Source organism: Manis javanica, chromosome 5, assembly GCF_040802235.1.
Source record: "Manis javanica isolate MJ-LG chromosome 5, MJ_LKY, whole genome shotgun sequence".
In the NCBI taxonomy this organism is placed as follows: Eukaryota; Metazoa; Chordata; class Mammalia; order Pholidota; family Manidae; genus Manis; species Manis javanica.
In genome coordinates this window covers 49,306,915-49,376,070 of record NC_133160.1, presented here as the reverse complement: position 1 = coordinate 49,376,070, position 69,156 = coordinate 49,306,915, and positions in this window count along the sequence as shown.

Genomic DNA, 69,156 nt, shown 5'->3' with positions numbered 1-69,156 from the left:
GTGAAACGTGGTTCGTGTGTGTTGTGAGCGATTCTGTGCTTTGAGGTGTCTGGTGTGTGTCTTGTGACTTGTGTTGTTACAGTTTGGGTCCTGCGTGTGTGCGTTTAGCGTAGTGCAGCCCGTGTGTGGATATGAGTGCGGGGTGTCTGTGCATGATAGTGAGTGTGGTTTGCAGTGTGTGAAATGTGTGCTGTGTGGGCGTCTGATGGCGGTGTGTTTTCCATGTGATTTTGTATGTGTATTGTGATTTGTGTTTGGCTGTGTTCGAGGGGTTGTGTGTGTGGCTGAGTTAGGTGTGTGATGCGAGATGCGTTGTCTCTGTGCGGTCGCCTCATTGTGTGTGTTGTGTGTGCTCATTGAACTGTGGTTTGTGTGAAATGTGTGCTTTGATGTCCTGTGATGTTTGCGGTGTGTGTTGTTGTCTATGTTGTGCTGTGTGCTTGTGAAGAGGCTCTGTGTGTTCTCTATGTATGCGATTGTGGGTGTTTTGTTGTGTGTGTTCCGGTGGTTCCTCCCGTGTGCGTTGTGGTTGGCTATACGTGTGGCATGAAGTGTTTGCGTTGTTCTGTGTGTGTTGCATTGTTTAATGCAGGGTGTTGTGTGGGTTCTGAGTTGGATTGTTAAGTTCTGTGTGTGATGCCTGTGTGTATTGTGCGATGTGCTGCTCCGTGATCTGTGTTTGCGTTGAGTGTATTTTTCTTTGTGCTGCATATTGTGTGTGTGTTGTGTGGTCTGTGTTTTGCAAGTTGCGTGAGATATTAATTGTGAGTTATGACTGATATGCTTTGTGCATATGTTGTGTGTTTGGCATTGCGCATTCTGTGAGGCTCTGCGGGCTGTATGTTTCATGTGTGTTTGGAGTGACGTGTGTAGTGTGTGAAATGTGCGTTACATCAATTCGGTGTTCTTTTATTCTGGTTTGTGTGTGTTTTGCATGTGGCTTTGTATGTGTTGTATGTGTGGTGTGCGTCTGGCATGTGTGGTTGTGATTTGTGTGTGGCTGTGTTTGACAGGTTGTGCGTTGTCGGCTGTTTGAGTAATGAGTGTAGTTTGTGATGTGCGTACTGTGTGTGGTCATGCTTGGTCAGTGAGCCTCACTGTGTGTGCTGTGTTCACTCTGAGAACCGTGCTTCAAATGTATTGTGTGCAGATAATGTTCTCAGTGTGTGTGTGGTTTGATGTTTAATGTGCTGTGCTGTTCGGGAGCTGAGAGACTTACGCATTCAAGCACACTGGAGACAGCCTCTCATGATTGTCCGTTTTCTCCACAGGTTCGTAAACCTCTGGGGGCTGGGGGGGTGGGGGGACCTGTTTCCCGAGAGCGATAAAAGAAGATGCAAAGAGCCACCTCATCCCTTTAACAGCAATGCCCTGAAGATGCCTTTGTAGTAAAGTGTCAGAAACTCCTGCAGGAGAGCCTTATGCCAGACTCTGCTGGGGAAACAATCCACCGTGCACTGAGGAGGCCTTCCCTGAGAGAATACTGTGCTGATTTCCCCTTGCATGCAACTTGCTCCTATGTGATATAGAAAACTTAGTAAGCATTGCGGTAGAAGGCTAAACACTTGATCTCTGCATTTGTTGCGCGTGTGGTGTGCTGTATGTGATTTTCGTACATGTTAGTGAGTGATTTGTGGTGTCTTTTTGTGATTCTGTGTGTATTGTCTGTTGTGGTACGCTGGGTGTGCTGTGTTCTTGTGTGTTTTGCATTGGGTTATCTATGGTCTGTGGGCCTTGCTTCTTTTCGGTGTGTTGTTGTGTGTTGCCCGTGCTGTGTGTATTTTATATGTAATATGCGAAGTATAGGTTCCTTACTGCTTGTTGAGTACACAGTTGTGTGTATTTTTCACCGTGTGGTGTGTTATGCGTGGTGCTGGTATTTGTGAGTTGTGTTGTGTGTGTTGAGTGGTTCTTTGTGCATTGGATATTTTGCCTTTTCTGATGAGTTATCTGTTGGCGGTTGTGCACGCTGTGTGTTTGGTGTGTGGCTTCCAGTCTACTGTTTAGTGTGAAATGTGTCTGGTCTTTCTTTGGTCTGCTGTGTTATGTACGGTGTTCTGGGTTGAGTGAGTGCTGTCTATATGCCTTCTGTGTGTTAAATGCTGGGGAGATGTAGGCTGGTCTGTGTAATTTGAGCGGTGTGTGTGATGTTCAGTTAGCCCTGTGTCAGATGCGTTGTGTGCATGTGTTTGTTGTATGTGCGCTTGTGGGTTTTGGTTCGTGCTGTCTGCGTGTGGGTCTGTGTGTGCTCTGTGCTGTATGCTTGTGGTTGTGTGTTGCGTGTAGCGCGTTCTATGTGTGTTGCATGGGTTTTTGTCAGTTGTGTGTGGACTTGTTCGTGCAGTGTGTTTTGTGTGTGTGATTGTAACTGCTGTGTTGTGGTAGAGGTTGTGTGTGTGTCTGGCTGTTTGCGTTGTGCACATCATGTGAGATGTGTTGACTGTGTGGTTGTGCTTGTTTAGTATGTCTCTTGGTGTGTGCAGTATGTAGTCTGTGCAATGTTTTCTTTCGTGTGTATTGTGGGCAGTTATGTGCTTTGAAGGGTGTGGTGTGTGTACTGTGACTGTCGCGCTGCATGTTTCTGTGTTGTGTGTGTGTTCTGCATGGTGCTCCTGTGTGAGGATGTATGTGTGGTGTTGTCTAATGCGTGTTTGTGTGTGTACTGTGTTGAGTGTGAAATGTGTGCTGTTTGTCTTCTTTGTCGGTTATGTGTGTTTTGCCTGCGGATTTGTGAGTATTGTGTGTGTTTCGCTTGTGTGATTGTGATTTGTGCGTGGTTGTGTTTGAGTGGTTGAGTGTGTGGTTGTTATGCTGTGATGTGAGATATGCGGTCCATGGGTGGTTGTGGTTTTCAGTGTGCCTCATTTGTGTGTGCTGCATGTACCCTCGGAAATGTGATTTGTGTGATTTGTGTGATTTGTGAGAAACGTGCTCTGCGGTGTCTGGTGAGTGCCCTGTGACTGTTGTGTTGTCACTTTTTGAGTTTTGTGTGCGTGCGCATTCACGTTGCGGAGCCCTTGTGTATATAGGAGTGTGCGGGGGTGGGTCTGTGTGTGTTAGTGTGTGGGGCGTGTAGGGTGTGAAATGTGTGCTGTGTGTTTATTGTTGGTTGTTTGTTTTGCGTGTGGTTTTGTATGTGTTGTGGGTGTTTAGCGTGTGTGATTGTGATACTTGTTTGGCTGTGTTTGAGAGTTTGTGTGTGTAATGGGTTATGTGTGTGAGGTGAGTTGTATCTGTATGTGGTTTTGCTTGTGTAGTGTGCCTCATTGAATGTGGGTGTGTACATTTTTAAATGTGGTTTGTGAGAATTGGGTGCCTTTATATCGTGTGATGTTTGTGGTGTATGCTGTTTCATATGTTATGCTGTTTGCGTGTTGAGTTTGTGTGTGTTCTCCATATCTTTGTGTTTGTGGTTGTTTACTTATGTTTGTTGTGGTTATTCCTTGAGTGTGTGTTGTGTGTGGCTTTATGTGTGGTATGTAGTGGTCGCGTCGGTCTGCGTGTTATGTTGTTAATAGAGGGTGTCATGTGTGCTATGAGTTGTGATGTTTAATTTGTGTGTGATGCTTCTCTGTGTTGAGTGATGTACTGTGCTCTGATTTGTGTATGATTTTGCACGTTGTAATGGATTGATGTGATACTTTCAATGTGTGTGTTGTGTGTGCGACGTTCGTGTTGTGCGTCTTTTTGTGATGTGTTTGGGTGTGCTTGGTTTTGTGTTATGTGTGAAGTGCGTTGTTTGTCTTTTGTGTCCTGGCTAGGGTGTGTTTTGTGGTGCTTGTGTGATTCTGTGCGTATTCTGTGTTGTGCTATGTTTTGCGTGCTATGCTATTGTGTGTTTTTTGCTGTGAAGTCTGTGATCCGCTGGTGTAATGTGCGTGGCAGTGTTTATGTGGTTGTGTGTGTGTTTCCTGTGTGTTGTGACTTTTGTGCATGTGACTTGTGCACTGTGGGTACTTTGTTGTTTGTAGTGTGTGTGTGTCCTGTGCGCATTTCTCTGTGGAGTGCTGGGTGACTGGTGTGGTTGTGGGTGGTTCTGTGTTGGGTGTTGTGTGCTTGGAGTGTGTCTTTGTGTGTTTTAGGTGTGGCGTCTTCTGTACAGCGTGTTCGTGCTTGGGAATGTTGTGTCGTCAGTGAATTGTTTTGTTTCCTGTTTAATGTGTGATGTGACCACACGTGTGTTGCGTGGTGTGCAACGTATTGTGTTCTCAGTTGCATGTGTGTTTGGTGCACTCTTACATGTTTGGCGCATCTTGTGTGTTGTGTCAGCCGTGGATTTTACGTGTTGCATGGGATATTGTGTGTTGTGTCTGATATGCTTTGTATATATGTTGGGGTATTTGCGTTGTGTGTTCTGTAAGTCTCTCTTTGCTGTAGGTTTTATGTGTGTTTTGTGTGACGTGTGTAGTGTGTGCACTGTGTGTTTCATAAATTCGGTGTCGTTTCTGTGGTTGTGTAGTTTTCACATGTCATTTTGCATGTGTTGCGTGTGGTGCGTGATTTGCGTGCGTGCATGTGATTTGAGCATGGTTGTGTTTGAGAGGGAGTGTGGGTGTTTGCTTGTTACGTGTGTGATGTGAAATGTGTTCTCTGTGTGTAGTTGTGCTTGTTTAGTGTGCCTCATTGTGTGTGCTGCGTGGACTCTGTGAAACGTGGTTCGTGTGTGTTGTGAGCGATTCTGTGCTTTGAGGTGTCTGGTGTGTGTCTTGTGACTTGTGTTGTTACAGTTTGGGTCCTGCGTGTGTGCGTTTAGCGTAGTGCAGCCCGTGTGTGGATATGAGTGCGGGGTGTCTGTGCATGATAGTGTGTGTGGTTTGCAGTGTGTGAAATGTGTGCTGTGTGGGCGTCTGATGGCGGTGTGTTTTCCATGTGATTTTGTATGTGTATTGTGATTTGTGTTTGGCTGTGTTCGAGGGGTTGTGTGTGTGGTTGAGTTAGGTGTGTGATGCGAGATGCGTTGTCTCTGTGCGGTTGCCTCATTGTGTGTGTTGTGTGTGCTCATTGAACTGTGGTTTGTGTGAAATGTGTGCTTTGATGTCCTGTGATGTTTGCGTTGTGTGTTGTTGTCTATGCTGTGCTGTGTGCTTGTGAAGAGGCTCTGTGTGTTCTCTATGTATGCGATTGTGGGTGTTTTGTTGTGTGTGTTCCGGTGGTTCCTCCCGTGTGCGTTGTGGTTGGCTATACGTGCGGCATGAAGTGTTTGCGTTGTTCTGTGTATGTTGCATTGTTTAATGCAGGTTGTTGTGAGGGTTCTGAGTTGGATTGTTAACTTCTGTGTGTGATGCCTGTGTGTATTGTGCGATGTGCTGCTCCGTGATCTGTGTTTGCGTTGAGTGTATTTTTCTTTGTGCTGCATATGGTGTGTGTGTTGTGTGGTCTGTGTTTTGCAAGTTGCATGAGATATTAATTGTGTGTTATGACTGATATGCTTTGTACATATGTTGTGTGTTTGGCATTTCGCGAGGCTCTGCGGGCTGTATGTTTCATGTGTGTTTGGAGTGACGTGTGTAGTATGTGAAATGTGCGTTACATCAATTCGGTGTTCTTTTTTTCTGGTTTGTGTGTGTTTTGCATGTGGCTTTGTATGTGTTGTATGTGTGGTGTGCGTCTGGCATGTGTGGTTGTGATTTGTGTGTGGCTGTGTTTGACAGGTTGTGCGTTGTCGGCTGAGTAATGAGTGTAGTTTGGGACGTGCGTACTGTGTGTGGTCATGCTTGGTCAGTGAGCCTCACTGTGTGTGCTGTGTTCACTCTGAGAACCGTGCTTCAAATGTATTGTGTGCAGATAATGTTCTCAGTGTGTGTGTGGTTTGATGTTTAATGTGCTGTGCTGTTCGGGAGCTGAGAGACTTACGCATTCAAGCACACTGGAGACAGCCTCTCATGATTGTCCGTTTTCTCCACAGGTTCGTAAACCTCTGGGGGCTGTGGGAGTGAGGGGACCTGTTTCCCGAGAGCGATAAAAGAAAATGCAAAGAGGCACCTCATCCCTTTAACAGCAATGCCCTGAAGATGCCTTTGTAGTAAAGTGTCAGAAACTCCTGCAGCAGAGCCTTATTCCAGACTTTGCTGGGGAAACAATCCACCGTGCACAGAGGCCTTCCCTGAGAGAATACTGTGCTGATTTCCCCTTGCATGCAACTTGCTCCTATGTGATATAGAAAACTTAGTAAGCATTGCGGTAGAAGGCTAAACACTTGATCTCTGCATTTGTTGCGCGTGTGGTGTGATGTATGTGATTTCGTACATGTTAGTGAGTGATTTGTGGTGTCTTTTTGTGATTCTGTGTGTATTGCCTGTTGTGCTACGCTGGGTGTGCTGTGTTCTTGTGTGTTTTGCATTGGGTTATCTATGGTCTGTGGACCTTGCTTCTTTTCGGTGTGTTGTTGTGTGTTGCCCGTGCTGTGTGTATTTTATATGTAATATGCGAAGTATAGGTTCCTTACTGCTTGTTGAGTACACAGTTGTGTGTATTTTTCACCGTGTGGTGTGTTATGCGTGGTGCTGGTATTTGTGAGTTGTGTTGTGTGTGTTGAGTGGTTCTTTGTGCATTGGATATTTTGCCTTTTCTGATGAGTTATCTGTTGGCGGTTGTGCACGCTGTGTGTTTGGTGTGTGGCTTCCAGTCTACTGTTTAGTGTGAAATGTGTCTGGTCTTTCTTTGGTCTGCTGTGTTATGTACGGTGTTCTGAGTTGAGTGAGTGCTGTCTATATGCCTTCTGTGTGTTACATGCTGGGGAGATGTAGGCTGGTCTGTGTAATTTGAGCGGTGTGTGTGATGTTGAGCTAGCCCTGTGTCGGATGCGTTGTGTGCATGTGTTTGTTGTATGTGCGCTTGTGGGTTTTGGTTCGTGCTGTCTGCGTGTGGGTCTGTGTGTGCTCTGTGCTGTATGCTTGTGGTTGTGTGTTGCGTGTAGCGCGTTCTATGTGTGTTGCATGGGTTTTTATCAGTTGTGTGTGGACTTGTTCGTGCAGTGTGTTTTGTGTGTGTGATTGTAACTGCTGTGTTGTGGTAGAGGTTGTGTGTGTGTCTGGCTGTTTGCGTTGTGCACATCATGTGAGATGTGTTGACTGTGTGGTTGTGCTTGTTTAGTATGTCTCTTGGTGTGTGCAGTATGTAGTCTGTGCAATGTTTTCTTTCGTGTGTATTGTGGGCAGTTATGTGCTTTGAAGGGTGTGGTGTGTGTACTGTGACTGTCGCGCTGCATGTTTCTGTGTTGTGTGTGTGTTCTGCATGGTGCTCCTGTGTGAGGATCTATGTGTGGTGTTGTCTAATGCGTGCTTGTGTGTGTACTGTGTTGTGTTTGAAATGTGTGCCGTTTGTCTTCTTTGTCGGTTATGTGTGTTTTGCCTGCGGATTTGTGAGTATTGTGTGTGTTTCGCGTGTGTGATTGTGATTTGTGCGTGGTTGTGTTTGAGTGGTTGAGTGTGTGTGGTTGTTATGTCTGTGATGTGAGATGCGGTCCATGGGTGGTTGTGGTTTTCAGTGTGCCTCATTTGTGTGTGCTGCATGTACCCTCGTAAATGTGATTTGTGTGATTTGTGTGATTTGTGAGAAACATGTGCTCTGTGGTGTCTGGTGCGTGCCCTGTGACTGTTGTGTTTTCACTTTTTGAGTTTTGTGTGCGTGCGCATTTACGTTGCGGAGCCCTTGTGTATATAGGAGTGTGCGGGGGTGGTTCTGTGTGTGTTAGTGTTTGGGGTGTGTAGGGTGTGAAGTGTGTGCTGTGTGTTTATTGTTGGTTGTTTGTTTTGCGTGTGGTTTTGTATGTGTTGTGGGTGTTTTGCGTGTGTGATTGTGATACTTGTTTGGCTGTGTTTGAGAGGTTGTGTGTGTAATGGGTTATGTGTGTGAGGTGAGTTGTGTTATCTGTATGTGGTTTTGCTTGTGTAGTGTGCCTCATTGAATGTGGATGTGTACATTTTTAAATGTGGTTTGTGAGAATTGGGTGCCTTTATATCGTGTGATGTTTGTGGTGTATGCTGTTTCATATCTTATGCTGTTTGCGTGTTGAGTTTGTGTGTGTTCTCCATATCTTTGAATTTGTGGTTGTTTACTTATGTTTGTTGTGGTTATTCCTTGAGTGTGTGTTGTGTGTGGCTTTATGTGTGGTATGTAGTGGTCGCGTCGGTCTGCGTGTTACGTTGTTAATGGAGGGTGTCATGTGTGCTATGAGTTGTGATGTTTAATTTGTGTGTGATGCTTCTCTGTGTTGAGTGATGTACTGTGCTCTGATTTGTGTATGATTTTGCATGTTGTAATGGATTGATATGATACTTTCAATGTGTGTGTTGTGTGTGCGACGTTCGTGTTGTGCGTCTTTTTGTGATGTGTTTGGGTGTGCTTGGTTTTGTGTTATGTGTGAAGTGCGTTGTTTGTCTTTTGTGTCCTGGCTAGGGTGTGTTTTGTGGTGCTTGTTGTGTGATTCTGTGCGTATTCTGAGTTGTGCTACGTTTTGCGTGCTATGCTATTGTGTGCTTTTTGCTGTGAAGTCTGTGATCCGCTGGTGTAATGTGCGTGTCAGTGTTTATGTGGTTGTGTGTGTGTTTCCTGTGTGTTGTGACTTTTGTGCATGTGACTTGTGCACTGTGGGTACTTTGTTGTTTGTAGTGTGTGTGTGTCCTGTGCGCATTTCTCTGTGGAGTGCTGGGTGACTGGTGTGGTTGTGGGTGGTTCTGTGTTGGGTGTTGTGTGCTTGGAGTGTGTCTTTGTGTGTTTTAGGTCTGGCGTCTTCTGTACAGCGTGTTCGTGCTTGGGAATGTTGTGTCGTCTGTGAATGGTTTTGTTTCCTGTTTAATGTGTGATGTGACCACACGTGTGTTGCGTGGTGTGGAACGTATTGTGTTCTCAGTTGCATGTGTGTTTGGTGCACGCTTACATGTTTGGCGCATCTTGTGTGTTGTGTCACCCGTGGATTTTACGTGTTGCATGGGATATTGTGTGTTGTGTCTGATATGCTTTGTATATATGTTGGGGTCTTTGCGTTGTGTGTACTGGAAGTCTCTCTTTGCTGTAGGTTTTATGTGTGTTTTGTGTGACGTGTGTAGTGTGTGCACTGTGTGTTCCATAAATTCGGTGTCGTTTCTGTGGTTGTGTAGTTTTCACATGTCATTTTGCATCTGCTGCGTGTGGTGCGTGTTTTGCGTGCGTGCATGGGATTTGAGCATGGTTGTGTTTGAGAGGGAGTGTGGTTGTTTGTTTTGCGTGTGGTTTTGTATGTGTTGTGGGTGTTTTGCGTGTGTGATTGTGATACTTGTTTGGCTGTGTTTGAGAGGTTGTGTGTGTAATGGGTTATGTGTGTGAGGTGAGTTGTGTTATCTGTATGTGGTTTTGCTTGTGTAGTGTGCCTAATTGAATGTGGGTGTGTACATTTTTAAATGTGGTTTGTGAGAATCGGGTGCCTTTATATCGTGTGATGTTTGTGGTGTATGCTGTTTCATATGTTATGCTGTTTGCGTGTTGAGTTTGTGTGTGTTCTCCATATCTTTGTGTTTGTGGTTGTTTACTTATGTTTGTTGTGGTTATTCCTTGAGTGTGTGTTGTGTGTGGCTTTATGTGTGGTATGTAGTGGTCGCGTCGGTCTGCGTGTTACGTTGTTAATGGAGGGTGTCATGTGTGCTACGAGTTGTGATGTTTAATTTGTGTGTGATGCTTCTCTGTGTTGAGTGATGCACTGTGCTCTGATTTGTGTATGATTTTGCATATGGTAATGGATTGATGTGATACTTTCACTGTGTGTGTTGTGTGTGCGACGTTCGTGTTGTGCGTCTTTTTGTGATGTGTTTGGGTGTGCTTGGTTTTGTGTTATGTGTGAAGTGCGTTGTTTGTCTTTTGTGTCCTGGCTAGGGTGTGTTTTGTGGTGCTTGTTGTGTGATTCTGTGCGTATTCTGTGTTGTGCTACGTTTTGCGTGCTATGCTATTGTGTGCTTTTTGCTGTGAAGTCTGTGATCCGCTGGTGTAATGTGCGTGGCAGTGTTTATGTGGTTGTGTGTGTGTTTCCTGTGTGTTGTGACTTTTGTGCATGTGACTTGTGCACTGTGGGTACTTTGTTGTTTGTAGTGTGTATGTGTCCTGTGCGCATTTCTCTGTGGGTGCAGGGTGACTGGTGTGGTTGTGGGTGGTTCTGTGTTGGGTGTTGTGTGCTTGGAGTGTGTCTTTGTGTGTTTTAGGTCTGGCGTCTTCTGTACAGCGTTTTGTTCGTGCTTGGGAATGTTGTGTCGTCTGTGAATGGTTTTGTTTCCTGTTTAATGTGTGATGTGACCACACGTGTGTTGCATGGTGTGCAACATATTGTGTTCTCAGTTGCATGTGTATGTGTGTTTGGTGCACTCTTACCTGTTTGGCGCATCTTGTGTGTTGTGTCAGCCGTGGATTTTACGTGTTGCATGGAATATTGTGTGTTGTATATATGTTGGGGTCTTTGCGTTGTGTGTTCTGTAAGTCTCTCTTTGCTGTAGGTTTTGTGTGTGTTTTGTGTGACGTGTGTAGTGTGTGCACTGTGTGTTTCATAAATTCGGTGTCGTTTCTGTGGTTGTGTAGGTTTCACATGTCATTTTGCATGTGTTGCGTGTGGTGCGTGTTTTGCGTGCGTGCATGTGATTTGAGCATGGTTGTGTTTGAGAGGGAGTGTGGGTGTTTGCTTGTTATGTGTGTGATGTGAAATGTGTTCTCTGTGTGTAGTTGTGCTTGTTTAGTGTGCCTCATTGTGTGTGCTGCGTGGACTCTGTGAAACGTGGTTCGTGTGTGTTGTGAGCGATTCTGTGCTTTGAGGTGTCTGGTGTGTGTCTTGTGACTTGTGTTGTTACAGTTTGGGTCCTGCGTGTGTGCGTTTAGCGTAGTGCAGCCCGTGTGTGGATATGAGTGCGGGGTGTCTGTGCATGATAGTGTGTGTGGTTTGCAGTGTGTGAAATGTGTGCTGTGTGGGCGTCTGATGGCGGTGTGTTTTCCATGTGATTTTGTATGTGTATTGTGATTTGTGTTTGGCTGTGTTCGAGGGGTTGTGTGTGCGGTTGAGTTAGGTGTGTGATGCGAGATGCGTTGTCTCTGTGCGGTTGCCTCATTGTGTGTGTTGTGTGTGCTCATTGAACTGTGGTTTGTGTGAAATGTGTGCTTTGATGTCCTGTGATGTTTGCGGTGTGTGTTGTTGTCTATGTTGTGCTGTGTGCTTGTGAAGAGGCTCTGTGTGTTCTCTATGTATGCGATTGTGGGTGTTTTGTTGTGTGTGTTCCGGTGGTTCCTCCCGTGTGCGTTGTGGTTGGCTATACGTGTGGCATGAAGTGTTTGCGTTGTTCTGTGTGTGTTGCATTGTTTAATGCAGGGTGTTGTGTGGGTTCTGAGTTGGATTGTTAAGTTCTGTGTGTGATGCCTGTGTGTATTGTGCGATGTGCTGCTCCGTGATCTGTGTTTGCGTTGAGTGTATTTTTCTTTGTGCTGCATATTGTGTGTGTGTTGTGTGGTCTGTGTTTTGCAAGTTGCGTGAGATATTAATTGTGAGTTATGACTGATATGCTTTGTGCATATGTTGTGTGTTTGGCATTGCGCATTCTGTGAGGCTCTGCGGGCTGTATGTTTCATGTGTGTTTGGAGTGACGTGTGTAGTGTGTGAAATGTGCGTTACATCAATTCGGTGTTCTTTTTTTCTGGTTTGTGTGTGTTTTGCATGTGGCTTTGTATGTGTTGTATGTGTGGTGTGCGTCTGGCATGTGTGGTTGTGATTTGTGTGTGGCTGTGTTTGACAGGTTGCGCGTTGTCGGCTGTTTGAGTAATGAGTGTAGTTTGTGATGTGCGTACTGTGTGTGGTCATGCTTGGTCAGTGAGCCTCACTGTGTGTGCTGTGTTCACTCTGAGAACCGTGCTTCAAATGTATTGTGTGCAGATAATGTTCTCAGTGTGTGTGTGGTTTGATGTTTAATGTGCTGTGCTGTTCGGGAGCTGAGAGACTTATGCATTCAAGCACACTGGAGACAGCCTCTCATGATTGTCCGTTTTCTCCACAGGTTCGTAAACCTCTGGGGGCTGGGGGGGTGGGGGGACCTGTTTCCCGAGAGCGATAAAAGAAGATGCAAAGAGCCACCTCATCCCTTTAACAGCAATGCCCTGAAGATGCCTTTGTAGTAAAGTGTCAGAAACTCCTGCAGGAGAGCCTTATGCCAGACTCTGCTGGGGAAACAATCCACCGTGCACTGAGGAGGCCTTCCCTGAGAGAATACTGTGCTGATTTCCCTTGCATGCAACTTGCTCCTATGTGATATAGAAAACTTAGTAAGCATTGCGGTAGAAGGCTAAACACTTGATCTCTGCATTTGTTGCGCGTGTGGTGTGCTGTATGTGATTTTCGTACATGTTAGTGAGTGATTTGTGGTGTCTTTTTGTGATTCTGTGTGTATTGTCTGTTGTGGTACGCTGGGTGTGCTGTGTTCTTGTGTGTTTTGCATTGGGTTATCTATGGTCTGTGGGCCTTGCTTCTTTTCGGTGTGTTGTTGTGTGTTGCCCGTGCTGTGTGTATTTTATATGTAATATGCGAAGTATAGGTTCCTTACTGCTTGTTGAGTACACAGTTGTGTGTATTTTTCACCGTGTGGTGTGTTATGCGTGGTACTGGTATTTGTGAGTTGTGTTGTGTGTGTTGACTGGTTCTTTGTGCATTGGATATTTTGCCTTTTCTGATGAGTTATCTGTTGGCGGTTGTGCACGCTGTGTGTTTGGTGTGTGGCTTCCAGTCTACTGTTTAGTGTGAAATGTGTCTGGTCTTTCTTTGGTCTGCTGTGTTATGTACAGTGTTCTGGGTTGAGTGAGTGCTGTCTATATGCCTTCTGTGTGTTACATGCTGGGGAGATGTAGGCTGGTCTGTGTAATTTGAGCGGTGTGTGTGATGTTGAGCTAGCCCTGTGTCGGATGCGTTGTGTGCATGTGTTTGTTGTATGTGCGCTTGTGGGTTATGGTTCGTGCTGTCTGCGTGTGGGTCTGAGTGTGCTCTGTGCTGTATGCTTGTGGTTGTGTGTTGCGTGTAGCGTGTTCTATGTGTGTTGCATGGGTTTTTGTCAGTTGTGTGTGGACTTGTTCGTGCAGTGTGTTTTGTGTGTGTGATTGTAACTGCTGTGTTGTGGTAGAGGTTGTGTGTGTGTCTGGCTGTTTGCGTTGTGCACATCATGTGAGATGTGTTGACTGTGTGGTTGTGCTTGTTTAGTATGTCTCTTGGTGTGTGCAGTATGTAGTCTGTGCAATGTTTTCTTTCGTGTGTATTGTGGGCAGTTATGTGCTTTGAAGGGTGTGGTGTGTGTACTGTGACTGTTGCGCTGCATGTTTCTGTGTTGTGTGTGTGTTCTGCATGGTGCTCCTGTGTGAGGATGTATGTGTGGTGTTGTCTAATGCGTGTTTGTGTGTGTACTGTGTTGTGTGTGAAATGTGTGCTGTTTGTCTTCTTTGTCGGTTATGTGTGTTTTGCCTGCGGATTTGTGAGTATTGTGTGTGTTTCGCGTGTGTGATTGTGATTTGTGCGTGGTTGTGTTTGAGTGGTTGAGTGTGTGTGGTTGTTATGTCTGTGATGTGAGATATGCGGTCCATGGGTGGTTGTGGTTTTCAGTGTGCCTCATTTGTGTGTGCTGCATGTAACCTCGGAAATGTGATTTGTGTGATTTGTGAGAAACATGTGCTCTGCGGTGTCTGGTGCGTGCCCTGTGACTGTTGTGTTGTCACTTTTTGAGTTTTGTGTGCGTGCGCATTCACGTTGCGGAGCCCTTGTGTATATAGGAGTGTGCGGGGGTGGGTCTGTGTGTGTTAGTGTGTGGGGTGTGTAGGGTGTGAAATGTGTGCTGTGTGTTTATTGTTGGTTGTTTGTTTTGCGTGTGGTTTTGTATGTGTTGTGGGTGTTTTGCGTGTGTGATTGTGATACTTGTTTGGCTGTGTTTGAGAGGTTGTGTGTGTAATGGGTTATGTGTGTGAGGTGAGTTGTGTTATCTGTATGTGGTTTTGCTTGTGTAGTGTGCCTAATTGAATGTGGGTGTGTACATTTTTAAATGTGGTTTGTGAGAATCGGGTGCCTTTATATCGTGTGATGTTTGTGGTGTATGCTGTTTCATATGTTATGCTGTTTGCGTGTTGAGTTTGTGTGTGTTCTCCATTTCTTTGTGTTTGTGGTTGTTTACTTATGTTTGTTGTGGTTATTCCTTGAGTGTGTGTTGTGTGTGGCTTTATGTGTGGTATGTAGTGGTCGCGTCGGTCTGCGTGTTACGTTGTTAATGGAGGGTGTCATGTGTGCTACGAGTTGTGATGTTTAATTTGTGTGTGATGCTTCTCTGTGTTGAGTGATGCACTGTGCTCTGATTTGTGTATGATTTTGCATGTTGTAATGGATTGATGTGATACTTTCAATGTGTGTGTTGTGTGTGCGACGTTCGTGTTGTGCGTCTTTTTGTGATGTGTTTGGGTGTGCTTGGTTTTGTGTTATGTGTGAAGTGCGTTGTTTGTCTTTTGTGTCCTGGCTAGGGTGTGTTTTGTGGTGCTTGTTGTGTGATTCTGTGAGTATTCTGTGTTGTGCTACGTTTTGCGTGCTATGCTATTGTGTGCTTTTTGCTGTGAAGTCTGTGATCCGCTGGTGTAATGTGCGTGGCAGTGTTTATGTGGTTGTGTGTGTGTTTCCTGTGTGTTGTGACTTTTGTGCATGTGACTTGTGCACTGTGGGTACTTTGTTGTTTGTAGTGTGTGTGTGTCCTGTGCGCATTTCTCTGTGGAGTGCTGGGTGACTGGTGTGGTTGTGGGTGGTTCTGTGTTGGGTGTTGTGTGCTTGGAGTGTGTCTTTGTGTGTTTTAGGTCTGGCGTCTTCTGTACAGCGTGTTTTGTTCGTGCTTGGGAATTTTGTGTCGTCTGTGAATGGTTTTGTTTCCTGTTTAATGTGTGATGTGACCACACGTGTGTTGCGTGGTGTGCAACGTATTGTGTTCTCAGTTGCATGTGTATGTGTGTTTGGTGCACTCTTACCTGTTTGGCGCATCTTGTGTGTTGTGTCAGCCGTGGATTTTACGTGTTGCATGGGATAATGTGTGTTGTATATATGTTGGGGTCTTTGCGTTGTGTGTTCTGTAAGTCTCTCTTTGCTGTAGGTTTTGTGTGTGTTTTGTGTGACGTGTGTATTGTGTGCACTGTGTGTTTCATAAATTCGGTGTCGATTCTGTGGTTGTGTAGTTTTCACATGTCATTTTGCATGTGTTGCGTGTGGTGCGTGTTTTGCGTGCGTGCATGTGATTTGAGCATGGTTGTGTTTGAGAGGGAGTGTGGGTGTTTGCTTGTTATGTGTGTGATGTGAAATGTGTTCTCTGTGTGTAGTTGTGCTTGTTTAGTGTGCCTCATTGTGTGTGCTGCGTGGACTCTGTGAAACGTGGTTCGTGTGTGTTGTGAGCGATTCTGTGCTTTGAGGTGTCTGGTGTGTGTCTTGTGACTTGTGTTGTTACAGTTTGGGTCCTGCGTGTGTGCGTTTAGCGTAGTGCAGCCCGTGTGTGGATATGAGTGCGGGGTGTCTGTGCATGATAGTGTGTGTGGTTTGCAGTGTGTGAAATGTGTGCTGTGTGGGCGTCTGATGGCGGTGTGTTTTCCATGTGATTTTGTATGTGTATTGTGATTTGTGTTTGGCTGTGTTCGAGGGGTTGTGTGTGTGGTTGAGTTAGGTGTGTGATGCGAGATGCGTTGTCTCTGTGCGGTTGCCTCATTGTGTGTGTTGTGTGTGCTCATTGAACTGTGGTTTGTGTGAAATGTGTGCTTTGATGTCCTGTGATGTTTGCGGTGTGTGTTGTTGTCTATGTTGTGCTGTGTGCTTGTGAAGAGGCTCTGTGTGTTCTCTATGTATGCGATTGTGGGTGTTTTGTTGTGTGTGTTCCGGTGGTTCCTCCCGTGTGCGTTGTGGTTGGCTATACGTGTGGCATGAAGTGTTTGCGTTGTTCTGTGTGTGTTGCATTGTTTAATGCAGGGTGTTGTGTGGGTTCTGAGTTGGATTGTTAACTTCTGTGTGTGATGCCTGTGTGTATTGTGCGATGTGCTGCTCCGTGATCTGTGTTTGCGTTGAGTGTATTTTTCTTTGTGTTGCATATTGTGTGTGTGTTGTGTGGTCTGTGTTTTGCAAGTTGCGTGAGATATTAATTGTGAGTTATGACTGATATGCTTTGTGCATATGTTGTGTGTTTGGCATTGCGCATTCTGTGAGGCTCTGCGGGCTGTATGTTTCATGTGTGTTTGGAGTGACGTGTGTAGTGTGTGAAATGTGCGTTACATCAATTCGGTGTTCTTTTTTTCTGGTTTGTGTGTGTTTTGCATGTGGCTTTGTATGTGTTGTATGTGTGGTGTGCGTCTGGCATGTGTGGTTGTGATTTGTGTGTGGCTGTGTTTGACAGGTTGTGCGTTGTCGGCTGTTTGAGTAATGAGTGTAGTTTGTGATGTGCGTACTGTGTGTGGTCATGCTTGGTCAGTGAGCCTCACTGTGTGTGCTGTGTTCACTCTGAGAACCGTGCTTCAAATGTATTGTGTGCAGATAATGTTCTCAGTGTGTGTGTGGTTTGATGTTTAATGTGCTGTGCTGTTCGGGAGCTGAGAGACTTATGCATTCAAGCACACTGGAGACAGCCTCTCATGATTGTCCGTTTTCTCCACAGGTTCGTAAACCTCTGGGGGCTGGGGGGGTGGGGGGACCTGTTTCCCGAGAGCGATAAAAGAAGATGCAAAGAGCCACCTCATCCCTTTAACAGCAATGCCCTGAAGATGCCTTTGTAGTAAAGTGTCAGAAACTCCTGCAGGAGAGCCTTATGCCAGACTCTGCTGGGGAAACAATCCACCGTGCACTGAGGAGGCCTTCCCTGAGAGAATACTGTGCTGATTTCCCCTTGCATGCAACTTGCTCCTATGTGATATAGAAAACTTAGTAAGCATTGCGGTAGAAGGCTAAACACTTGATCTCTGCATTTGTTGCGCGTGTGGTGTGCTGTATGTGATTTTCGTACATGTTAGTGAGTGATTTGTGGTGTCTTTTTGTGATTCTGTGTGTATTGTCTGTTGTGGTACGCTGGGTGTGCTGTGTTCTTGTGTGTTTTGCATTGGGTTATCTATGGTCTGTGGGCCTTGCTTCTTTTCGGTGTGTTGTTGTGTGTTGCCCGTGCTGTGTGTATTTTATATGTAATATGCGAAGTATAGGTTCCTTACTGCTTGTTGAGTACACAGTTGTGTGTATTTTTCACCGTGTGGTGTGTTATGCGTGGTGCTGGTATTTGTGAGTTGTGTTGTGTGTGTTGAGTGGTTCTTTGTGCATTGGATATTTTGCCTTTTCTGATGAGTTATCTGTTGGCGGTTGTGCACGCTGTGTGTTTGGTGTGTGGCTTCCAGTCTACTGTTTAGTGTGAAATGTGTCTGGTCTTTCTTTGGTCTGCTGTGTTATGTACGGTGTTCTGGGTTGAGTGAGTGCTGTCTATATGCCTTCTGTGTGTTACATGCTGGGGAGATGTAGGCTGGTCTGTGTAATTTGAGCGGTGTGTGTGATGTTGAGCTAGCCCTGTGTCGGATGCGTTGTGTGCATGTGTTTGTTGTATGTGCGCTTGTGGGTTATGGTTCGTGCTGTCTGCGTGTGGGTCTGAGTGTGCTCTGTGCTGTATGCTTGTGGTTGTGTGTTGCGTGTAGCGCGTTCTATGTGTGTTGCATGGGTTTTTGTCAGTTGTGTGTGGACTTGTTCGTGCAGTGTGTTTTGTGTGTGTGATTGTAACTGCTGTGTTGTGGTAGAGGTTGTGTGTGTGTCTGGCTGTTTGCGTTGTGCACATCATGTGAGATGTGTTGACTGTGTGGTTGTGCTTGTTTAGTATGTCTCTTGGTGTGTGCAGTATGTAGTCTGTGCAATGTTTTCTTTCGTGCGTATTGTGGGCAGTTATGTGCTTTGAAGGGTGTGGTGTGTGTACTGTGACTGTTGCGCTGCATGTTTCTGTGTTGTGTGTGTGTTCTGCATGGTGCTCCTGTGTGAGGATGTATGTGTGGTGTTGTCTAATGCGTGTTTGTGTGTGTACTGTGTTGTGTGTGAAATGTGTGCTGTTTGTCTTCTTTGTCGGTTATGTGTGTTTTGCCTGCGGATTTGTGAGTATTGTGTGTGTTTCGCGTGTGTGATTGTGATTTGTGCGTGGTTGTGTTTGAGTGGTTGAGTGTGTGTGGTTGTTATGTCTGTGATGTGAGATATGCGGTCCATGGGTGGTTGTGGTTTTCAGTGTGCCTCATTTGTGTGTGCTGCATGTAACCTCGGAAATGTGATTTGTGTGATTTGTGTGATTTGTGAGAAACATGTGCTCTGTGGTGTCTGGTGCGTGCCCTGTGACTGTTGTGTTGTCACTTTTTGAGTTTTGTGTGCGTGCGCATTCACGTTGCGGAGCCCTTGTGTATATAGGAGTGTGCGGGGGTGGGTCTGTGTGTGTTAGTGTGTGGGGTGTGTAGGGTGTGAAATGTGTGCTGTGTGTTTATTGTTGGTTGTTTGTTTTGCATGTGGTTTTGTATGTGTTGTGGGTGTTTTGCGTGTGTGATTGTGATACTTGTTTGGCTGTGTTTGAGAGGTTGTGTGTGTAATGGGTTATGTGTGTGAGGTGAGTTGTGTTATCTGTATGTGGTTTTGCTTGTGTAGTGTGCCTCATTGAATGTGGGTGTGTACATTTTTAAATGTGGTTTGTGAGAATCGGGTGCCTTTATATCGTGTGATGTTTGTGGTGTATGCTGTTTCATATGTTGTGCTGTTTGCGTGTTGAGTTTGTGTGTGTTCTCCATATCTTTGTGTTTGTGGTTGTTTACTTATGTTTGTTGTGGTTATTCCTTGAGTGTGTGTTGTGTGTGGCTTTATGTGTGGTATGTAGTGGTCGCGTCGGTCTGCGTGTTACGTTGTTAATGGAGGGTGTCATGTGTGCTACGAGTTGTGATGTTTAATTTGTGTGTGATGCTTCTCTGTGTTGAGTGATGCACTGTGCTCTGATTTGTGTATGATTTTGCATGTTGTAATGGATTGATGTGATACTTTCAATGTGTGTGTTGTGTGTGCGACGTTCGTGTTGTGCGTCTTTTTGTGATGTGTTTGGGTGTGCTTGGTTTTGTGTTATGTGTGAAGTGCGTTGTTTGTCTTTTGTGTCCTGGCTAGGGTGTGTTTTGTGGTGCTTGTTGTGTGATTCTGTGCGTATTCTGTGTTGTGCTACGTTTTGCGTGCTATGCTATTGTGTGCTTTTTGCTGTGAAGTCTGTGATCCGCTGGTGTAATGTGCGTGGCAGTGTTTATGTGGTTGTGTGTGTGTTTCCTGTGTGTTGTGACTTTTGTGCATGTGACTTGTGCACTGTGGGTACTTTGTTGTTTGTAGTGTGTGTGTGTCCTGTGCGCATTTCTCTGTGGAGTGCTGGGTGACTGGTGTGGTTGTGGGTGGTTCTGTGTTGGGTGTTGTGTGCTTGGAGTGTGTCTTTGTGTGTTTTAGGTCTGGCGTCTTCTGTACAGCGTGTTTTGTTCGTGCTTGGGAATGTTGTGTCGTCTGTGAATGGTTTTGTTTCCTGTTTAATGTGTGATGTGAACACACGTGTGTTGCGTGGTGTGCAACGTATTGTGTTCTCAGTTGCATGTGTATGTGTGTTTGGTGCACTCTTACCTGTTTGGCGCATCTTGTGTGTTGTGTCAGCCGTGGATTTTACGTGTTGCATGGGATACTGTGTGTTGTATATATGTTGGGGTCTTTGCGTTGTGTGTTCTGTAAGTCTCTCTTTGCTGTAGGTTTTGTGTGTGTTTTGTGTGACGTGTGTAGTGTGTGCACTGTGTGTTTCATAAATTCGGTGTCGTTTCTGTGGTTGTGTAGTTTTCACATGTCATTTTGCATGTGTTGCGTGTGGTGCGTGTTTTGCGTGCGTGCATGTGATTTGAGCATGGTTGTGTTTGAGAGGGAGTGTGGGTGTTTGCTTGTTATGTGTGTGATGTGAAATGTGTTCTCTGTGTGTAGTTGTGCTTGTTTAGTGTGCCTCATTGTGTGTGCTGCGTGGACTCTGTGAAACGTGGTTCGTGTGTGTTGTGAGCGATTCTGTGCTTTGAGGTGTCTGGTGTGTGTCTTGTGACTTGTGTTGTTACAGTTTGGGTCCTGCGTGTGTGCGTTTAGCGTAGTGCAGCCCGTGTGTGGATATGAGTGCGGGGTGTCTGTGCATGATAGTGTGTGTGGTTTGCAGTGTGTGAAATGTGTGCTGTGTGGGCGTCTGATGGCGGTGTGTTTTCCATGTGATTTTGTATGTGTATTGTGATTTGTGTTTGGCTGTGTTCGAGGGGTTGTGTGTGTGGTTGAGTTAGGTGTGTGATGCGAGATGCGTTGTCTCTGTGCGGTTGCCTCATTGTGTGTGTTGTGTGTGCTCATTGAACTGTGGTTTGTGTGAAATGTGTGCTTTGATGTCCTGTGATGTTTGCGGTGTGTGTTGTTGTCTATGTTGTGCTGTGTGCTTGTGAAGAGGCTCTGTGTGTTCTCTATGTATGCGATTGTGGGTGTTTTGTTGTGTGTGTTCCGGTGGTTCCTCCCGTGTGCGTTGTGGTTGGCTATACGTGTGGCATGAAGTGTTTGCGTTGTTCTGTGTGTGTTGCATTGTTTAATGCAGGGTGTTGTGTGGGTTCTGAGTTGGATTGTTAACTTCTGTGTGTGATGCCTGTGTGTATTGTGCGATGTGCTGCTCCGTGATCTGTGTTTGCGTTGAGTGTATTTTTCTTTGTGCTGCATATTGTGTGTGTGTTGTGTGGTCTGTGTTTTGCAAGTTGCGTGAGATATTAATTGTGAGTTATGACTGATATGCTTTGTGCATATGTTGTGTGTTTGGCATTGCGCATTCTGTGAGGCTCTGCGGGCTGTATGTTTCATGTGTGTTTGGAGTGACGTGTGTAGTGTGTGAAATGTGCGTTACATCAATTCGGTGTTCTTTTTTTCTGGTTTGTGTGTGTTTTGCATGTGGCTTTGTATGTGTTGTATGTGTGGTGTGCGTCTGGCATGTGTGGTTGTGATTTGTGTGTGGCTGTGTTTGACAGGTTGTGCGTTGTCGGCTGTTTGAGTAATGAGTGTAGTTTGTGATGTGCGTACTGTGTGTGGTCATGCTTGGTCAGTGAGCCTCACTGTGTGTGCTGTGTTCACTCTGAGAACCGTGCTTCAAATGTATTGTGTGCAGATAATGTTCTCAGTGTGTGTGTGGTTTGATGTTTAATGTGCTGTGCTGTTCGGGAGCTGAGAGACTTATGCATTCAAGCACACTGGAGACAGCCTCTCATGATTGTCCGTTTTCTCCACAGGTTCGTAAACCTCTGGGGGCTGGGGGGGTGGGGGGACCTGTTTCCCGAGAGCGATAAAAGAAGATGCAAAGAGCCACCTCATCCCTTTAACAGCAATGCCCTGAAGATGCCTTTGTAGTAAAGTGTCAGAAACTCCTGCAGGAGAGCCTTATGCCAGACTCTGCTGGGGAAACAATCCACCGTGCACTGAGGAGGCCTTCCCTGAGAGAATACTGTGCTGATTTCCCCTTGCATGCAACTTGCTCCTATGTGATATAGAAAACTTAGTAAGCATTGCGGTAGAAGGCTAAACACTTGATCTCTGCATTTGTTGCGCGTGTGGTGTGCTGTATGTGATTTTCGTACATGTTAGTGAGTGATTTGTGGTGTCTTTTTGTGATTCTGTGTGTATTGTCTGTTGTGGTACGCTGGGTGTGCTGTGTTCTTGTGTGTTTTGCATTGGGTTATCTATGGTCTGTGGGCCTTGCTTCTTTTCGGTGTGTTGTTGTGTGTTGCCCGTGCTGTGTGTATTTTATATGTAATATGCGAAGTATAGGTTCCTTACTGCTTGTTGAGTACACAGTTGTGTGTATTTTTCACCGTGTGGTGTGTTATGCGTGGTGCTGGTATTTGTGAGTTGTGTTGTGTGTGTTGAGTGGTTCTTTGTGCATTGGATATTTTGCCTTTTCTGATGAGTTATCTGTTGGCGGTTGTGCACGCTGTGTGTTTGGTGTGTGGCTTCCAGTCTACTGTTTAGTGTGAAATGTGTCTGGTCTTTCTTTGGTCTGCTGTGTTATGTACGGTGTTCTGGGTTGAGTGAGTGCTGTCTATATGCCTTCTGTGTGTTACATGCTGGGGAGATGTAGGCTGGTCTGTGTAATTTGAGCGGTGTGTGTGATGTTGAGCTAGCCCTGTGTCGGATGCGTTGTGTGCATGTGTTTGTTGTATGTGCGCTTGTGGGTTATGGTTCGTGCTGTCTGCGTGTGGGTCTGAGTGTGCTCTGTGCTGTATGCTTGTGGTTGTGTGTTGCGTGTAGCGCGTTCTATGTGTGTTGCATGGGTTTTTGTCAGTTGTGTGTGGACTTGTTCGTGCAGTGTGTTTTGTGTGTGTGATTGTAACTGCTGTGTTGTGGTAGAGGTTGTGTGTGTGTCTGGCTGTTTGCGTTGTGCACATCATGTGAGATGTGTTGACTGTGTGGTTGTGCTTGTTTAGTATGTCTCTTGGTGTGTGCAGTATGTAGTCTGTGCAATGTTTTCTTTCGTGTGTATTGTGGGCAGTTATGTGCTTTGAAGGGTGTGGTGTGTGTACTGTGACTGTTGCGCTGCATGTTTCTGTGTTGTGTGTGTGTTCTGCATGGTGCTCCTGTGTGAGGATGTATGTGTGGTGTTGTCTAATGCGTGTTTGTGTGTGTACTGTGTTGTGTGTGAAATGTGTGCTGTTTGTCTTCTTTGTCGGTTATGTGTGTTTTGCCTGCGGATTTGTGAGTATTGTGTGTGTTTCGCGTGTGTGATTGTGATTTGTGCGTGGTTGTGTTTGAGTGGTTGAGTGTGTGTGGTTGTTATGTCTGTGATGTGAGATATGCGGTCCATGGGTGGTTGTGGTTTTCAGTGTGCCTCATTTGTGTGTGCTGCATGTAACCTCGGAAATGTGATTTGTGTGATTTGTGAGAAACATGTGCTCTGTGGTGTCTGGTGCGTGCCCTGTGACTGTTGTGTTGTCACTTTTTGAGTTTTGTGTGCGTGCGCATTCACGTTGCGGAGCCCTTGTGTATATAGGACTGTGCGGGGGTGGGTCTGTGTGTGTTAGTGTGTGGGGTGTGTAGGGTGTGAAATGTGTGCTGTGTGTTTATTGTTGGTTGTTTGTTTTGCGTGTGGTTTTGTATGTGTTGTGGGTGTTTTGCGTGTGTGATTGTGATACTTGTTTGGCTGTGTTTGAGAGGTTGTGTGTGTAATGGGTTATGTGTGTGAGGTGAGTTGTGTTATCTGTATGTGGTTTTGCTTGTGTAGTGTGCCTCATTGAATGTGGGTGTGTACATTTTTAAATGTGGTTTGTGAGAATCGGGTGCCTTTATATCGTGTGATGTTTGTGGTGTATGCTGTTTCATATGTTATGCTGTTTGCGTGTTGAGTTTGTGTGTGTTCTCCATATCTTTGTGTTTGTGGTTGTTTACTTATGTTTGTTGTGGTTATTCCTTGAGTGTGTGTTGTGTGTGGCTTTATGTGTGGTATGTAGTGGTCGCGTCGGTCTGCGTGTTACGTTGTTAATGGAGGGTGTCATGTGTGCTACGAGTTGTGATGTTTAATTTGTGTGTGATGCTTCTCTGTGTTGAGTGATGCACTGTGGTCTGATTTGTGTATGATTTTGCATGTTGTAATGGATTGATGTGATACTTTCAATGTGTGTGTTGTGTGTGCGACGTTCGTGTTGTGCGTCTTTTTGTGATGTGTTTGGGTGTGCTTGGTTTTGTGTTATGTGTGAAGTGCGTTGTTTGTCTTTTGTGTCCTGGCTAGGGTGTGTTTTGTGGTGCTTGTTGTGTGATTCTGTGCGTATTCTGTGTTGTGCTACGTTTTGCGTGCTATGCTATTGTGTGCTTTTTGCTGTGAAGTCTGTGATCCGCTGGTGTAATGTGCGTGGCAGTGTTTATGTGGTTGTGTGTGTGTTTCCTGTGTGTTGTGACTTTTGTGCATGTGACTTGTGCACTGTGGGTACTTTGTTGTTTGTAGTGTGTGTGTGTCCTGTGCGCATTTCTCTGTGGAGTGCTGGGTGACTGGTGTGGTTGTGGGTGGTTCTGTGTTGGGTGTTGTGTGCTTGGAGTGTGTCTTTGTGTGTTTTAGGTCTGGCGTCTTCTGTACAGCGTGTTTTGTTCGTGCTTGGGAATGTTGTGTCGTCTGTGAATGGTTTTGTTTCCTGTTTAATGTGTGATGTGAACACACGTGTGTTGCGTGGTGTGCAACGTATTGTGTTCTCAGTTGCATGTGTATGTGTGTTTGGTGCACTCTTACCTGTTTGGCGCATCTTGTGTGTTGTGTCAGCCGTGGATTTTACGTGTTGCATGGGATACTGTGTGTTGTATATATGTTGGGGTCTTTGCGTTGTGTGTTCTGTAAGTCTCTCTTTGCTGTAGGTTTTGTGTGTGTTTTGTGTGACGTGTGTAGTGTGTGCACTGTGTGTTTCATAAATTCGGTGTCGTTTCTGTGGTTGTGTAGTTTTCACATGTCATTTTGCATGTGTTGCGTGTGGTGCGTGTTTTGCGTGCGTGCATGTGATTTGAGCATGGTTGTGTTTGAGAGGGAGTGTGGGTGTTTGCTTGTTATGTGTGTGATGTGAAATGTGTTCTCTGTGTGTAGTTGTGCTTGTTTAGTGTGCCTCATTGTGTGTGCTGCGTGGACTCTGTGAAACGTGGTTCGTGTGTGTTGTGAGCGATTCTGTGCTTTGAGGTGTCTGGTGTGTGTCTTGTGACTTGTGTTGTTACAGTTTGGGTCCTGCGTGTGTGCGTTTAGCGTAGTGCAGCCCGTGTGTGGATATGAGTGCGGGGTGTCTGTGCATGATAGTGTGTGTGGTTTGCAGTGTGTGAAATGTGTGCTGTGTGGGCGTCTGATGGCGGTGTGTTTTCCATGTGATTTTGTATGTGTATTGTGATTTGTGTTTGGCTGTGTTCGAGGGGTTGTGTGTGTGGTTGAGTTAGGTGTGTGATGCGAGATGCGTTGTCTCTGTGCGGTTGCCTCATTGTGTGTGTTGTGTGTGCTCATTGAACTGTGGTTTGTGTGAAATGTGTGCTTTGATGTCCTGTGATGTTTGCGGTGTGTGTTGTTGTCTATGTTGTGCTGTGTGCTTGTGAAGAGGCTCTGTGTGTTCTCTATGTATGCGATTGTGGGTGTTTTGTTGTGTGTGTTCCGGTGGTTCCTCCCGTGTGCGTTGTGGTTGGCTATACGTGTGGCATGAAGTGTTTGCGTTGTTCTGTGTGTGTTGCATTGTTTAATGCAGGGTGTTGTGTGGGTTCTGAGTTGGATTGTTAACTTCTGTGTGTGATGCCTGTGTGTATTGTGCGATGTGCTGCTCCGTGATCTGTGTTTGCGTTGAGTGTATTTTTCTTTGTGCTGCATATTGTGTGTGTGTTGTGTGGTCTGTGTTTTGCAAGTTGCGTGAGATATTAATTGTGAGTTATGACTGATATGCTTTGTGCATATGTTGTGTGTTTGGCATTGCGCATTCTGTGAGGCTCTGCGGGCTGTATGTTTCATGTGTGTTTGGAGTGACGTGTGTAGTGTGTGAAATGTGCGTTACATCAATTCGGTGTTCTTTTTTTCTGGTTTGTGTGTGTTTTGCATGTGGCTTTGTATGTGTTGTATGTGTGGTGTGCGTCTGGCATGTGTGGTTGTGATTTGTGTGTGGCTGTGTTTGACAGGTTGTGCGTTGTCGGCTGTTTGAGTAATGAGTGTAGTTTGTGATGTGCGTACTGTGTGTGGTCATGCTTGGTCAGTGAGCCTCACTGTGTGTGCTGTGTTCACTCTGAGAACCGTGCTTCAAATGTATTGTGTGCAGATAATGTTCTCAGTGTGTGTGTGGTTTGATGTTTAATGTGCTGTGCTGTTCGGGAGCTGAGAGACTTATGCATTCAAGCACACTGGAGACAGCCTCTCATGATTGTCCGTTTTCTCCACAGGTTCGTAAACCTCTGGGGGCTGGGGGGGTGGGGGGACCTGTTTCCCGAGAGCGATAAAAGAAGATGCAAAGAGCCACCTCATCCCTTTAACAGCAATGCCCTGAAGATGCCTTTGTAGTAAAGTGTCAGAAACTCCTGCAGGAGAGCCTTATGCCAGACTCTGCTGGGGAAACAATCCACCGTGCACTGAGGAGGCCTTCCCTGAGAGAATACTGTGCTGATTTCCCCTTGCATGCAACTTGCTCCTATGTGATATAGAAAACTTAGTAAGCATTGCGGTAGAAGGCTAAACACTTGATCTCTGCATTTGTTGCGCGTGTGGTGTGCTGTATGTGATTTTCGTACATGTTAGTGAGTGATTTGTGGTGTCTTTTTGTGATTCTGTGTGTATTGTCTGTTGTGGTACGCTGGGTGTGCTGTGTTCTTGTGTGTTTTGCATTGGGTTATCTATGGTCTGTGGGCCTTGCTTCTTTTCGGTGTGTTGTTGTGTGTTGCCCGTGCTGTGTGTATTTTATATGTAATATGCGAAGTATAGGTTCCTTACTGCTTGTTGAGTACACAGTTGTGTGTATTTTTCACCGTGTGGTGTGTTATGCGTGGTGCTGGTATTTGTGAGTTGTGTTGTGTGTGTTGAGTGGTTCTTTGTGCATTGGATATTTTGCCTTTTCTGATGAGTTATCTGTTGGCGGTTGTGCACGCTGTGTGTTTGGTGTGTGGCTTCCAGTCTACTGTTTAGTGTGAAATGTGTCTGGTCTTTCTTTGGTCTGCTGTGTTATGTACGGTGTTCTGGGTTGAGTGAGTGCTGTCTATATGCCTTCTGTGTGTTACATGCTGGGGAGATGTAGGCTGGTCTGTGTAATTTGAGCGGTGTGTGTGATGTTGAGCTAGCCCTGTGTCGGATGCGTTGTGTGCATGTGTTTGTTGTATGTGCGCTTGTGGGTTATGGTTCGTGCTGTCTGCGTGTGGGTCTGAGTGTGCTCTGTGCTGTATGCTTGTGGTTGTGTGTTGCGTGTAGCGCGTTCTATGTGTGTTGCATGGGTTTTTGTCAGTTGTGTGTGGACTTGTTCGTGCAGTGTGTTTTGTGTGTGTGATTGTAACTGCTGTGTTGTGGTAGAGGTTGTGTGTGTGTCTGGCTGTTTGCGTTGTGCACATCATGTGAGATGTGTTGACTGTGTGGTTGTGCTTGTTTAGTATGTCTCTTGGTGTGTGCAGTATGTAGTCTGTGCAATGTTTTCTTTCGTGTGTATTGTGGGCAGTTATGTGCTTTGAAGGGTGTGGTGTGTGTACTGTGACTGTTGCGCTGCATGTTTCTGTGTTGTGTGTGTGTTCTGCATGGTGCTCCTGTGTGAGGATGTATGTGTGGTGTTGTCTAATGCGTGTTTGTGTGTGTACTGTGTTGTGTGTGAAATGTGTGCTGTTTGTCTTCTTTGTCGGTTATGTGTGTTTTGCCTGCGGATTTGTGAGTATTGTGTGTGTTTCGCGTGTGTGATTGTGATTTGTGCGTGGTTGTGTTTGAGTGGTTGAGTGTGTGTGGTTGTTATGTCTGTGATGTGAGATATGCGGTCCATGGGTGGTTGTGGTTTTCAGTGTGCCTCATTTGTGTGTGCTGCATGTAACCTCGGAAATGTGATTTGTGTGATTTGTGAGAAACATGTGCTCTGTGGTGTCTGGTGCGTGCCCTGTGACTGTTGTGTTGTCACTTTTTGAGTTTTGTGTGCGTGCGCATTCACGTTGCGGAGCCCTTGTGTATATAGGAGTGTGCGGGGGTGGGTCTGTGTGTGTTAGTGTGTGGGGTGTGTAGGGTGTGAAATGTGTGCTGTGTGTTTATTGTTGGTTGTTTGTTTTGCGTGTGGTTTTGTATGTGTTGTGGGTGTTTTGCGTGTGTGATTGTGATACTTGTTTGGCTGTGTTTGAGAGGTTGTGTGTGTAATGGGTTATGTGTGTGAGGTGAGTTGTGTTATCTGTATGTGGTTTTGCTTGTGTAGTGTGCCTCATTGAATGTGGGTGTGTACATTTTTAAATGTGGTTTGTGAGAATCGGGTGCCTTTATATCGTGTGATGTTTGTGGTGTATGCTGTTTCATATGTTATGCTGTTTGCGTGTTGAGTTTGTGTGTGTTCTCCATATCTTTGTGTTTGTGGTTGTTTACTTATGTTTGTTGTGGTTATTCCTTGAGTGTGTGTTGTGTGTGGCTTTATGTGTGGTATGTAGTGGTCGCGTCGGTCTGCGTGTTACGTTGTTAATGGAGGGTGTCATGTGTGCTACGAGTTGTGATGTTTAATTTGTGTGTGATGCTTCTCTGTGTTGAGTGATGCACTGTGGTCTGATTTGTGTATGATTTTGCATGTTGTAATGGATTGATGTGATACTTTCAATGTGTGTGTTGTGTGTGCGACGTTCGTGTTGTGCGTCTTTTTGTGATGTGTTTGGGTGTGCTTGGCCTTGTGTTATGTGTGAAGTGCGTTGTTTGTCTTTTGTGTCCTGGCTAGGGTGTGTTTTGTGGTGCTTGTTGTGTGATTCTGTGCGTATTCTGTGTTGTGCTACGTTTTGCGTGCTATGCTATTGTGTGCTTTTTGCTGTGAAGTCTGTGATCCGCTGGTGTAATGTGCGTGGCAGTGTTTATGTGGTTGTGTGTGTGTTTCCTGTGTGTTGTGACTTTTGTGCATGTGACTTGTGCACTGTGGGTACTTTGTTGTTTGTAGTGTGTGTGTGTCCTGTGCGCATTTCTCTGTGGAGTGCTGGGTGACTGGTGTGGTTGTGGGTGGTTCTGTGTTGGGTGTTGTGTGCTTGGAGTGTGTCTTTGTGTGTTTTAGGTCTGGCGTCTTCTGTACAGCGTGTTTTGTTCGTGCTTGGGAATGTTGTGTCGTCTGTGAATGGTTTTGTTTCCTGTTTAATGTGTGATGTGAACACACGTGTGTTGCGTGGTGTGCAACGTATTGTGTTCTCAGTTGCATGTGTATGTGTGTTTGGTGCACTCTTACCTGTTTGGCGCATCTTGTGTGTTGTGTCAGCCGTGGATTTTACGTGTTGCATGGGATACTGTGTGTTGTATATATGTTGGGGTCTTTGCGTTGTGTGTTCTGTAAGTCTCTCTTTGCTGTAGGTTTTGTGTGTGTTTTGTGTGACGTGTGTAGTGTGTGCACTGTGTGTTTCATAAATTCGGTGTCGTTTCTGTGGTTGTGTAGTTTTCACATGTCATTTTGCATGTGTTGCGTGTGGTGCGTGTTTTGCGTGCGTGCATGTGATTTGAGCATGGTTGTGTTTGAGAGGGAGTGTGGGTGTTTGCTTGTTACGTGTGTGATGTGAAATGTGTTCTCTGTGTGTAGTTGTGCTTGTTTAGTGTGCCTCATTGTGTGTGCTGCGTGGACTCTGTGAAACGTGGTTCGTGTGTGTTGTGAGCGATTCTGTGCTTTGAGGTGTCTGGTGTGTGTCTTGTGACTTGTGTTGTTACAGTTTGGGTCCTGCGTGTGTGCGTTTAGCGTAGTGCAGCCCGTGTGTGGATATGAGTGCGGGGTGTCTGTGCATGATAGTGTGTGTGGTTTGCAGTGTGTGAAATGTGTGCTGTGTGGGCGTCTGATGGCGGTGTGTTTTCCATGTGATTTTGTATGTGTATTGTGATTTGTGTTTGGCTGTGTTCGAGGGGTTGTGTGTGTGGTTGAGTTAGGTGTGTGATGCGAGATGCGTTGTCTCTGTGCGGTTGCCTCATTGTGTGTGTTGTGTGTGCTCATTGAACTGTGGTTTGTGTGAAATGTGTGCTTTGATGTCCTGTGATGTTTGCGGTGTGTGTTGTTGTCTATGTTGTGCTGTGTGCTTGTGAAGAGGCTCTGTGTGTTCTCTATGTATGCGATTGTGGGTGTTTTGTTGTGTGTGTTCCGGTGGTTCCTCCCGTGTGCGTTGTGGTTGGCTATACGTGTGGCATGAAGTGTTTGCGTTGTTCTGTGTGTGTTGCATTGTTTAATGCAGGGTGTTGTGTGGGTTCTGAGTTGGATTGTTAACTTCTGTGTGTGATGCCTGTGTGTATTGTGCGATGTGCTGCTCCGTGATCTGTGTTTGCGTTGAGTGTATTTTTCTTTGTGCTGCATATTGTGTGTGTGTTGTGTGGTCTGTGTTTTGCAAGTTGCGTGAGATATTAATTGTGAGTTATGACTGATATGCTTTGTGCATATGTTGTGTGTTTGGCATTGCGCATTCTGTGAGGCTCTGCGGGCTGTATGTTTCATGTGTGTTTGGAGTGACGTGTGTAGTGTGTGAAATGTGCGTTACATCAATTCGGTGTTCTTTTTTTCTGGTTTGTGTGTGTTTTGCATGTGGCTTTGTATGTGTTGTATGTGTGGTGTGCGTCTGGCATGTGTGGTTGTGATTTGTGTGTGGCTGTGTTTGACAGGTTGTGCGTTGTCGGCTGTTTGAGTAATGAGTGTAGTTTGTGATGTGCGTACTGTGTGTGGTCATGCTTGGTCAGTGAGCCTCACTGTGTGTGCTGTGTTCACTCTGAGAACCGTGCTTCAAATGTATTGTGTGCAGATAATGTTCTCAGTGTGTGTGTGGTTTGATGTTTAATGTGCTGTGCTGTTCGGGAGCTGAGAGACTTACGCATTCAAGCACACTGGAGACAGCCTCTCATGATTGTCCGTTTTCTCCACAGGTTCGTAAACCTCTGGGGGCTGGGGGGGTGGGGGGACCTGTTTCCCGAGAGCGATAAAAGAAGATGCAAAGAGCCACCTCATCCCTTTAACAGCAATGCCCTGAAGATGCCTTTGTAGTAAAGTGTCAGAAACTCCTGCAGGAGAGCCTTATGCCAGACTCTGCTGGGGAAACAATCCACCGTGCACTGAGGAGGCCTTCCCTGAGAGAATACTGTGCTGATTTCCCCTTGCATGCAACTTGCTCCTATGTGATATAGAAAACTTAGTAAGCATTGCGGTAGAAGGCTAAACACTTGATCTCTGCATTTGTTGCGCGTGTGGTGTGCTGTATGTGATTTTCGTACATGTTAGTGAGTGATTTGTGGTGTCTTTTTGTGATTCTGTGTGTATTGTCTGTTGTGGTACGCTGGGTGTGCTGTGTTCTTGTGTGTTTTGCATTGGGTTATCTATGGTCTGTGGGCCTTGCTTCTTTTCGGTGTGTTGTTGTGTGTTGCCCGTGCTGTGTGTATTTTATATGTAATATGCGAAGTATAGGTTCCTTACTGCTTGTTGAGTACACAGTTGTGTGTATTTTTCACCGTGTGGTGTGTTATGCGTGGTGCTGGTATTTGTGAGTTGTGTTGTGTGTGTTGAGTGGTTCTTTGTGCATTGGATATTTTGCCTTTTCTGATGAGTTATCTGTTGGCGGTTGTGCACGCTGTGTGTTTGGTGTGTGGCTTCCAGTCTACTGTTTAGTGTGAAATGTGTCTGGTCTTTCTTTGGTCTGCTGTGTTATGTACGGTGTTCTGGGTTGAGTGAGTGCTGTCTATATGCCTTCTGTGTGTTACATGCTGGGGAGATGTAGGCTGGTCTGTGTAATTTGAGCGGTGTGTGTGATGTTGAGCTAGCCCTGTGTCGGATGCGTTGTGTGCATGTGTTTGTTGTATGTGCGCTTGTGGGTTTTGGTTCGTGCTGTCTGCGTGTGGGTCTGTGTGTGCTCTGTGCTGTATGCTTGTGGTTGTGTGTTGCGTGTAGCGCGTTCTATGTGTGTTGCATGGGTTTTTGTCAGTTGTGTGTGGACTTGTTCGTGCAGTGTGTTTTGTGTGTGTGATTGTAACTGCTGTGTTGTGGTAGAGGTTGTGTGTGTGTCTGGCTGTTTGCGTTGTGCACATCATGTGAGATGTGTTGACTGTGTGGTTGTGCTTGTTTAGTATGTCTCTTGGTGTGTGCAGTATGTAGTCTGTGCAATGTTTTCTTTCGTGTGTATTGTGGGCAGTTATGTGCTTTGAAGGGTGTGGTGTGTGTACTGTGACTGTTGCGCTGCATGTTTCTGTGTTGTGTGTGTGTTCTGCATGGTGCTCCTGTGTGAGGATGTATGTGTGGTGTTGTCTAATGCGTGTTTGTGTGTGTACTGTGTTGTGTGTGAAATGTGTGCTGTTTGTCTTCTTTGTCGGTTATGTGTGTTTTGCCTGCGGATTTGTGAGTATTGTGTGTGTTTCGCGTGTGTGATTGTGATTTGTGCGTGGTTGTGTTTGAGTGGTTGAGTGTGTGTGGTTGTTATGTCTGTGATGTGAGATATGCGGTCCATGGGTGGTTGTGGTTTTCAGTGTGCCTCATTTGTGTGTGCTGCATGTAACCTCGGAAATGTGATTTGTGTGATTTGTGAGAAACATGTGCTCTGTGGTGTCTGGTGCGTGCCCTGTGACTGTTGTGTAGTCACTTTTTGAGTTTTGTGTGCGTGCGCATTCACGTTGCGGAGCCCTTGTGTATATAGGAGTGTGCGGGGGAGGGTCTGTGTGTGTTAGTGTGTGGGGTGTGTAGGGTGTGAAATGTGTGCTGTGTGTTTATTGTTGGTTGTTTGTTTTGCGTGTGGTTTTGTATGTGTTGTGGGTGTTTTGCGTGTGTGATTGTGATACTTGTTTGGCTGTGTTTGAGAGGTTGTGTGTGTAATGGGTTATGTGTGTGAGGTGAGTTGTGTTATCTGTATGTGGTTTTGCTTGTGTAGTGTGCCTCATTGAATGTGGGTGTGTACATTTTTAAATGTGGTTTGTGAGAATCGGGTGCCTTTATATCGTGTGATGTTTGTGGTGTATGCTGTTTCATATGTTATGCTGTTTGCGTGTTGAGTTTTTGTGTGTTCTCCATATCTTTGTGTTTGTGGTTGTTTACTTATGTTTGCTGTGGTTATTCCTTGAGTGTGTGTTGTGTGTGGCTTTATGTGTGGTATGTAGTGGTCGCGTCGGTCTGCGTGTTACGTTGTTAATGGAGGGTGTCATGTGTGCTACGAGTTGTGATGTTTAATTTGTGTGTGATGCTTCTCTGTGTTGAGTGATGCACTGTGCTCTGATTTGTGTATGATTTTGCATGTTGTAATGGATTGATGTGATACTTTCAATGTGTGTGTTGTGTGTGCGACGTTCGTGTTGTGCGTCTTTTTGTGATGTGTTTGGGTGTGCTTGGTTTTGTGTTATGTGTGAAGTGCGTTGTTTGTCTTTTGTGTCCTGGCTAGGGTGTGTTTTGTGGTGCTTGTTGTGTGATTCTGTGCGTATTCTGTGTTGTGCTACGTTTTGCGTGCTATGCTATTGTGTGCTTTTTGCTGTGAAGTCTGTGATCCGCTGGTGTAATGTGCGTGGCAGTGTTTATGTGGTTGTGTGTGTGTTTCCTGTGTGTTGTGACTTTTGTGCATGTGACTTGTGCACTGTGGGTACTTTGTTGTTTGTAGTGTGTGTGTGTCCTGTGCGCATTTCTCTGTGGAGTGCTGGGTGACTGGTGTGGTTGTGGGTGGTTCTGTGTTGGGTGTTGTGTGCTTGGAGTGTGTCTTTGTGTGTTTTAGGTCTGGCGTCTTCTGTACAGCGTGTTTTGTTCGTGCTTGGGAATGTTGTGTCGTCTGTGAATGGTTTTGTTTCCTGTTTAATGTGTGATGTGAACACACGTGTGTTGCGTGGTGTGCAACGTATTGTGTTCTCAGTTGCATGTGTATGTGTGTTTGGTGCACTCTTACCTGTTTGGCGCATCTTGTGTGTTGTGTCAGCCGTGGATTTTACGTGTTGCATGGGATACTGTGTGTTGTATATATGTTGGGGTCTTTGCGTTGTGTGTTCTGTAAGTCTCTCTTTGCTGTAGGTTTTGTGTGTGTTTTGTGTGACGTGTGTAGTGTGTGCACTGTGTGTTTCATAAATTCGGTGTCGTTTCTGTGGTTGTGTAGTTTTCACATGTCATTTTGCATGTGTTGCGTGTGGTGCGTGTTTTGCGTGCGTGCATGTGATTTGAGCATGGTTGTGTTTGAGAGGGAGTGTGGGTGTTTGCTTGTTACGTGTGTGATGTGAAATGTGTTCTCTGTGTGTAGTTGTGCTTGTTTAGTGTGCCTCATTGTGTGTGCTGCGTGGACTCTGTGAAACGTGGTTCGTGTGTGTTGTGAGCGATTCTGTGCTTTGAGGTGTCTGGTGTGTGTCTTGTGACTTGTGTTGTTACAGTTTGGGTCCTGCGTGTGTGCGTTTAGCGTAGTGCAGCCCGTGTGTGGATATGAGTGCGGGGTGTCTGTGCATGATAGTGTGTGTGGTTTGCAGTGTGTGAAATGTGTGCTGTGTGGGCGTCTGATGGCGGTGTGTTTTCCATGTGATTTTGTATGTGTATTGTGATTTGTGTTTGGCTGTGTTCGAGGGGTTGTGTGTGTGGTTGAGTTAGGTGTGTGATGCGAGATGCGTTGTCTCTGTGCGGTTGCCTCATTGTGTGTGTTGTGTGTGCTCATTGAACTGTGGTTTGTGTGAAATGTGTGCTTTGATGTCCTGTGATGTTTGCGGTGTGTGTTGTTGTCTATGTTGTGCTGTGTGCTTGTGAAGAGGCTCTGTGTGTTCTCTATGTATGCGATTGTGGGTGTTTTGTTGTGTGTGTTCCGGTGGTTCCTCCCGTGTGCGTTGTGGTTGGCTATACGTGTGGCATGAAGTGTTTGCGTTGTTCTGTGTGTGTTGCATTGTTTAATGCAGGGTGTTGTGTGGGTTCTGAGTTGGATTGTTAACTTCTGTGTGTGATGCCTGTGTGTATTGTGCGATGTGCTGCTCCGTGATCTGTGTTTGCGTTGAGTGTATTTTTCTTTGTGCTGCATATTGTGTGTGTGTTGTGTGGTCTGTGTTTTGCAAGTTGCGTGAGATATTAATTGTGAGTTATGACTGATATGCTTTGTGCATATGTTGTGTGTTTGGCATTGCGCATTCTGTGAGGCTCTGCGGGCTGTATGTTTCATGTGTGTTTGGAGTGACGTGTGTAGTGTGTGAAATGTGCGTTACATCAATTCGGTGTTCTTTTTTTCTGGTTTGTGTGTGTTTTGCATGTGGCTTTGTATGTGTTGTATGTGTGGTGTGCGTCTGGCATGTGTGGTTGTGATTTGTGTGTGGCTGTGTTTGACAGGTTGTGCGTTGTCGGCTGTTTGAGTAATGAGTGTAGTTTGTGATGTGCGTACTGTGTGTGGTCATGCTTGGTCAGTGAGCCTCACTGTGTGTGCTGTGTTCACTCTGAGAACCGTGCTTCAAATGTATTGTGTGCAGATAATGTTCTCAGTGTGTGTGTGGTTTGATGTTTAATGTGCTGTGCTGTTCGGGAGCTGAGAGACTTACGCATTCAAGCACACTGGAGACAGCCTCTCATGATTGTCCGTTTTCTCCACAGGTTCGTAAACCTCTGGGGGCTGGGGGGGTGGGGGGACCTGTTTCCCGAGAGCGATAAAAGAAGATGCAAAGAGCCACCTCATCCCTTTAACAGCAATGCCCTGAAGATGCCTTTGTAGTAAAGTGTCAGAAACTCCTGCAGGAGAGCCTTATGCCAGACTCTGCTGGGGAAACAATCCACCGTGCACTGAGGAGGCCTTCCCTGAGAGAATACTGTGCTGATTTCCCCTTGCATGCAACTTGCTCCTATGTGATATAGAAAACTTAGTAAGCATTGCGGTAGAAGGCTAAACACTTGATCTCTGCATTTGTTGCGCGTGTGGTGTGCTGTATGTGATTTTCGTACATGTTAGTGAGTGATTTGTGGTGTCTTTTTGTGATTCTGTGTGTATTGTCTGTTGTGGTACGCTGGGTGTGCTGTGTTCTTGTGTGTTTTGCATTGGGTTATCTATGGTCTGTGGGCCTTGCTTCTTTTCGGTGTGTTGTTGTGTGTTGCCCGTGCTGTGTGTATTTTATATGTAATATGCGAAGTGTAGGTTCCTTACTGCTTGTTGAGTACACAGTTGTGTGTATTTTTCACCGTGTGGTGTGTTATGCGTGGTGCTGGTATTTGTGAGTTGTGTTGTGTGTGTTGAGTGGTTCTTTGTGCATTGGATATTTTGCCTTTTCTGATGAGTTATCTGTTGGCGGTTGTGCACGCTGTGTGTTTGGTGTGTGGCTTCCAGTCTACTGTTTAGTGTGAAATGTGTCTGGTCTTTCTTTGGTCTGCTGTGTTATGTACGGTGTTCTGGGTTGAGTGAGTGCTGTCTATATGCCTTCTGTGTGTTACATGCTGGGGAGATGTAGGCTGGTCTGTGTAATTTGAGCGGTGTGTGTGATGTTGAGCTAGCCCTGTGTCGGATGCGTTGTGTGCATGTGTTTGTTGTATGTGCGCTTGTGGGTTTTGGTTCGTGCTGTCTGCGTGTGGGTCTGTGTGTGCTCTGTGCTGTATGCTTGTGGTTGTGTGTTGCGTGTAGCGCGTTCTATGTGTGTTGCATGGGTTTTTGTCAGTTGTGTGTGGACTTGTTCGTGCAGTGTGTTTTGTGTGTGTGATTGTAACTGCTGTGTTGTGGTAGAGGTTGTGTGTGTGTCTGGCTGTTTGCGTTGTGCACATCATGTGAGATGTGTTGACTGTGTGGTTGTGCTTGTTTAGTATGTCTCTTGGTGTGTGCAGTATGTAGTCTGTGCAATGTTTTCTTTCGTGTGTATTGTGGGCAGTTATGTGCTTTGAAGGGTGTGGTGTGTGTACTGTGACTGTTGCGCTGCATGTTTCTGTGTTGTGTGTGTGTTCTGCATGGTGCTCCTGTGTGAGGATGTATGTGTGGTGTTGTCTAATGCGTGTTTGTGTGTGTACTGTGTTGTGTGTGAAATGTGTGCTGTTTGTCTTCTTTGTCGGTTATGTGTGTTTTGCCTGCGGATTTGTGAGTATTGTGTGTGTTTCGCGTGTGTGATTGTGATTTGTGCGTGGTTGTGTTTGAGTGGTTGAGTGTGTGTGGTTGTTATGTCTGTGATGTGAGATATGCGGTCCATGGGTGGTTGTGGTTTTCAGTGTGCCTCATTTGTGTGTGCTGCATGTAACCTCGGAAATGTGATTTGTGTGATTTGTGAGAAACATGTGCTCTGTGGTGTCTGGTGCGTGCCCTGTGACTGTTGTGTTGTCACTTTTTGAGTTTTGTGTGCGTGCGCATTCACGTTGCGGAGCCCTTGTGTATATAGGAGTGTGCGGGGGTGGGTCTGTGTGTGTTAGTGTGTGGGGTGTGTAGGGTGTGAAATGTGTGCTGTGTGTTTATTGTTGGTTGTTTGTTTTGCGTGTGGTTTTGTATGTGTTGTGGGTGTTTTGCGTGTGTGATTGTGATACTTGTTTGGCTGTGTTTGAGAGGTTGTGTGTGTAATGGGTTATGTGTGTGAGGTGAGTTGTGTTATCTGTATGTGGTTTTGCTTGTGTAGTGTGCCTCATTGAATGTGGGTGTGTACATTTTTAAATGTGGTTTGTGAGAATCGGGTGCCTTTATATCGTGTGATGTTTGTGGTGTATGCTGTTTCATATGTTATGCTGTTTGCGTGTTGAGTTTGTGTGTGTTCTCCATATCTTTGTGTTTGTGGTTGTTTACTTATGTTTGTTGTGGTTATTCCTTGAGTGTGTGTTGTGTGTGGCTTTATGTGTGGTATGTAGTGGTCGCGTCGGTCTGCGTGTTACGTTGTTAATGGAGGGTGTCATGTGTGCTACGAGTTGTGATGTTTAATTTGTGTGTGATGCTTCTCTGTGTTGAGTGATGCACTGTGGTCTGATTTGTGTATGATTTTGCATGTTGTAATGGATTGATGTGATACTTTCAATGTGTGTGTTGTGTGTGCGACGTTCGTGTTGTGCGTCTTTTTGTGATGTGTTTGGGTGTGCTTGGTTTTGTGTTATGTGTGAAGTGCGTTGTTTGTCTTTTGTGTCCTGGCTAGGGTGTGTTTTGTGGTGCTTGTTGTGTGATTCTGTGCGTATTCTGTGTTGTGCTACGTTTTGCGTGCTATGCTATTGTGTGCTTTTTGCTGTGAAGTCTGTGATCCGCTGGTGTAATGTGCGTGGCAGTGTTTATGTGGTTGTGTGTGTGTTTCCTGTGTGTTGTGACTTTTGTGCATGTGACTTGTGCACTGTGGGTACTTTGTTGTTTGTAGTGTGTGTGTGTCCTGTGCGCATTTCTCTGTGGAGTGCTGGGTGACTGGTGTGGTTGTGGGTGGTTCTGTGTTGGGTGTTGTGTGCTTGGAGTGTGTCTTTGTGTGTTTTAGGTCTGGCGTCTTCTGTACAGCGTGTTTTGTTCGTGCTTGGGAATGTTGTGTCGTCTGTGAATGGTTTTGTTTCCTGTTTAATGTGTGATGTGAACACACGTGTGTTGCGTGGTGTGCAACGTATTGTGTTCTCAGTTGCATGTGTATGTGTGTTTGGTGCACTCTTACCTGTTTGGCGCATCTTGTGTGTTGTGTCAGCCGTGGATTTTACGTGTTGCATGGGATACTGTGTGTTGTATATATGTTGGGGTCTTTGCGTTGTGTGTTCTGTAAGTCTCTCTTTGCTGTAGGTTTTGTGTGTGTTTTGTGTGACGTGTGTAGTGTGTGCACTGTGTGTTTCATAAATTCGGTGTCGTTTCTGTGGTTGTGTAGTTTTCACATGTCATTTTGCATGTGTTGCGTGTGGTGCGTGTTTTGCGTGCGTGCATGTGATTTGAGCATGGTTGTGTTTGAGAGGGAGTGTGGGTGTTTGCTTGTTATGTGTGTGATGTGAAATGTGTTCTCTGTGTGTAGTTGTGCTTGTTTAGTGTGCCTCATTGTGTGTGCTGCGTGGACTCTGTGAAACGTGGTTCGTGTGTGTTGTGAGCGATTCTGTGCTTTGAGGTGTCTGGTGTGTGTCTTGTGACTTGTGTTGTTACAGTTTGGGTCCTGCGTGTGTGCGTTTAGCGTAGTGCAGCCCGTGTGTGGATATGAGTGCGGGGTGTCTGTGCATGATAGTGTGTGTGGTTTGCAGTGTGTGAAATGTGTGCTGTGTGGGCGTCTGATGGCGGTGTGTTTTCCATGTGATTTTGTATGTGTATTGTGATTTGTGTTTGGCTGTGTTCGAGGGGTTGTGTGTGTGGTTGAGTTAGGTGTGTGATGCGAGATGCGTTGTCTCTGTGCGGTTGCCTCATTGTGTGTGTTGTGTGTGCTCATTGAACTGTGGTTTGTGTGAAATGTGTGCTTTGATGTCCTGTGATGTTTGCGGTGTGTGTTGTTGTCTATGTTGTGCTGTGTGCTTGTGAAGAGGCTCTGTGTGTTCTCTATGTATGCGATTGTGGGTGTTTTGTTGTGTGTGTTCCGGTGGTTCCTCCCGTGTGCGTTGTGGTTGGCTATACGTGTGGCATGAAGTGTTTGCGTTGTTCTGTGTGTGTTGCATTGTTTAATGCAGGGTGTTGTGTGGGTTCTGAGTTGGATTGTTAACTTCTGTGTGTGATGCCTGTGTGTATTGTGCGATGTGCTGCTCCGTGATCTGTGTTTGCGTTGAGTGTATTTTTCTTTGTGCTGCATATTGTGTGTGTGTTGTGTGGTCTGTGTTTTGCAAGTTGCGTGAGATATTAATTGTGAGTTATGACTGATATGCTTTGTGCATATGTTGTGTGTTTGGCATTGCGCATTCTGTGAGGCTCTGCGGGCTGTATGTTTCATGTGTGTTTGGAGTGACGTGTGTAGTGTGTGAAATGTGCGTTACATCAATTCGGTGTTCTTTTTTTCTGGTTTGTGTGTGTTTTGCATGTGGCTTTGTATGTGTTGTATGTGTGGTGTGCGTCTGGCATGTGTGGTTGTGATTTGTGTGTGGCTGTGTTTGACAGGTTGTGCGTTGTCGGCTGTTTGAGTAATGAGTGTAGTTTGTGATGTGCGTACTGTGTGTGGTCATGCTTGGTCAGTGAGCCTCACTGTGTGTGCTGTGTTCACTCTGAGAACCGTGCTTCAAATGTATTGTGTGCAGATAATGTTCTCAGTGTGTGTGTGGTTTGATGTTTAATGTGCTGTGCTGTTCGGGAGCTGAGAGACTTACGCATTCAAGCACACTGGAGACAGCCTCTCATGATTGTCCGTTTTCTCCACAGGTTCGTAAACCTCTGGGGGCTGGGGGGGTGGGGGGACCTGTTTCCCGAGAGCGATAAAAGAAGATGCAAAGAGCCACCTCATCCCTTTAACAGCAATGCCCTGAAGATGCCTTTGTAGTAAAGTGTCAGAAACTCCTGCAGGAGAGCCTTATGCCAGACTCTGCTGGGGAAACAATCCACCGTGCACTGAGGAGGCCTTCCCTGAGAGAATACTGTGCTGATTTCCCCTTGCATGCAACTTGCTCCTATGTGATATAGAAAACTTAGTAAGCATTGCGGTAGAAGGCTAAACACTTGATCTCTGCATTTGTTGCGCGTGTGGTGTGCTGTATGTGATTTTCGTACATGTTAGTGAGTGATTTGTGGTGTCTTTTTGTGATTCTGTGTGTATTGTCTGTTGTGGTACGCTGGGTGTGCTGTGTTCTTGTGTGTTTTGCATTGGGTTATCTATGGTCTGTGGGCCTTGCTTCTTTTCGGTGTGTTGTTGTGTGTTGCCCGTGCTGTGTGTATTTTATATGTAATATGCGAAGTATAGGTTCCTTACTGCTTGTTGAGTACACAGTTGTGTGTATTTTTCACCGTGTGGTGTGTTATGCGTGGTGCTGGTATTTGTGAGTTGTGTTGTGTGTGTTGAGTGGTTCTTTGTGCATTGGATATTTTGCCTTTTCTGATGAGTTATCTGTTGGCGGTTGTGCACGCTGTGTGTTTGGTGTGTGGCTTCCAGTCTACTGTTTAGTGTGAAATGTGTCTGGTCTTTCTTTGGTCTGCTGTGTTATGTACGGTGTTCTGGGTTGAGTGAGTGCTGTCTATATGCCTTCTGTGTGTTACATGCTGGGGAGATGTAGGCTGGTCTGTGTAATTTGAGCGGTGTGTGTGATGTTGAGCTAGCCCTGTGTCGGATGCGTTGTGTGCATGTGTTTGTTGTATGTGCGCTTGTGGGTTATGGTTCGTGCTGTCTGCGTGTGGGTCTGAGTGTGCTCTGTGCTGTATGCTTGTGGTTGTGTGTTGCGTGTAGCGCGTTCTATGTGTGTTGCATGGGTTTTTGTCAGTTGTGTGTGGACTTGTTCGTGCAGTGTGTTTTGTGTGTGTGATTGTAACTGCTGTGTTGTGGTAGAGGTTGTGTGTGTGTCTGGCTGTTTGCGTTGTGCACATCATGTGAGATGTGTTGACTGTGTGGTTGTGCTTGTTTAGTATGTCTCTTGGTGTGTGCAGTATGTAGTCTGTGCAATGTTTTCTTTCGTGTGTATTGTGGGCAGTTATGTGCTTTGAAGGGTGTGGTGTGTGTACTGTGACTGTTGCGCTGCATGTTTCTGTGTTGTGTGTGTGTTCTGCATGGTGCTCCTGTGTGAGGATGTATGTGTGGTGTTGTCTAATGCGTGTTTGTGTGTGTACTGTGTTGTGTGTGAAATGTGTGCTGTTTGTCTTCTTTGTCGGTTATGTGTGTTTTGCCTGCGGATTTGTGAGTATTGTGTGTGTTTCGCGTGTGTGATTGTGATTTGTGCGTGGTTGTGTTTGAGTGGTTGAGTGTGTGTGGTTGTTATGTCTGTGATGTGAGATATGCGGTCCATGGGTGGTTGTGGTTTTCAGTGTGCCTCATTTGTGTGTGCTGCATGTAACCTCGGAAATGTGATTTGTGTGATTTGTGAGAAACATGTGCTCTGTGGTGTCTGGTGCGTGCCCTGTGACTGTTGTGTTGTCACTTTTTGAGTTTTGTGTGCGTGCGCATTCACGTTGCGGAGCCCTTGTGTATATAGGAGTGTGCGGGGGTGGGTCTGTGTGTGTTAGTGTGTGGGGTGTGTAGGGTGTGAAATGTGTGCTGTGTGTTTATTGTTGGTTGTTTGTTTTGCGTGTGGTTTTGTATGTGTTGTGGGTGTTTTGCGTGTGTGATTGTGATACTTGTTTGGCTGTGTTTGAGAGGTTGTGTGTGTAATGGGTTATGTGTGTGAGGTGAGTTGTTATCTGTATGTGGTTTTGCTTGTGTAGTGTGCCTCATTGAATGTGGGTGTGTACATTTTTAAATGTGGTTTGTGAGAATCGGGTGCTTTATATCGTGTGATGTTTGTGGTGTATGCTGTTTCATATGTTATGCTGTTTGCGTGTTGAGTTTGTGTGTGTTCTCCATATCTTTGTGTTTGTGGTTGTTTACTTATGTTTGTTGTGGTTATTCCTTGAGTGTGTGTTGTGTGTGGCTTTATGTGTGGTATGTAGTGGTCGCGTCGGTCTGCGTGTTACGTTGTTAATGGAGGGTGTCATGTGTGCTACGAGTTGTGATGTTTAATTTGTGTGTGATGCTTCTCTGTGTTGAGTGATGCACTGTGGTCTGATTTGTGTATGATTTTGCATGTTGTAATGGATTGATGTGATACTTTCAATGTGTGTGTTGTGTGTGCGACGTTCGTGTTGTGCGTCTTTTTGTGATGTGTTTGGGTGTGCTTGGTTTTGTGTTATGTGTGAAGTGCGTTGTTTGTCTTTTGTGTCCTGGCTAGGGTGTGTTTTGTGGTGCTTGTTGTGTGATTCTGTGCGTATTCTGTGTTGTGCTACGTTTTGCGTGCTATGCTATTGTGTGCTTTTTGCTGTGAAGTCTGTGATCCGCTGGTGTAATGTGCGTGGCAGTGTTTATGTGGTTGTGTGTGTGTTTCCTGTGTGTTGTGACTTTTGTGCATGTGACTTGTGCACTGTGGGTACTTTGTTGTTTGTAGTGTGTGTGTGTCCTGTGCGCATTTCTCTGTGGAGTGCTGGGTGACTGGTGTGGTTGTGGGTGGTTCTGTGTTGGGTGTTGTGTGCTTGGAGTGTGTCTTTGTGTGTTTTAGGTCTGGCGTCTTCTGTACAGCGTGTTTTGTTCGTGCTTGGGAATGTTGTGTCGTCTGTGAATGGTTTTGTTTCCTGTTTAATGTGTGATGTGAACACACGTGTGTTGCGTGGTGTGCAACGTATTGTGTTCTCAGTTGCATGTGTATGTGTGTTTGGTGCACTCTTACCTGTTTGGCGCATCTTGTGTGTTGTGTCAGCCGTGGATTTTACGTGTTGCATGGGATATTGTGTGTTGTATATATGTTGGGGTCTTTGCGTTGTGTGTTCTGTAAGTCTCTCTTTGCTGTAGGTTTTGTGTGTGTTTTGTGTGACGTGTGTAGTGTGTGCACTGTGTGTTTCATAAATTCGGTGTCGTTTCTGTGGTTGTGTAGTTTTCACATGTCATTTTGCATGTGTTGCGTGTGGTGCGTGTTTTGCGTGCGTGCATGTGATTTGAGCATGGTTGTGTTTGAGAGGGAGTGTGGGTGTTTGCTTGTTATGTGTGTGATGTGAAATGTGTTCTCTGTGTGTAGTTGTGCTTGTTTAGTGTGCCTCATTGTGTGTGCTGCGTGGACTCTGTGAAACGTGGTTCGTGTGTGTTGTGAGCGATTCTGTGCTTTGAGGTGTCTGGTGTGTGTCTTGTGACTTGTGTTGTTACAGTTTGGGTCCTGCGTGTGTGCGTTTAGCGTAGTGCAGCCCGTGTGTGGATATGAGTGCGGGGTGTCTGTGCATGATAGTGTGTGTGGTTTGCAGTGTGTGAAATGTGTGCTGTGTGGGCGTCTGATGGCGGTGTGTTTTCCATGTGATTTTGTATGTGTATTGTGATTTGTGTTTGGCTGTGTTCGAGGGGTTGTGTGTGTGGTTGAGTTAGGTGTGTGATGCGAGATGCGTTGTCTCTGTGCGGTTGCCTCATTGTGTGTGTTGTGTGTGCTCATTGAACTGTGGTTTGTGTGAAATGTGTGCTTTGATGTCCTGTGATGTTTGCGGTGTGTGTTGTTGTCTATGTTGTGCTGTGTGCTTGTGAAGAGGCTCTGTGTGTTCTCTATGTATGCGATTGTGGGTGTTTTGTTGTGTGTGTTCCGGTGGTTCCTCCCGTGTGCGTTGTGGTTGGCTATACGTGTGGCATGAAGTGTTTGCGTTGTTCTGTGTGTGTTGCATTGTTTAATGCAGGGTGTTGTGTGGGTTCTGAGTTGGATTGTTAACTTCTGTGTGTGATGCCTGTGTGTATTGTGCGATGTGCTGCTCCGTGATCTGTGTTTGCGTTGAGTGTATTTTTCTTTGTGCTGCATATTGTGTGTGTGTTGTGTGGTCTGTGTTTTGCAAGTTGCGTGAGATATTAATTGTGAGTTATGACTGATATGCTTTGTGCATATGTTGTGTGTTTGGCATTGCGCATTCTGTGAGGCTCTGCGGGCTGTATGTTTCATGTGTGTTTGGAGTGACGTGTGTAGTGTGTGAAATGTGCGTTACATCAATTCGGTGTTCTTTTTTTCTGGTTTGTGTGTGTTTTGCATGTGGCTTTGTATGTGTTGTATGTGTGGTGTGCGTCTGGCATGTGTGGTTGTGATTTGTGTGTGGCTGTGTTTGACAGGTTGTGCGTTGTCGGCTGTTTGAGTAATGAGTGTAGTTTGTGATGTGCGTACTGTGTGTGGTCATGCTTGGTCAGTGAGCCTCACTGTGTGTGCTGTGTTCACTCTGAGAACCGTGCTTCAAATGTATTGTGTGCAGATAATGTTCTCAGTGTGTGTGTGGTTTGATGTTTAATGTGCTGTGCTGTTCGGGAGCTGAGAGACTTACGCATTCAAGCACACTGGAGACAGCCTCTCATGATTGTCCGTTTTCTCCACAGGTTCGTAAACCTCTGGGGGCTGGGGGGGTGGGGGGACCTGTTTCCCGAGAGCGATAAAAGAAGATGCAAAGAGCCACCTCATCCCTTTAACAGCAATGCCCTGAAGATGCCTTTGTAGTAAAGTGTCAGAAACTCCTGCAGGAGAGCCTTATGCCAGACTCTGCTGGGGAAACAATCCACCGTGCACTGAGGAGGCCTTCCCTGAGAGAATACTGTGCTGATTTCCCCTTGCATGCAACTTGCTCCTATGTGATATAGAAAACTTAGTAAGCATTGCGGTAGAAGGCTAAACACTTGATCTCTGCATTTGTTGCGCGTGTGGTGTGCTGTATGTGATTTTCGTACATGTTAGTGAGTGATTTGTGGTGTCTTTTTGTGATTCTGTGTGTATTGTCTGTTGTGGTACGCTGGGTGTGCTGTGTTCTTGTGTGTTTTGCATTGGGTTATCTATGGTCTGTGGGCCTTGCTTCTTTTCGGTGTGTTGTTGTGTGTTGCCCGTGCTGTGTGTATTTTATATGTAATATGCGAAGTATAGGTTCCTTACTGCTTGTTGAGTACACAGTTGTGTGTATTTTTCACCGTGTGGTGTGTTATGCGTGGTGCTGGTATTTGTGAGTTGTGTTGTGTGTGTTGAGTGGTTCTTTGTGCATTGGATATTTTGCCTTTTCTGATGAGTTATCTGTTGGCGGTTGTGCACGCTGTGTGTTTGGTGTGTGGCTTCCAGTCTACTGTTTAGTGTGAAATGTGTCTGGTCTTTCTTTGGTCTGCTGTGTTATGTACGGTGTTCTGGGTTGAGTGAGTGCTGTCTATATGCCTTCTGTGTGTTACATGCTGGGGAGATGTAGGCTGGTCTGTGTAATTTGAGCGGTGTGTGTGATGTTGAGCTAGCCCTGTGTCGGATGCGTTGTGTGCATGTGTTTGTTGTATGTGCGCTTGTGGGTTTTGGTTCGTGCTGTCTGCGTGTGGGTCTGTGTGTGCTCTGTGCTGTATGCTTGTGGTTGTGTGTTGCGTGTAGCGCGTTCTATGTGTGTTGCATGGGTTTTTGTCAGTTGTGTGTGGACTTGTTCGTGCAGTGTGTTTTGTGTGTGTGATTGTAACTGCTGTGTTGTGGTAGAGGTTGTGTGTGTGTCTGGCTGTTTGCGTTGTGCACATCATGTGAGATGTGTTGACTGTGTGGTTGTGCTTGTTTAGTATGTCTCTTGGTGTGTGCAGTATGTAGTCTGTGCAATGTTTTCTTTCGTGTGTATTGTGGGCAGTTATGTGCTTTGAAGGGTGTGGTGTGTGTACTGTGACTGTTGCGCTGCATGTTTCTGTGTTGTGTGTGTGTTCTGCATGGTGCTCCTGTGTGAGGATGTATGTGTGGTGTTGTCTAATGCGTGTTTGTGTGTGTACTGTGTTGTGTGTGAAATGTGTGCTGTTTGTCTTCTTTGTCGGTTATGTGTGTTTTGCCTGCGGATTTGTGAGTATTGTGTGTGTTTCGCGTGTGTGATTGTGATTTGTGCGTGGTTGTGTTTGAGTGGTTGAGTGTGTGTGGTTGTTATGTCTGTGATGTGAGATATGCGGTCCATGGGTGGTTGTGGTTTTCAGTGTGCCTCATTTGTGTGTGCTGCATGTAACCTCGGAAATGTGATTTGTGTGATTTGTGAGAAACATGTGCTCTGTGGTGTCTGGTGCGTGCCCTGTGACTGTTGTGTTGTCACTTTTTGAGTTTTGTGTGCGTGCGCATTCACGTTGCGGAGCCCTTGTGTATATAGGAGTGTGCGGGGGTGGGTCTGTGTGTGTTAGTGTGTGGGGTGTGTAGGGTGTGAAATGTGTGCTGTGTGTTTATTGTTGGTTGTTTGTTTTGCGTGTGGTTTTGTATGTGTTGTGGGTGTTTTGCGTGTGTGATTGTGATACTTGTTTGGCTGTGTTTGAGAGGTTGTGTGTGTAATGGGTTATGTGTGTGAGGTGAGTTGTGTTATCTGTATGTGGTTTTGCTTGTGTAGTGTGCCTCATTGAATGTGGGTGTGTACATTTTTAAATGTGGTTTGTGAGAATCGGGTGCCTTTATATCGTGTGATGTTTGTGGTGTATGCTGTTTCATATGTTATGCTGTTTGCGTGTTGAGTTTGTGTGTGTTCTCCATATCTTTGTGTTTGTGGTTGTTTACTTATGTTTGTTGTGGTTATTCCTTGAGTGTGTGTTGTGTGTGGCTTTATGTGTGGTATGTAGTGGTCGCGTCGGTCTGCGTGTTACGTTGTTAATGGAGGGTGTCATGTGTGCTACGAGTTGTGATGTTTAATTTGTGTGTGATGCTTCTCTGTGTTGAGTGATGCACTGTGGTCTGATTTGTGTATGATTTTGCATGTTGTAATGGATTGATGTGATACTTTCAATGTGTGTGTTGTGTGTGCGACGTTCGTGTTGTGCGTCTTTTTGTGATGTGTTTGGGTGTGCTTGGTTTTGTGTTATGTGTGAAGTGCGTTGTTTGTCTTTTGTGTCCTGGCTAGGGTGTGTTTTGTGGTGCTTGTTGTGTGATTCTGTGCGTATTCTGTGTTGTGCTACGTTTTGCGTGCTATGCTATTGTGTGCTTTTTGCTGTGAAGTCTGTGATCCGCTGGTGTAATGTGCGTGGCAGTGTTTATGTGGTTGTGTGTGTGTTTCCTGTGTGTTGTGACTTTTGTGCATGTGACTTGTGCACTGTGGGTACTTTGTTGTTTGTAGTGTGTGTGTGTCCTGTGCGCATTTCTCTGTGGAGTGCTGGGTGACTGGTGTGGTTGTGGGTGGTTCTGTGTTGGGTGTTGTGTGCTTGGAGTGTGTCTTTGTGTGTTTTAGGTCTGGCGTCTTCTGTACAGCGTGTTTTGTTCGTGCTTGGGAATGTTGTGTCGTCTGTGAATGGTTTTGTTTCCTGTTTAATGTGTGATGTGAACACACGTGTGTTGCGTGGTGTGCAACGTATTGTGTTCTCAGTTGCATGTGTATGTGTGTTTGGTGCACTCTTACCTGTTTGGCGCATCTTGTGTGTTGTGTCAGCCGTGGATTTTACGTGTTGCATGGGATACTGTGTGTTGTATATATGTTGGGGTCTTTGCGTTGTGTGTTCTGTAAGTCTCTCTTTGCTGTAGGTTTTGTGTGTGTTTTGTGTGACGTGTGTAGTGTGTGCACTGTGTGTTTCATAAATTCGGTGTCGTTTCTGTGGTTGTGTAGTTTTCACATGTCATTTTGCATGTGTTGCGTGTGGTGCGTGTTTTGCGTGCGTGCATGTGATTTGAGCATGGTTGTGTTTGAGAGGGAGTGTGGGTGTTTGCTTGTTACGTGTGTGATGTGAAATGTGTTCTCTGTGTGTAGTTGTGCTTGTTTAGTGTGCCTCATTGTGTGTGCTGCGTGGACTCTGTGAAACGTGGTTCGTGTGTGTTGTGAGCGATTCTGTGCTTTGAGGTGTCTGGTGTGTGTCTTGTGACTTGTGTTGTTACAGTTTGGGTCCTGCGTGTGTGCGTTTAGCGTAGTGCAGCCCGTGTGTGGATATGAGTGCGGGGTGTCTGTGCATGATAGTGTGTGTGGTTTGCAGTGTGTGAAATGTGTGCTGTGTGGGCGTCTGATGGCGGTGTGTTTTCCATGTGATTTTGTATGTGTATTGTGATTTGTGTTTGGCTGTGTTCGAGGGGTTGTGTGTGTGGTTGAGTTAGGTGTGTGATGCGAGATGCGTTGTCTCTGTGCGGTTGCCTCATTGTGTGTGTTGTGTGTGCTCATTGAACTGTGGTTTGTGTGAAATGTGTGCTTTGATGTCCTGTGATGTTTGCGGTGTGTGTTGTTGTCTATGTTGTGCTGTGTGCTTGTGAAGAGGCTCTGTGTGTTCTCTATGTATGCGATTGTGGGTGTTTTGTTGTGTGTGTTCCGGTGGTTCCTCCCGTGTGCGTTGTGGTTGGCTATACGTGTGGCATGAAGTGTTTGCGTTGTTCTGTGTGTGTTGCATTGTTTAATGCAGGGTGTTGTGTGGGTTCTGAGTTGGATTGTTAACTTCTGTGTGTGATGCCTGTGTGTATTGTGCGATGTGCTGCTCCGTGATCTGTGTTTGCGTTGAGTGTATTTTTCTTTGTGCTGCATATTGTGTGTGTGTTGTGTGGTCTGTGTTTTGCAAGTTGCGTGAGATATTAATTGTGAGTTATGACTGATATGCTTTGTGCATATGTTGTGTGTTTGGCATTGCGCATTCTGTGAGGCTCTGCGGGCTGTATGTTTCATGTGTGTTTGGAGTGACGTGTGTAGTGTGTGAAATGTGCGTTACATCAATTCGGTGTTCTTTTTTTCTGGTTTGTGTGTGTTTTGCATGTGGCTTTGTATGTGTTGTATGTGTGGTGTGCGTCTGGCATGTGTGGTTGTGATTTGTGTGTGGCTGTGTTTGACAGGTTGTGCGTTGTCGGCTGTTTGAGTAATGAGTGTAGTTTGTGATGTGCGTACTGTGTGTGGTCATGCTTGGTCAGTGAGCCTCACTGTGTGTGCTGTGTTCACTCTGAGAACCGTGCTTCAAATGTATTGTGTGCAGATAATGTTCTCAGTGTGTGTGTGGTTTGATGTTTAATGTGCTGTGCTGTTCGGGAGCTGAGAGACTTACGCATTCAAGCACACTGGAGACAGCCTCTCATGATTGTCCGTTTTCTCCACAGGTTCGTAAACCTCTGGGGGCTGGGGGGGTGGGGGGACCTGTTTCCCGAGAGCGATAAAAGAAGATGCAAAGAGCCACCTCATCCCTTTAACAGCAATGCCCTGAAGATGCCTTTGTAGTAAAGTGTCAGAAACTCCTGCAGGAGAGCCTTATGCCAGACTCTGCTGGGGAAACAATCCACCGTGCACTGAGGAGGCCTTCCCTGAGAGAATACTGTGCTGATTTCCCCTTGCATGCAACTTGCTCCTATGTGATATAGAAAACTTAGTAAGCATTGCGGTAGAAGGCTAAACACTTGATCTCTGCATTTGTTGCGCGTGTGGTGTGCTGTATGTGATTTTCGTACATGTTAGTGAGTGATTTGTGGTGTCTTTTTGTGATTCTGTGTGTATTGTCTGTTGTGGTACGCTGGGTGTGCTGTGTTCTTGTGTGTTTTGCATTGGGTTATCTATGGTCTGTGGGCCTTGCTTCTTTTCGGTGTGTTGTTGTGTGTTGCCCGTGCTGTGTGTATTTTATATGTAATATGCGAAGTATAGGTTCCTTACTGCTTGTTGAGTACACAGTTGTGTGTATTTTTCACCGTGTGGTGTGTTATGCGTGGTGCTGGTATTTGTGAGTTGTGTTGTGTGTGTTGAGTGGTTCTTTGTGCATTGGATATTTTGCCTTTTCTGATGAGTTATCTGTTGGCGGTTGTGCACGCTGTGTGTTTGGTGTGTGGCTTCCAGTCTACTGTTTAGTGTGAAATGTGTCTGGTCTTTCTTTGGTCTGCTGTGTTATGTACGGTGTTCTGGGTTGAGTGAGTGCTGTCTATATGCCTTCTGTGTGTTACATGCTGGGGAGATGTAGGCTGGTCTGTGTAATTTGAGCGGTGTGTGTGATGTTGAGCTAGCCCTGTGTCGGATGCGTTGTGTGCATGTGTTTGTTGTATGTGCGCTTGTGGGTTTTGGTTCGTGCTGTCTGCGTGTGGGTCTGTGTGTGCTCTGTGCTGTATGCTTGTGGTTGTGTGTTGCGTGTAGCGCGTTCTATGTGTGTTGCATGGGTTTTTGTCAGTTGTGTGTGGACTTGTTCGTGCAGTGTGTTTTGTGTGTGTGATTGTAACTGCTGTGTTGTGGTAGAGGTTGTGTGTGTGTCTGGCTGTTTGCGTTGTGCACATCATGTGAGATGTGTTGACTGTGTGGTTGTGCTTGTTTAGTATGTCTCTTGGTGTGTGCAGTATGTAGTCTGTGCAATGTTTTCTTTCGTGTGTATTGTGGGCAGTTATGTGCTTTGAAGGGTGTGGTGTGTGTACTGTGACTGTTGCGCTGCATGTTTCTGTGTTGTGTGTGTGTTCTGCATGGTGCTCCTGTGTGAGGATGTATGTGTGGTGTTGTCTAATGCGTGTTTGTGTGTGTACTGTGTTGTGTGTGAAATGTGTGCTGTTTGTCTTCTTTGTCGGTTATGTGTGTTTTGCCTGCGGATTTGTGAGTATTGTGTGTGTTTCGCGTGTGTGATTGTGATTTGTGCGTGGTTGTGTTTGAGTGGTTGAGTGTGTGTGGTTGTTATGTCTGTGATGTGAGATATGCGGTCCATGGGTGGTTGTGGTTTTCAGTGTGCCTCATTTGTGTGTGCTGCATGTAACCTCGGAAATGTGATTTGTGTGATTTGTGAGAAACATGTGCTCTGTGGTGTCTGGTGCGTGCCCTGTGACTGTTGTGTTGTCACTTTTTGAGTTTTGTGTGCGTGCGCATTCACGTTGCGGAGCCCTTGTGTATATAGGAGTGTGCGGGGGTGGGTCTGTGTGTGTTAGTGTGTGGGGTGTGTAGGGTGTGAAATGTGTGCTGTGTGTTTATTGTTGGTTGTTTGTTTTGCGTGTGGTTTTGTATGTGTTGTGGGTGTTTTGCGTGTGTGATTGTGATACTTGTTTGGCTGTGTTTGAGAGGTTGTGTGTGTAATGGGTTATGTGTGTGAGGTGAGTTGTGTTATCTGTATGTGGTTTTGCTTGTGTAGTGTGCCTCATTGAATGTGGGTGTGTACATTTTTAAATGTGGTTTGTGAGAATCGGGTGCCTTTATATCGTGTGATGTTTGTGGTGTATGCTGTTTCATATGTTATGCTGTTTGCGTGTTGAGTTTGTGTGTGTTCTCCATATCTTTGTGTTTGTGGTTGTTTACTTATGTTTGTTGTGGTTATTCCTTGAGTGTGTGTTGTGTGTGGCTTTATGTGTGGTATGTAGTGGTCGCGTCGGTCTGCGTGTTACGTTGTTAATGGAGGGTGTCATGTGTGCTACGAGTTGTGATGTTTAATTTGTGTGTGATGCTTCTCTGTGTTGAGTGATGCACTGTGCTCTGATTTGTGTATGATTTTGCATGTTGTAATGGATTGATGTGATACTTTCAATGTGTGTGTTGTGTGTGCGACGTTCGTGTTGTGCGTCTTTTTGTGATGTGTTTGGGTGTGCTTGGCCTTGTGTTATGTGTGAAGTGCGTTGTTTGTCTTTTGTGTCCTGGCTAGGGTGTGTTTTGTGGTGCTTGTTGTGTGATTCTGTGCGTATTCTGTGTTGTGCTACGTTTTGCGTGCTATGCTATTGTGTGCTTTTTGCTGTGAAGTCTGTGATCCGCTGGTGTAATGTGCGTGGCAGTGTTTATGTGGTTGTGTGTGTGTTTCCTGTGTGTTGTGACTTTTGTGCATGTGACTTGTGCACTGTGGGTACTTTGTTGTTTGTAGTGTGTGTGTGTCCTGTGCGCATTTCTCTGTGGAGTGCTGGGTGACTGGTGTGGTTGTGGGTGGTTCTGTGTTGGGTGTTGTGTGCTTGGAGTGTGTCTTTGTGTGTTTTAGGTCTGGCGTCTTCTGTACAGCGTGTTTTGTTCGTGCTTGGGAATGTTGTGTCGTCTGTGAATGGTTTTGTTTCCTGTTTAATGTGTGATGTGAACACACGTGTGTTGCGTGGTGTGCAACGTATTGTGTTCTCAGTTGCATGTGTATGTGTGTTTGGTGCACTCTTACCTGTTTGGCGCATCTTGTGTGTTGTGTCAGCCGTGGATTTTACGTGTTGCATGGGATACTGTGTGTTGTATATATGTTGGGGTCTTTGCGTTGTGTGTTCTGTAAGTCTCTCTTTGCTGTAGGTTTTGTGTGTGTTTTGTGTGACGTGTGTAGTGTGTGCACTGTGTGTTTCATAAATTCGGTGTCGTTTCTGTGGTTGTGTAGTTTTCACATGTCATTTTGCATGTGTTGCGTGTGGTGCGTGTTTTGCGTGCGTGCATGTGATTTGAGCATGGTTGTGTTTGAGAGGGAGTGTGGGTGTTTGCTTGTTACGTGTGTGATGTGAAATGTGTTCTCTGTGTGTAGTTGTGCTTGTTTAGTGTGCCTCATTGTGTGTGCTGCGTGGACTCTGTGAAACGTGGTTCGTGTGTGTTGTGAGCGATTCTGTGCTTTGAGGTGTCTGGTGTGTGTCTTGTGACTTGTGTTGTTACAGTTTGGGTCCTGCGTGTGTGCGTTTAGCGTAGTGCAGCCCGTGTGTGGATATGAGTGCGGGGTGTCTGTGCATGATAGTGTGTGTGGTTTGCAGTGTGTGAAATGTGTGCTGTGTGGGCGTCTGATGGCGGTGTGTTTTCCATGTGATTTTGTATGTGTATTGTGATTTGTGTTTGGCTGTGTTCGAGGGGTTGTGTGTGTGGTTGAGTTAGGTGTGTGATGCGAGATGCGTTGTCTCTGTGCGGTTGCCTCATTGTGTGTGTTGTGTGTGCTCATTGAACTGTGGTTTGTGTGAAATGTGTGCTTTGATGTCCTGTGATGTTTGCGGTGTGTGTTGTTGTCTATGTTGTGCTGTGTGCTTGTGAAGAGGCTCTGTGTGTTCTCTATGTATGCGATTGTGGGTGTTTTGTTGTGTGTGTTCCGGTGGTTCCTCCCGTGTGCGTTGTGGTTGGCTATACGTGTGGCATGAAGTGTTTGCGTTGTTCTGTGTGTGTTGCATTGTTTAATGCAGGGTGTTGTGTGGGTTCTGAGTTGGATTGTTAACTTCTGTGTGTGATGCCTGTGTGTATTGTGCGATGTGCTGCTCCGTGATCTGTGTTTGCGTTGAGTGTATTTTTCTTTGTGCTGCATATTGTGTGTGTGTTGTGTGGTCTGTGTTTTGCAAGTTGCGTGAGATATTAATTGTGAGTTATGACTGATATGCTTTGTGCATATGTTGTGTGTTTGGCATTGCGCATTCTGTGAGGCTCTGCGGGCTGTATGTTTCATGTGTGTTTGGAGTGACGTGTGTAGTGTGTGAAATGTGCGTTACATCAATTCGGTGTTCTTTTTTTCTGGTTTGTGTGTGTTTTGCATGTGGCTTTGTATGTGTTGTATGTGTGGTGTGCGTCTGGCATGTGTGGTTGTGATTTGTGTGTGGCTGTGTTTGACAGGTTGTGCGTTGTCGGCTGTTTGAGTAATGAGTGTAGTTTGTGATGTGCGTACTGTGTGTGGTCATGCTTGGTCAGTGAGCCTCACTGTGTGTGCTGTGTTCACTCTGAGAACCGTGCTTCAAATGTATTGTGTGCAGATAATGTTCTCAGTGTGTGTGTGGTTTGATGTTTAATGTGCTGTGCTGTTCGGGAGCTGAGAGACTTACGCATTCAAGCACACTGGAGACAGCCTCTCATGATTGTCCGTTTTCTCCACAGGTTCGTAAACCTCTGGGGGCTGGGGGGGTGGGGGGACCTGTTTCCCGAGAGCGATAAAAGAAGATGCAAAGAGCCACCTCATCCCTTTAACAGCAATGCCCTGAAGATGCCTTTGTAGTAAAGTGTCAGAAACTCCTGCAGGAGAGCCTTATGCCAGACTCTGCTGGGGAAACAATCCACCGTGCACTGAGGAGGCCTTCCCTGAGAGAATACTGTGCTGATTTCCCCTTGCATGCAACTTGCTCCTATGTGATATAGAAAACTTAGTAAGCATTGCGGTAGAAGGCTAAACACTTGATCTCTGCATTTGTTGCGCGTGTGGTGTGCTGTATGTGATTTTCGTACATGTTAGTGAGTGATTTGTGGTGTCTTTTTGTGATTCTGTGTGTATTGTCTGTTGTGGTACGCTGGGTGTGCTGTGTTCTTGTGTGTTTTGCATTGGGTTATCTATGGTCTGTGGGCCTTGCTTCTTTTCGGTGTGTTGTTGTGTGTTGCCCGTGCTGTGTGTATTTTATATGTAATATGCGAAGTGTAGGTTCCTTACTGCTTGTTGAGTACACAGTTGTGTGTATTTTTCACCGTGTGGTGTGTTATGCGTGGTGCTGGTATTTGTGAGTTGTGTTGTGTGTGTTGAGTGGTTCTTTGTGCATTGGATATTTTGCCTTTTCTGATGAGTTATCTGTTGGCGGTTGTGCACGCTGTGTGTTTGGTGTGTGGCTTCCAGTCTACTGTTTAGTGTGAAATGTGTCTGGTCTTTCTTTGGTCTGCTGTGTTATGTACGGTGTTCTGGGTTGAGTGAGTGCTGTCTATATGCCTTCTGTGTGTTACATGCTGGGGAGATGTAGGCTGGTCTGTGTAATTTGAGCGGTGTGTGTGATGTTGAGCTAGCCCTGTGTCGGATGCGTTGTGTGCATGTGTTTGTTGTATGTGCGCTTGTGGGTTTTGGTTCGTGCTGTCTGCGTGTGGGTCTGTGTGTGCTCTGTGCTGTATGCTTGTGGTTGTGTGTTGCGTGTAGCGCGTTCTATGTGTGTTGCATGGGTTTTTGTCAGTTGTGTGTGGACTTGTTCGTGCAGTGTGTTTTGTGTGTGTGATTGTAACTGCTGTGTTGTGGTAGAGGTTGTGTGTGTGTCTGGCTGTTTGCGTTGTGCACATCATGTGAGATGTGTTGACTGTGTGGTTGTGCTTGTTTAGTATGTCTCTTGGTGTGTGCAGTATGTAGTCTGTGCAATGTTTTCTTTCGTGTGTATTGTGGGCAGTTATGTGCTTTGAAGGGTGTGGTGTGTGTACTGTGACTGTTGCGCTGCATGTTTCTGTGTTGTGTGTGTGTTCTGCATGGTGCTCCTGTGTGAGGATGTATGTGTGGTGTTGTCTAATGCGTGTTTGTGTGTGTACTGTGTTGTGTGTGAAATGTGTGCTGTTTGTCTTCTTTGTCGGTTATGTGTGTTTTGCCTGCGGATTTGTGAGTATTGTGTGTGTTTCGCGTGTGTGATTGTGATTTGTGCGTGGTTGTGTTTGAGTGGTTGAGTGTGTGTGGTTGTTATGTCTGTGATGTGAGATATGCGGTCCATGGGTGGTTGTGGTTTTCAGTGTGCCTCATTTGTGTGTGCTGCATGTAACCTCGGAAATGTGATTTGTGTGATTTGTGAGAAACATGCGCTCTGTGGTGTCTGGTGCGTGCCCTGTGACTGTTGTGTAGTCACTTTTTGAGTTTTGTGTGCGTGCGCATTCACGTTGCGGAGCCCTTGTGTATATAGGAGTGTGCGGGGGTGGGTCTGTGTGTGTTAGTGTGTGGGGTGTGTAGGGTGTGAAATGTGTGCTGTGTGTTTATTGTTGGTTGTTTGTTTTGCGGGTGGTTTTGTATGTGTTGTGGGTGTTTTGCGTGTGTGATTGTGATACTTGTTTGGCTGTGTTTGAGAGGTTGTGTGTGTAATGGGTTATGTGTGTGAGGTGAGTTGTGTTATCTGTATGTGGTTTTGCTTGTGTAGTGTGCCTCATTGAATGTGGGTGTGTACATTTTTAAATGTGGTTTGTGAGAATCGGGTGCCTTTATATCGTGTGATGTTTGTGGTGTATGCTGTTTCATATGTTATGCTGTTTGCGTGTTGAGTTTTTGTGTGTTCTCCATATCTTTGTGTTTGTGGTTGTTTACTTATGTTTGCTGTGGTTATTCCTTGAGTGTGTGTTGTGTGTGGCTTTATGTGTGGTATGTAGTGGTCGCGTCGGTCTGCGTGTTACGTTGTTAATGGAGGGTGTCATGTGTGCTACGAGTTGTGATGTTTAATTTGTGTGTGATGCTTCTCTGTGTTGAGTGATGCACTGTGCTCTGATTTGTGTATGATTTTGCATGTTGTAATGGATTGATGTGATACTTTCAATGTGTGTGTTGTGTGTGCGACGTTCGTGTTGTGCGTCTTTTTGTGATGTGTTTGGGTGTGCTTGGTTTTGTGTTATGTGTGAAGTGCGTTGTTTGTCTTTTGTGTCCTGGCTAGGGTGTGTTTTGTGGTGCTTGTTGTGTGATTCTGTGCGTATTCTGTGTTGTGCTACGTTTTGCGTGCTATGCTATTGTGTGCTTTTTGCTGTGAAGTCTGTGATCCGCTGGTGTAATGTGCGTGGCAGTGTTTATGTGGTTGTGTGTGTGTTTCCTGTGTGTTGTGACTTTTGTGCATGTGACTTGTGCACTGTGGGTACTTTGTTGTTTGTAGTGTGTGTGTGTCCTGTGCGCATTTCTCTGTGGAGTGCTGGGTGACTGGTGTGGTTGTGGGTGGTTCTGTGTTGGGTGTTGTGTGCTTGGAGTGTGTCTTTGTGTGTTTTAGGTCTGGCGTCTTCTGTACAGCGTGTTTTGTTCGTGCTTGGGAATGTTGTGTCGTCTGTGAATGGTTTTGTTTCCTGTTTAATGTGTGATGTGAACACACGTGTGTTGCGTGGTGTGCAACGTATTGTGTTCTCAGTTGCATGTGTATGTGTGTTTGGTGCACTCTTACCTGTTTGGCGCATCTTGTGTGTTGTGTCAGCCGTGGATTTTACGTGTTGCATGGGATACTGTGTGTTGTATATATGTTGGGGTCTTTGCGTTGTGTGTTCTGTAAGTCTCTCTTTGCTGTAGGTTTTGTGTGTGTTTTGTGTGACGTGTGTAGTGTGTGCACTGTGTGTTTCATAAATTCGGTGTCGTTTCTGTGGTTGTGTAGTTTTCACATGTCATTTTGCATGTGTTGCGTGTGGTGCGTGTTTTGCGTGCGTGCATGTGATTTGAGCATGGTTGTGTTTGAGAGGGAGTGTGGGTGTTTGCTTGTTACGTGTGTGATGTGAAATGTGTTCTCTGTGTGTAGTTGTGCTTGTTTAGTGTGCCTCATTGTGTGTGCTGCGTGGACTCTGTGAAACGTGGTTCGTGTGTGTTGTGAGCGATTCTGTGCTTTGAGGTGTCTGGTGTGTGTCTTGTGACTTGTGTTGTTACAGTTTGGGTCCTGCGTGTGTGCGTTTAGCGTAGTGCAGCCCGTGTGTGGATATGAGTGCGGGGTGTCTGTGCATGATAGTGTGTGTGGTTTGCAGTGTGTGAAATGTGTGCTGTGTGGGCGTCTGATGGCGGTGTGTTTTCCATGTGATTTTGTATGTGTATTGTGATTTGTGTTTGGCTGTGTTCGAGGGGTTGTGTGTGTGGTTGAGTTAGGTGTGTGATGCGAGATGCGTTGTCTCTGTGCGGTTGCCTCATTGTGTGTGTTGTGTGTGCTCATTGAACTGTGGTTTGTGTGAAATGTGTGCTTTGATGTCCTGTGATGTTTGCGGTGTGTGTTGTTGTCTATGTTGTGCTGTGTGCTTGTGAAGAGGCTCTGTGTGTTCTCTATGTATGCGATTGTGGGTGTTTTGTTGTGTGTGTTCCGGTGGTTCCTCCCGTGTGCGTTGTGGTTGGCTATACGTGTGGCATGAAGTGTTTGCGTTGTTCTGTGTGTGTTGCATTGTTTAATGCAGGGTGTTGTGTGGGTTCTGAGTTGGATTGTTAACTTCTGTGTGTGATGCCTGTGTGTATTGTGCGATGTGCTGCTCCGTGATCTGTGTTTGCGTTGAGTGTATTTTTCTTTGTGCTGCATATTGTGTGTGTGTTGTGTGGTCTGTGTTTTGCAAGTTGCGTGAGATATTAATTGTGAGTTATGACTGATATGCTTTGTGCATATGTTGTGTGTTTGGCATTGCGCATTCTGTGAGGCTCTGCGGGCTGTATGTTTCATGTGTGTTTGGAGTGACGTGTGTAGTGTGTGAAATGTGCGTTACATCAATTCGGTGTTCTTTTTTTCTGGTTTGTGTGTGTTTTGCATGTGGCTTTGTATGTGTTGTATGTGTGGTGTGCGTCTGGCATGTGTGGTTGTGATTTGTGTGTGGCTGTGTTTGACAGGTTGTGCGTTGTCGGCTGTTTGAGTAATGAGTGTAGTTTGTGATGTGCGTACTGTGTGTGGTCATGCTTGGTCAGTGAGCCTCACTGTGTGTGCTGTGTTCACTCTGAGAACCGTGCTTCAAATGTATTGTGTGCAGATAATGTTCTCAGTGTGTGTGTGGTTTGATGTTTAATGTGCTGTGCTGTTCGGGAGCTGAGAGACTTACGCATTCAAGCACACTGGAGACAGCCTCTCATGATTGTCCGTTTTCTCCACAGGTTCGTAAACCTCTGGGGGCTGGGGGGGTGGGGGGACCTGTTTCCCGAGAGCGATAAAAGAAGATGCAAAGAGCCACCTCATCCCTTTAACAGCAATGCCCTGAAGATGCCTTTGTAGTAAAGTGTCAGAAACTCCTGCAGGAGAGCCTTATGCCAGACTCTGCTGGGGAAACAATCCACCGTGCACTGAGGAGGCCTTCCCTGAGAGAATACTGTGCTGATTTCCCCTTGCATGCAACTTGCTCCTATGTGATATAGAAAACTTAGTAAGCATTGCGGTAGAAGGCTAAACACTTGATCTCTGCATTTGTTGCGCGTGTGGTGTGCTCTATGTGATTTTCGTACATGTTAGTGAGTGATTTGTGGTGTCTTTTTGTGATTCTGTGTGTATTGTCTGTTGTGGTACGCTGGGTGTGCTGTGTTCTTGTGTGTTTTGCATTGGGTTATCTATGGTCTGTGGGCCTTGCTTCTTTTCGGTGTGTTGTTGTGTGTTGCCCGTGCTGTGTGTATTTTATATGTAATATGCGAAGTGTAGGTTCCTTACTGCTTGTTGAGTACACAGTTGTGTGTATTTTTCACCGTGTGGTGTGTTATGCGTGGTGCTGGTATTTGTGAGTTGTGTTGTGTGTGTTGAGTGGTTCTTTGTGCATTGGATATTTTGCCTTTTCTGATGAGTTATCTGTTGGCGGTTGTGCACGCTGTGTGTTTGGTGTGTGGCTTCCAGTCTACTGTTTAGTGTGAAATGTGTCTGGTCTTTCTTTGGTCTGCTGTGTTATGTACGGTGTTCTGGGTTGAGTGAGTGCTGTCTATATGCCTTCTGTGTGTTACATGCTGGGGAGATGTAGGCTGGTCTGTGTAATTTGAGCGGTGTGTGTGATGTTGAGCTAGCCCTGTGTCGGATGCGTTGTGTGCATGTGTTTGTTGTATGTGCGCTTGTGGGTTTTGGTTCGTGCTGTCTGCGTGTGGGTCTGTGTGTGCTCTGTGCTGTATGCTTGTGGTTGTGTGTTGCGTGTAGCGCGTTCTATGTGTGTTGCATGGGTTTTTGTCAGTTGTGTGTGGACTTGTTCGTGCAGTGTGTTTTGTGTGTGTGATTGTAACTGCTGTGTTGTGGTAGAGGTTGTGTGTGTGTCTGGCTGTTTGCGTTGTGCACATCATGTGAGATGTGTTGACTGTGTGGTTGTGCTTGTTTAGTATGTCTCTTGGTGTGTGCAGTATGTAGTCTGTGCAATGTTTTCTTTCGTGTGTATTGTGGGCAGTTATGTGCTTTGAAGGGTGTGGTGTGTGTACTGTGACTGTTGCGCTGCATGTTTCTGTGTTGTGTGTGTGTTCTGCATGGTGCTCCTGTGTGAGGATGTATGTGTGGTGTTGTCTAATGCGTGTTTGTGTGTGTACTGTGTTGTGTGTGAAATGTGTGCTGTTTGTCTTCTTTGTCGGTTATGTGTGTTTTGCCTGCGGATTTGTGAGTATTGTGTGTGTTTCGCGTGTGTGATTGTGATTTGTGCGTGGTTGTGTTTGAGTGGTTGAGTGTGTGTGGTTGTTATGTCTGTGATGTGAGATATGCGGTCCATGGGTGGTTGTGGTTTTCAGTGTGCCTCATTTGTGTGTGCTGCATGTAACCTCGGAAATGTGATTTGTGTGATTTGTGAGAAACATGCGCTCTGCGGTGTCTGGTGCGTGCCCTGTGACTGTTGTGTAGTCACTTTTTGAGTTTTGTGTGCGTGCGCATTCACGTTGCGGAGCCCTTGTGTATATAGGAGTGTGCGGGGGTGGGTCTGTGTGTGTTAGTGTGTGGGGTGTGTAGGGTGTGAAATGTGTGCTGTGTGTTTATTGTTGGTTGTTTGTTTTGCGGGTGGTTTTGTATGTGTTGTGGGTGTTTTGCGTGTGTGATTGTGATACTTGTTTGGCTGTGTTTGAGAGGTTGTGTGTGTAATGGGTTATGTGTGTGAGGTGAGTTGTGTTATCTGTATGTGGTTTTGCTTGTGTAGTGTGCCTCATTGAATGTGGGTGTGTACATTTTTAAATGTGGTTTGTGAGAATCGGGTGCCTTTATATCGTGTGATGTTTGTGCTGTATGCTGTTTCATATGTTATGCTGTTTGCGTGTTGAGTTTGTGTGTGTTCTCCATATCTTTGTGTTTGTGGTTGTTTACTTATGTTTGCTGTGGTTATTCCTTGAGTGTGTGTTGTGTGTGGCTTTATGTGTGGTATGTAGTGGTCGCGTCGGTCTGCGTGTTACGTTGTTAATGGAGGGTGTCATGTGTGCTACGAGTTGTGATGTTTAATTTGTGTGTGATGCTTCTCTGTGTTGAGTGATGCACTGTGCTCTGATTTGTGTATGATTTTGCATGTTGTAATGGATTGATGTGATACTTTCAATGTGTGTGTTGTGTGTGCGACGTTCGTGTTGTGCGTCTTTTTGTGATGTGTTTGGGTGTGCTTGGTTTTGTGTTATGTGTGAAGTGTGTTGTTTGTCTTTTGTGTCCTGGCTAGGGTGTGTTTTGTGGTGCTTGTTGTGTGATTCTGTGCGTATTCTGTGTTGTGCCGCGTTTTGCGTGCTATGCTATTGTGTGCTTTTTGCTGTGAAGTCTGTGAACCGCTGGTGTAATGTGCGTGGCAGTGTTTATGTGGTTGTGTGTGTGTTTCCTGTGTGTTGTGACTTTTGTGCATGTGACTTGTGCACTGTGGGTACTTTGTTGTTTGTAGTGTGTGTGTGTCCTGTGCGCATTTCTCTGTGGAGTGCTGGGTGACTGGTGTGGTTGTGGGTGGTTCTGTGTTGGGTGTTGTGTGCTTGGAGTGTGTCTTTGTGTGTTTTAGGTCTGGCGTCTTCTGTACAGCGTGTTTTGTTCGTGCTTGGGAATGTTGTGTCGTCTGTGAATGGTTTTGTTTCCTGTTTAATGTGTGATGTGAACACACGTGTGTTGCGTGGTGTGCAACGTATTGTGTTCTCAGTTGCATGTGTATGTGTGTTTGGTGCACTCTTACCTGTTTGGCGCATCTTGTGTGTTGTGTCAGCCGTGGATTTTACGTGTTGCATGGGATACTGTGTGTTGTATATATGTTGGGGACTTTGCGTTGTGTGTTCTGTAAGTCTCTCTTTGCTGTAGGTTTTGTGTGTGTTTTGTGTGATGTGTGTAGTGTGTGCACTGTGTGTTTCATAAATTCGGTGTCGTTTCTGTGGTTGTGTAGTTTTCACATGTCATTTTGCATGTGTTGCGTGTGGTGCGTGTTTTGCGTGCGTGCATGTGATTTGAGCATGGTTGTGTTTGAGAGGGAGTGTGGGTGTTTGCTTGTTACGTGTGTGATGTGAAATGTGTTCTCTGTGTGTAGTTGTGCTTGTTTAGTGTGCCTCATTGTGTGTGCTGCGTGGACTCTGTGAAACGTGGTTCATGTGTGTTGTGAGCGATTCTGTGCTTTGAGGTGTCTGGTGTGTGTCTTGTGACTTGTGTTGTTACAGTTTGGGTCCTGCGTGTGTGCGTTTAGCGTAGTGCAGCCCGTGTGTGGATATGAGTGCGGGGTGTCTGTGCATGATAGTGTGTGTGGTTTGCAGTGTGTGAAATGTGTGCTGTGTGGGCGTCTGATGGCGGTGTGTTTTCCATGTGATTTTGTATGTGTATTGTGATTTGTGTTTGGCTGTGTTCGAGGGGTTGTGTGTGTGGTTGAGTTAGGTGTGTGATGCGAGATGCGTTGTCTCTGTGCGGTTGCCTCATTGTGTGTGTTGTGTGTGCTCATTGAACTGTGGTTTGTGTGAAATGTGTGCTTTGATGTCCTGTGATGTTTGCGGTGTGTGTTGTTGTCTATGTTGTGCTGTGTGCTTGTGAAGAGGCTCTGTGTGTTCTCTATGTATGCGATTGTGGGTGTTTTGTTGTGTGTGTTCCGGTGGTTCCTCCCGTGTGCGTTGTGGTTGGCTATACGTGTGGCATGAAGTGTTTGCGTTGTTCTGTGTGTGTTGCATTGTTTAATGCAGGGTGTTGTGTGGGTTCTGAGTTGGATTGTTAACTTCTGTGTGTGATGCCTGTGTGTATTGTGCGATGTGCTGCTCCGTGATCTGTGTTTGCGTTGAGTGTATTTTTCTTTGTGCTGCATATTGTGTGTGTGTTGTGTGGTCTGTGTTTTGCAAGTTGCGTGAGATATTAATTGTGAGTTATGACTGATATGCTTTGTGCATATGTTGTGTGTTTGGCATTGCGCATTCTGTGAGGCTCTGCGGGCTGTATGTTTCATGTGTGTTTGGAGTGACGTGTGTAGTGTGTGAAATGTGCGTTACATCAATTCGGTGTTCTTTTTTTCTGGTTTGTGTGTGTTTTGCATGTGGCTTTGTATGTGTTGTATGTGTGGTGTGCGTCTGGCATGTGTGGTTGTGATTTGTGTGTGGCTGTGTTTGACAGGTTGTGCGTTGTCGGCTGTTTGAGTAATGAGTGTAGTTTGGGATGTGCGTACTGTGTGTGGTCATGCTTGGTCAGTGAGCCTCACTGTGTGTGCTGTGTTCACTCTGAGAACCGTGCTTCAAATGTATTGTGTGCAGATAATGTTCTCAGTGTGTGTGTGGTTTGATGTTTAATGTGCTGTGCTGTTCGGGAGCTGAGAGACTTACGCATTCAAGCACACTGGAGACAGCCTCTCATGATTGTCCGTTTTCTCCACAGGTTCGTAAACCTCTGGGGGCTGGGGGGGTGGGGGGACCTGTTTCCCGAGAGCGATAAAAGAAGATGCAAAGAGCCACCTCATCCCTTTAACAGCAATGCCCTGAAGATGCCTTTGTAGTAAAGTGTCAGAAACTCCTGCAGGAGAGCCTTATGCCAGACTCTGCTGGGGAAACAATCCACCGTGCACTGAGGAGGCCTTCCCTGAGAGAATACTGTGCTGATTTCCCCTTGCATGCAACTTGCTCCTATGTGATATAGAAAACTTAGTAAGCATTGCGGTAGAAGGCTAAACACTTGATCTCTGCATTTGTTGCGCGTGTGGTGTGCTGTATGTGATTTTCGTACATGTTAGTGAGTGATTTGTGGTGTCTTTTTGTGATTCTGTGTGTATTGTCTGTTGTGGTACGCTGGGTGTGCTGTGTTCTTGTGTGTTTTGCATTGGGTTATCTATGGTCTGTGGGCCTTGCTTCTTTTCGGTGTGTTGTTGTGTGTTGCCCGTGCTGTGTGTATTTTATATGTAATATGCGAAGTGTAGGTTCCTTACTGCTTGTTGAGTACACAGTTGTGTGTATTTTTCACCGTGTGGTGTGTTATGCGTGGTGCTGGTATTTGTGAGTTGTGTTGTGTGTGTTGAGTGGTTCTTTGTGCATTGGATATTTTGCCTTTTCTGATGAGTTATCTGTTGGCGGTTGTGCACGCTGTGTGTTTGGTGTGTGGCTTCCAGTCTACTGTTTAGTGTGAAATGTGTCTGGTCTTTCTTTGGTCTGCTGTGTTATGTACGGTGTTCTGGGTTGAGTGAGTGCTGTCTATATGCCTTCTGTGTGTTACATGCTGGGGAGATGTAGGCTGGTCTGTGTAATTTGAGCGGTGTGTGTGATGTTGAGCTAGCCCTGTGTCGGATGCGTTGTGTGCATGTGTTTGTTGTATGTGCGCTTGTGGGTTTTGGTTCGTGCTGTCTGCGTGTGGGTCTGTGTGTGCTCTGTGCTGTATGCTTGTGGTTGTGTGTTGCGTGTAGCGCGTTCTATGTGTGTTGCATGGGTTTTTGTCAGTTGTGTGTGGACTTGTTCGTGCAGTGTGTTTTGTGTGTGTGATTGTAACTGCTGTGTTGTGGTAGAGGTTGTGTGTGTGTCTGGCTGTTTGCGTTGTGCACATCATGTGAGATGTGTTGACTGTGTGGTTGTGCTTGTTTAGTATGTCTCTTGGTGTGTGCAGTATGTAGTCTGTGCAATGTTTTCTTTCGTGTGTATTGTGGGCAGTTATGTGCTTTGAAGGGTGTGGTGTGTGTACTGTGACTGTTGCGCTGCATGTTTCTGTGTTGTGTGTGTGTTCTGCATGGTGCTCCTGTGTGAGGATGTATGTGTGGTGTTGTCTAATGCGTGTTTGTGTGTGTACTGTGTTGTGTGTGAAATGTGTGCTGTTTGTCTTCTTTGTCGGTTATGTGTGTTTTGCCTGCAGATTTGTGAGTATTGTGTGTGTTTCGCGTGTGTGATTGTGATTTGTGCGTGGTTGTGTTTGAGTGGTTGAGTGTGTGTGGTTGTTATGTCTGTGATGTGAGATATGCGGTCCATGGGTGGTTGTGGTTTTCAGTGTGCCTCATTTGTGTGTGCTGCATGTAACCTCGGAAATGTGATTTGTGTGATTTGTGAGAAACATGCGCTCTGTGGTGTCTGGTGCGTGCCCTGTGACTGTTGTGTAGTCACTTTTTGAGTTTTGTGTGCGTGCGCATTCACGTTGCGGAGCCCTTGTGTATATAGGAGTGTGCGGGGGTGGGTCTGTGTGTGTTAGTGTGTGGGGTGTGTAGGGTGTGAAATGTGTGCTGTGTGTTTATTGTTGGTTGTTTGTTTTGCGGGTGGTTTTGTATGTGTTGTGGGTGTTTTGCGTGTGTGATTGTGATACTTGTTTGGCTGTGTTTGAGAGGTTGTGTGTGTAATGGGTTATGTGTGTGAGGTGAGTTGTGTTATCTGTATGTGGTTTTGCTTGTGTAGTGTGCCTCATTGAATGTGGGTGTGTACATTTTTAAATGTGGTTTGTGAGAATCGGGTGCCTTTATATCGTGTGATGTTTGTGGTGTATGCTGTTTCATATGTTATGCTGTTTGCGTGTTGAGTTTGTGTGTGTTCTCCATATCTTTGTGTTTGTGGTTGTTTACTTATGTTTGCTGTGGTTATTCCTTGAGTGTGTGTTGTGTGTGGCTTTATGTGTGGTATGTAGTGGTCGCGTCGGTCTGCGTGTTACGTTGTTAATGGAGGGTGTCATGTGTGCTACGAGTTGTGATGTTTAATTTGTGTGTGATGCTTCTCTGTGTTGAGTGATGCACTGTGCTCTGATTTGTGTATGATTTTGCATGTTGTAATGGATTGATGTGATACTTTCAATGTGTGTGTTGTGTGTGCGACGTTCGTGTTGTGCGTCTTTTTGTGATGTGTTTGGGTGTGCTTGGTTTTGTGTTATGTGTGAAGTGCGTTGTTTGTCTTTTGTGTCCTGGCTAGGGTGTGTTTTGTGGTGCTTGTTGTGTGATTCTGTGCGTATTCTGTGTTGTGCCGCGTTTTGCGTGCTATGCTATTGTGTGCTTTTTGCTGTGAAGTCTGTGATCCGCTGGTGTAATGTGCGTGGCAGTGTTTATGTGGTTGTGTGTGTGTTTCCTGTGTGTTGTGACTTTTGTGCATGTGACTTGTGCACTGTGGGTACTTTGTTGTTTGTAGTGTGTGTGTGTCCTGTGCGCATTTCTCTGTGGAGTGCTGGGTGACTGGTGTGGTTGTGGGTGGTTCTGTGTTGGGTGTTGTGTGCTTGGAGTGTGTCTTTGTGTGTTTTAGGTCTGGCGTCTTCTGTACAGCGTGTTTTGTTCGTGCTTGGGAATGTTGTGTCGTCTGTGAATGGTTTTGTTTCCTGTTTAATGTGTGATGTGAACACACGTGTGTTGCGTGGTGTGCAACGTATTGTGTTCTCAGTTGCATGTGTATGTGTGTTTGGTGCACTCTTACCTGTTTGGCGCATCTTGTGTGTTGTGTCAGCCGTGGATTTTACGTGTTGCATGGGATACTGTGTGTTGTATATATGTTGGGGACTTTGCGTTGTGTGTTCTGTAAGTCTCTCTTTGCTGTAGGTTTTGTGTGTGTTTTGTGTGATGTGTGTAGTGTGTGCACTGTGTGTTTCATAAATTCGGTGTCGTTTCTGTGGTTGTGTAGTTTTCACATGTCATTTTGCATGTGTTGCGTGTGGTGCGTGTTTTGCGTGCGTGCATGTGATTTGAGCATGGTTGTGTTTGAGAGGGAGTGTGGGTGTTTGCTTGTTACGTGTGTGATGTGAAATGTGTTCTCTGTGTGTAGTTGTGCTTGTTTAGTGTGCCTCATTGTGTGTGCTGCGTGGACTCTGTGAAACGTGGTTCATGTGTGTTGTGAGCGATTCTGTGCTTTGAGGTGTCTGGTGTGTGTCTTGTGACTTGTGTTGTTACAGTTTGGGTCCTGCGTGTGTGCGTTTAGCGTAGTGCAGCCCGTGTGTGGATATGAGTGCGGGGTGTCTGTGCATGATAGTGTGTGTGGTTTGCAGTGTGTGAAATGTGTGCTGTGTGGGCGTCTGATGGCGGTGTGTTTTCCATGTGATTTTGTATGTGTATTGTGATTTGTGTTTGGCTGTGTTCGAGGGGTTGTGTGTGTGGTTGAGTTAGGTGTGTGATGCGAGATGCGTTGTCTCTGTGCGGTTGCCTCATTGTGTGTGTTGTGTGTGCTCATTGAACTGTGGTTTGTGTGAAATGTGTGCTTTGATGTCCTGTGATGTTTGCGGTGTGTGTTGTTGTCTATGTTGTGCTGTGTGCTTGTGAAGAGGCTCTGTGTGTTCTCTATGTATGCGATTGTGGGTGTTTTGTTGTGTGTGTTCCGGTGGTTCCTCCCGTGTGCGTTGTGGTTGGCTATACGTGTGGCATGAAGTGTTTGCGTTGTTCTGTGTGTGTTGCATTGTTTAATGCAGGGTGTTGTGTGGGTTCTGAGTTGGATTGTTAACTTCTGTGTGTGATGCCTGTGTGTATTGTGCGATGTGCTGCTCCGTGATCTGTGTTTGCGTTGAGTGTATTTTTCTTTGTGCTGCATATTGTGTGTGTGTTGTGTGGTCTGTGTTTTGCAAGTTGCGTGAGATATTAATTGTGAGTTATGACTGATATGCTTTGTGCATATGTTGTGTGTTTGGCATTGCGCATTCTGTGAGGCTCTGCGGGCTGTATGTTTCATGTGTGTTTGGAGTGACGTGTGTAGTGTGTGAAATGTGCGTTACATCAATTCGGTGTTCTTTTTTTCTGGTTTGTGTGTGTTTTGCATGTGGCTTTGTATGTGTTGTATGTGTGGTGTGCGTCTGGCATGTGTGGTTGTGATTTGTGTGTGGCTGTGTTTGACAGGTTGTGCGTTGTCGGCTGTTTGAGTAATGAGTGTAGTTTGGGATGTGCGTACTGTGTGTGGTCATGCTTGGTCAGTGAGCCTCACTGTGTGTGCTGTGTTCACTCTGAGAACCGTGCTTCAAATGTATTGTGTGCAGATAATGTTCTCAGTGTGTGTGTGGTTTGATGTTTAATGTGCTGTGCTGTTCGGGAGCTGAGAGACTTACGCATTCAAGCACACTGGAGACAGCCTCTCATGATTGTCCGTTTTCTCCACAGGTTCGTAAACCTCTGGGGGCTGGGGGGGTGGGGGGACCTGTTTCCCGAGAGCGATAAAAGAAGATGCAAAGAGCCACCTCATCCCTTTAACAGCAATGCCCTGAAGATGCCTTTGTAGTAAAGTGTCAGAAACTCCTGCAGGAGAGCCTTATGCCAGACTCTGCTGGGGAAACAATCCACCGTGCACTGAGGAGGCCTTCCCTGAGAGAATACTGTGCTGATTTCCCCTTGCATGCAACTTGCTCCTATGTGATATAGAAAACTTAGTAAGCATTGCGGTAGAAGGCTAAACACTTGATCTCTGCATTTGTTGCGCGTGTGGTGTGCTCTATGTGATTTTCGTACATGTTAGTGAGTGATTTGTGGTGTCTTTTTGTGATTCTGTGTGTATTGTCTGTTGTGGTACGCTGGGTGTGCTGTGTTCTTGTGTGTTTTGCATTGGGTTATCTATGGTCTGTGGGCCTTGCTTCTTTTCGGTGTGTTGTTGTGTGTTGCCCGTGCTGTGTGTATTTTATATGTAATATGCGAAGTATAGGTTCCTTACTGCTTGTTGAGTACACAGTTGTGTGTATTTTTCACCGTGTGGTGTGTTATGCGTGGTGCTGGTATTTGTGAGTTGTGTTGTGTGTGTTGAGTGGTTCTTTGTGCATTGGATATTTTGCCTTTTCTGATGAGTTATCTGTTGGCGGTTGTGCACGCTGTGTGTTTGGTGTGTGGCTTCCAGTCTACTGTTTAGTGTGAAATGTGTCTGGTCTTTCTTTGGTCTGCTGTGTTATGTACGGTGTTCTGGGTTGAGTGAGTGCTGTCTATATGCCTTCTGTGTGTTACATGCTGGGGAGATGTAGGCTGGTCTGTGTAATTTGAGCGGTGTGTGTGATGTTGAGTTAGCCCTGTGTCGGATGCGTTGTGTGCATGTGTTTGTTGTATGTGCGCTTGTGGGTTTTGGTTCGTGCTGTCTGCGTGTGGGTCTGTGTGTGCTCTGTGCTGTATGCTTGTGGTTGTGTGTTGCGCGTAGCGCGTTCTATGTGTGTTGCATGGGTTTTTGTCAGTTGCGTGTGGACTTGTTCGTGCAGTGTGTTTTGTGTGTGTGATTGTAACTGCTGTGTTGTGGTAGAGGTTGTGTGTGTGTCTGGCTGTTTGCGTTGTGCACATCATGTGAGATGTGTTGACTGTGTGGTTGTGCTTGTTTAGTATGTCTCTTGGTGTGTGCAGTATGTAGTCTGTGCAATGTTTTCTTTCGTGTGTATTGTGGGCAGTTATGTGCTTTGAAGGGTGTGGTGTGTGTAGTGTGACTGTCGCGCTGCATGTTTCTGTGTTGTGTGTGTGTTCTGCATGGTGCTCCTGTGTGAGGATGTATGTGTGGTGTTGTCTAATGCGTGCTTGTGTGTGTACTGTGTTGTGTGTGAAATGTGTGCCGTTTGTCTTCTTTGTCGGTTATGTGTGTTTTGCCT